This window comes from Solanum stenotomum, chromosome 3 (genome assembly GCF_019186545.1).
Source record: "Solanum stenotomum isolate F172 chromosome 3, ASM1918654v1, whole genome shotgun sequence".
Classification (NCBI taxonomy): Eukaryota; Viridiplantae; Streptophyta; class Magnoliopsida; order Solanales; family Solanaceae; genus Solanum; species Solanum stenotomum.
The window spans coordinates 39,078,672-39,150,760 of record NC_064284.1 but is presented as its reverse complement, the minus strand read 5'-3'; the positions used below and the strand labels follow the sequence as shown (position 1 = coordinate 39,150,760).

Here is a 72,089-nt window from a genome sequence, read left to right as displayed (position 1 = left end):
GAGAGCGGAATGCCATGCTGTTTACCTGAAATAATGGAGTAATTCTTAATTTTGTAGCTATAGGGTTTTATTTATTTGTAAGATTACATCATAATAATGAAGGAGTTAGACTCGATTGTATAATTCAAAAACTATAATTACACGGAGGACATGCGCCTTGATTTCTATTACAAAATTAAGGTTGATATATAGAAAACCAACTAAACAACAAAAAGCGAGGTTAATAGGTATAAAGTTAAGGGCCTCATTCTAAACGTGTGACTCTGTGATATTTGCAAAAGGATATTATAATACAAATTTGTCACTCAAGGAACACTTGTTCTGTATATGTATGGTTATATCTACGATTTCCCATGGTTACTTCAGTTTATTAATGTAGTAGGGAACTAACCGTGCTTTGTGTGGCTTTTTTATACATATTTTTGTTGAATCTGCACATTTTCACACGATTAGTATAAAAATTACTTTTTACTATAATTACTTTTCTTTTTTTAACAATTTTCTAAAATATCAAAAGTAGATATTTGTCAACTTTAGATATACTTGAATTTCCTAATTGTCATTTTTTAAGGTATAAACATAATCAAAATAATAAAGTACGAAATATATTTCAAAGATCATCTTTAGTTCCTTCTTTTAAAACTAAAACAAATAATATCACCAAACTTAAAATGTAAATGATATATAATCATGGTCAATAACTTGTAGGGAACTTAACTTACACTATTATCCATAATTTGTGCTCTGCTCTATCTAACAGAACATGCTTGGATAGCCTTTTTTGTTTGCAACATTTGTTATAGAAAAATATTTAATGAGTTAACCATCAAATGCCATGTACATCCATATGAATTTTGTATGATTATATTACATAGGTATGCGATGCAAATTGTAGCGTTGGCCCTTCAAAGTTCTCGAGCGAATTGAAGACAATGCTTCCAAATTGGATTTGCCTGGTGAGTATCAAGTAAGTGCTACTTTCAATGTTGCTAACTTGTTCTTGTTTGATGTAGGGTCTAATTCGAGGATGAATTCTTTTTAAAAAGATGGGGAGGATAGCTCCATGGACACGGATGAGGCTATAGAAGCCCTAAGAAGACCATCAAGGTCTCAAGATAAGGAGTTGCAAGCCAAGATCGTTGGGCTTCAATTGGAAATCAAGAAGATGCTTATCATCGATGAAAATCCCAAGAATGAGTCTAAGAATTGTGAAGAAGAATGGAGTAGGTGCTACACATATTTTATGGTTCAAGTCCAAGCCCAAATAGAAGAAGATTGAGCCACACAAAGCCCAACAAGGGAGCCCAAAAAGCTAAGCAGTTAAAGTCAAAGTTTCCTAGTTTTAAAACTTCTTTATTTAAAGTTTCCTAGTTTAAAAAAAGTTCCCTAGTTTAAAGTTTTCCTAGTTTAAAAATTTTCTAGTTTAAAGGTTTTCTAGTTTAAAGTTTCCATAAAAGTAGAATTTAAATCTTATTCTATTTGGGATAGGTTTTCCCTATATATAGGGGTTGATTTTATTATTTTGAACAAAAAACATTATTATTAATTGAGAGTTTCTCTTCTTTACACCTTTGAGTGTGACTATTTGGGATTTATATTACAACCTTTTAAGAACGATTCTTAAGAGGTGAGATTAATTCTTTAACTTGATATCTTTGGTTCTTATTCGTAAATTAAAAAAGGTAATTAGTCTTATACTAATTATTGTCTCTAGTTTCTTCGAAACAGGGGTCTAGATCACTTTTGATCTAAGTTCTTGAATTAACTCTATTAGTATAAAAAATTAGCTTTAACCCGCTAATTTTTGAATACTAAGATCAATTAGGGTTCTTGACAAATCTTTTGAATTTGGGGATTTTCTCCTCAAATTTTGCATATCTTTTCATTCTTATCTTTAATCCTAGTATTTTTGCTTATGCGTTATTTTTTCTTATTTATTCTGAAAATCTGATTCTTATCACAACACGTTATAACAAATAGAATATTACTGCTATTTGGGGGGTGGGGGGAGAAGTTACCAGAAGGGAGTGGGTATACCAAACAAATAGGGAAGAAGATACTATACCTAAATTTTGCAGCAGAAAGGGTTATGGTTGGTGAAGTTAGCATAACGGTGAATATTCACTTAAACGAAAGTCACTGCAACAAACTTAACTAACTTGTCTGATGGTGACATATTCATTTAATTTACCTTTGGATCTCGAGAGTTGGGATGGCAAAAATTTAAGGTGGAATGACCTAGGAGAACCCTATACTTTGCTCCGTTTGTAAGTTGGATCCTCCTACTTATCAATTTGTCAACTGAACCCCTAAACTCATCAGAACACAATATTTTAAACCCCTTTGCCCATTGACCGAACTTATGTGACATTGATAATGCTGAGTTGGACAAATACGTGATTACACAAGTTTGACAACGAGTAAATAAGGTATTTTACATTTAAAATATTTAAATAATAATAATAATAAGTTTTAAAAAAACTAATTAAAAACCCATCTTCCTCAACCATCCCTCTCCCACCCCACCCCCACCCCTCTCTCCTCCGTCCCCAGCCCCCCCTCTCTCTTTTTCTTCTTAGAATTTCATCCACCACACCCACTGTCCTCCTCTTCATTCTCTCCTTCATTCACTTCCTTCTAAATCCACACTTCTTTTCACTACAAATTAGCTGCCCACCCTAACCATTTAGATCTGCCCCTCTCTTAACCCTTTTAAATTTTAGCTTTTTAGTCTAAAAGTATTGAGATTAGGGCTGGGCGTTCGGTCAGTTCGGTTCGGTTTGTAAATTTCGGTTCGGTTTTTTCGGTTTGGCCAAATGTGAAACCAAACCAAACTGAAATAAATTTGGTTTGGTTCGGTTATTATAATTTCGATTCGGTTTATTTCGGTTTGGTTTTCGGTTTAACCACTCTCTCATCCACCTAGGAAACGTGCCATTACGACCAGTCTATTGAATCAATATATGGTATGGTGGCTCCACCAATTTCCTGCAACAAACCTTAGCAACCCAAAATGATACTTCCTAGTTCCTAGTAGAAACAAAGAGAATTAATCAATAATTACCTGAGAGACTTGATAAGTGAACCACCTGAAACAACCACAGTAAAAACATCTCTCCTTATAAATTGTCTTTTTATACTTTTCCTGTGTGCCGACCGAAATACACCCTTAATTCTTGCTTAACTCAACAAATGAGTACCATTTTGCAATGAGAAAATAACTGCTATGATTTTCTTCTCCCAGTTGAATTCCTATCTACTATGTGAAGTGGAAAAAATGTGCAGTTAAGTAGAATTGATCTCTTTCAGCTTATACTCATACTCAGGTCACTAAAGTTATAGCAAAAATGTGCGTATTAGTTTTTAAGACATCTCTAGCGATCAAAGTGTCATTCAACCTATAAATGATCATATGTTTAAAGCATGGTATGAAAATAACATCTAAAACATATTTTCAATGAAATTAAACTCAGGATTATAGCAGAAGCCTCACACAAGTGCATATTCTCATCTCTTTACAAGCAGGTCACAAGTCACAACTCACAAGCCTTTTACTTTCACAACTCACAAGTCTGTCGGTTAAAAGCAGAAATTGAAAGCAGACCAGTGTTGCTGCAACTGCAAGCATTTGTTGCCAAGGAGCAGATAAATTTCAACAAACATTTAACTTGCAACTACCATATCATTGACTAAAATATCCAAACAAAACTGATAATTCTTGTCCAAGCAGTCCAACAGGTAGCAACATTAACAAACTAGGTGAGAATAAGAATAAAAAGACTATCAAGAGTCAAGACAACAGGACTAGAAAATTCAACAAACTTGTGCCCACAGCCCAGCCCTAAAATATAGTTAGTTACAAACTAAAGTCCAGCTGCCAGTAGGCAGCATTACAATTTGCAGCAACCAAAAGATTTGCAACCTCCAGTGCAATAGCTCCCAAGGTCCAACAGATAGCAACCAAGAAAATAACAAAACATTGATGTGCCTGTGACTGCGAGAAAATAGAACTCTTTAGAAAAATGATCTCCATTTCATAATAAAATATATAAAACTATCAAGCAAGTTATGTAAATAAGTTATTTACTTACCCGTTACCACACATCACTAGTTGATAGTTGAACTTACAAGTTGCAACTATATATCAATAATACTAGATTCAGTCCCACTACAAGCAAAATCTAAAAAAATATGAAAGAATTTGTTAGTTGTTAAGAAACATAAGAAAATTATTTTCAAGATAATTAATACAAATACCAAATTCTTACCAAGTTCAAGTTGCTCAAGATACTCTAAATCTTCCTCAATATTGATTGGAAAAGGCTCACTTCTAAGCCAATCTTGAACACAAATAAGAGATTGCACAAGTTTAGGAGTTAATGAACTCCTAAAGGGATCAAGAACACGACCTCCTGTGCTGAATGCACATTCTGATGCAACACTTGAAATGGGAATGGCTAACACATCACGAACCATCTCCGCGAGAATAGGAAATCTCGGTTCATTAACTTTCCACCACATTAATATATCAAATTCATCACTATCTGGCTCAATATCTTCAGCAAGATATCTTTCCAATTCTGATTTACTACCTGAACTTCCACTAACTTCTTTATGCTTCTCAAATTGTTGTTTCGTTCTCATTCTTCCTCTATTTACAAAGTTGTTACAACCATTCACACTAGATATACTTGATGAGTTGTCAGATGAAGTGGGTGAAGATGGTACATGCGAAGAGCTTTTTGAGGATTTCTTAACATAATAATCAAACAATTTTTTCATGTATTTTTTCACTTCTGAACATAGCTTGTCCCCTACTTCTTTTCCAAACATATCCACAATTGCAAATGGAACATAATCAAGCTTGTTACGGGGATCCAACACGGATGAAATAAAGATCATGTTGTTCATTTTATGTGGTTCACCCCAATACTTTTTGAACTTTTCATTCATACTTTTCGCCATTTCTTTCAAATTACCATCTTCATTTTCCATCATCTCTTTCAAAATAAGATTAAGTTCAGCAATTTCAACAAAGTGTGTATTGCTAGTGACATAATTAGAACCAGAGACCTTCAAAGTAAGTACATAAAAGGTTTCAAGAAATTTCACCATTGACCTCACATTTTTCCAGTCAGCACTTGTAAGAATATCACTTGTAATAATATTTGCACTAGTTCCATCTACATCACTAGTTCCATTTTCATCTTCAGAAGAAACAGAACCAAAGGTACGAAAATGATTCAAGTATCCAATATCATAAAAACTATATCTCTCAAATGAAAACTCAAAATGTTGTGCTACATCAAGCATCGAATATGTAGAGTTCCACCTAGTAGGAACATCTAAACACAATGATTTCTTACAAGTTATCAATTGAGATTCACAACATTCTTTGAACTTTCTAAGTCTTGCGGGAGATTGTTTAATGTACTTCACCGCTTGTCTCACTAGCTTGACAGACTTACCAATTTCCTTCAACCCATCTTGCACAATAAGATTAAGGATATGTGCCATACACCTCACATGAAGATGGTCACCATCCATAATGTTAGTTCCCCAATTACTCAATTGTTTAGACATTTCTTTCACAGTAACATCATTAGAACTAGCATTATCAACTGTAAAAGTAAACACATCATCCAAACCCCATTCAAGCAAACAATTAGTAATGCAAGCCGCCATATCCCCGCCCTTATGACTAGAAATAGGACAAAAGTTTATTATTCTTTTATGCAAAGTCCAATTTCTATCTATAAAGTGGGCTGTCAAACACATGTAGTTGATTTTTTGTATAGAGGTCCAAGTATCTGTCGTAAGACAAACTCTTGGACGTGCTTCTTTGAAAATCTTCTTCAAAAGTTGTCTTTCTTCAAGGAATAGTTCATAACAATCTCTCGTCACGGTTCTACGAGAAGGAATATGAAATTGTGGCACTGTAACTCTCATGAAGTTTTTAAAACCTTCTTTCTCAACAAAACTAAATGGTAGCTCGTCAACAATTATCATTTTGGCTAAAGCTCTCCTACTTTGTGTTTGGTCAAATTTCCAAGTGTTAATCATCCCTTCTTTTGCTCCCGTTGAAGATGGTAGAAATTAATTAGATGTTGACCTTTATCTATGGTGTCACGAGGAAATTTAGGACATATTCTCATATGATTATTCATTGTTGACGTACCATTATTCGATGTAGAAGCTACATAAGGTTTCTCACAATACTTGCATTTGGCTTTCTTAGCTCCACTTTCATCAATGAACTTGTCAAAATGCTTCCAACAAGCAGCTCTAGGTTCCATGATTTTTCTTTTATTTGAAGTATCAACATTAACTTCAACCTCGTTGGGAGACGAGGTGTTAGATATGCTGTCATTTGAAGCTCCACTTTCACTTATCCTACTTCCAATTTGTGTCATCTGTAAAAAAAAAAAAGTGAAACAAACAAGAATAACAACAATCAGAAAGACGCAGTACATTACAGTTCACAAATCACACAAATAATCACAAAGTTGCATACTTGCATTCAATGATTAAACTCACACAGTTCAGTTGCGGTTCAGAACTCAGAAGAACAATAATCACGCAGTACATTACAGACTTACAGTTCACTAACCGACTCATTGATCAGTCCCTAACTAATAGACACTTAAACAAAATAGGCAGAACTTCCATGGACCAGTCAAATTATACTTACAATTTACATTGTTAAGTAGATAAAACTTAAATTCGTAATGAATAATACACATATCAATCCTCCCCTAGGTTTGGGCAACATGTGAAAATCAACCTAAGCTTCCTTTACGAGCATTTTCCAAGAGTTAATAATGCAAAATGCATATGCATTTCACGGAGACAATTACAGTTATATAAGAGTAAACTGTTTTGAGTGACATGTGAAAATCAACTTACCAAATGCCCCATATTTCAATCAGCTTCCTTTACGAGAGTTAATAATGCAAAACTTTCAATGACTAGGGTAAAATCTGTAGGGTTTCTGAAACAATGTGACTAAAAGCTAAATTGGGACTTCACTTTTGCTTTTAAGCTTCAAAAGAGTGCGGAACAGTGATGGAGGAAACTAAAATTTATGTTACAGTAGACACAACATTGCATGATCGGAAAGTAACAAATAAAGGAAACAATTTGAAAAAAATCTGAACATAGAAAAGAAAAGGAATAGCATAAGAAAAAGAACCAGCGATGGGGAAGGCACTGTAGTGGGACTAACCTTTAGTGTACAACCCGGTGAGGCGGCGACAGAGAAGGTGAGGTATTGGAAGTTTAGGAAATTGTCGTCTCAAGTGGTAGGCTTGAGAGTTGAGACGGCGAGTTAAGAGATGAGAGATGAGGGTTGAGAGAAGAGCTCGGAGCCACGGCGTAACTGAGAGTCTGAGACGAGAGTTGAAAATTATGGACTACGCTGGTCTGAAATTAGGGATTTTTAAATTTAGATTGGAATTTGGGCTGGGCATGGGCTATTGGGCTGAGAGTTGTATTTTTATTAAAGGAATGGGCTGAGATTTAATGAAGGGGTAAAGAATATATATAATCTATATATCTAATTTCTGTTTTTCAGTTAACCGATTTTTTAAGCTAAAAAACCGAAAACCGAACCGAAAAACTGAAATATTGAAAATCAAAACCGAAACCGACCGAAATAACCAAAAAACCAAAATCGAAATATAAAAAAAATCGGTTCGGTCGGTTTTTTCGGTTTTAACCATATTATGCCCAGCCCTAATTGAGATTATCATTTGGTTTAATAGGCTTCAAAAAAGAGGTGTAAGTATGGATTAACACGAAGGATAATGGTGGATATTGAAAAATTAAAACACCATTGATAAGTTAGAGAAAGCTTGAAACATAATAAATGAGTCTTGTGAATTTGTGAAATTAATTCGAAATTGTGATTAGGATTAGTTGAATTTGTGCTGGTGAACTTGTATTTGAATTTTCAAGTCAAAATGGTGAAAAATTTCATCTATTTGACATGAATTTAGTGTTCAATTTAGAATAAATATGAAGAACACACTTATTTGGATTTATTTTATTTTTTTAAAAATGCTTACCTAAAATTCCCAGAAATTACAAAAGTAACTTAATTAATTTTTTTAATTTTTAACATGTAATTTCTTACATGTCATTAAAAAATGACATGGAATTCCATGTGTAATCAATTGTATATCACACACATTAGTCAAATGAAAAAAGGGTTTAAAATATTGCGTTCTGATGAGTTTAGGGGTTCAGATGATAAATTGATAAGTAGGAGGGTCCAACTTACAAACGGAGTCAAGTACAGGGGTCTCCTAAGTCATTCAACAAAAAATTAAAGCTGAAAAATCTGCATATCATCTTTGTTACTCCCACCTCCCTAGTTCCTAATGATTGGTCCTACATACTGAGGAAGCTGTACAAGTTGAGAATCCAAAAAAACCATGTTTTTCCAGTAACACCAAAATAAGGAAGATAGTTTTTGCAATTAGACAATACTCAAACATCCATAAATGTAAGGGTTGAAGTGGGTGCCAACGCACATACCAATACAAAGCAAGAAGAATTGCAAAATGTACACCGACTAGTAGGTGATTACCAACAAATAGTGACCATAAGTTGAGGAAGATTTCCACAAACAAATATGAAAAAAGAAAGGACAAACTTTTAAAAAAAGAAGATCAAAATTTCCTAAACCAACAATGAATTGCAATAAACATGAAGTTTGAGTAAAAATTTCTATAAATGCATAGTTAAAAAGGGGGGAAAAGTTAATTTAGACATACTATCAAATACCCTCGGTATAGTAGAGAGAAAAGGTAAATTCTAACATGCTACTCAAATTGAGAAACCAAGAAGGAGAAAAGAAGAATTCAATCAGAGCAATGATGAGAGATACAAAACCAAACCGTACTCAGAACTTTGAACAGACGATTGAAATCAACAGAACCAGAGTACTTAGTTAAACGTTCCCGAAGATCCACATGCAAAATCTATTTTATATATATATATATTCAAAATCCGTCCTTCATATGCTCTAGAATCAAACAGTATATAGCATATATGTATTTTGTATATCTATGTTTCATCAGTGGAACCAAGGAAGAAGAAGATAGTAAGAACTAACCAAAATGCAAAAAATCGAACAAAGATAGGAACACAAAAACTATGGAAGGAAAAACAAAAAACAACATAAAAAATGAGAAAAAGAAGGGGAAGAAACCCACCAATTTCATATAGATGGAGCTGCAAAAGATTGACACAAGTTCTTGAGAGTTGAGAGGAGTTTGCAGTGACTCCCTCTGACATCTTTTTGCCTTTCCACGTACTTAATAGTCAATCAGATAGCGCCACAAAGACTCATAATTAAAAGGCCTATATTGTACGATTTTTGTTGTCATATGTACAAGCAGTTGGTGCAGTGTTCGTCTAGCCCTTGTTGGCTTATTAAATATGGTAATGTATTCAGCTTTGTGAAACTCAAGTAGAAGAAGAGACATACATGTCAAGCTGGAATGTGGTAAGTTGCATATTTGCATGAGAGTTGTTGATAGCCAAAAGCAAATAAACCTGCAAAAATCAAAGATTACTATGAAGATCATCAAATTGTACCAGGAGTTTCAACAATCAAGAGAATACATTAAGATAAAAATTGTACCAGGAGTTTCAACAATCAGGAGAATACATTAAGATAAGCGTTATAGTTCATTTCTTACGACTTCTCAATATGAGATACCAACATATCCATAGAGCAAGTCGTTCCCTTGAAGTCCTCACTCATTTATTCCAGTAAACTCCAATGAATCCTATGTGCATTTGAAGAATAGTCAAACTTCAATCTAAATGGCATATACTCGTTGAGATAATTCTATTTACAAACAGAATTGAACTGTAACAACATCCTATTAAAAGAAGATAAGCTTACAGAGAGTCACATATTTGGCCTGTTAAGATAAAAAGGGAGGACATGCATATGAAGAAGCCATTATATTAGGGAAGAAAAATAAAGTAGCAAGAATGAAGACATCTGGGACAAAATTACACCTCAAACTTGTGATTCTAACAGATTGAATAAAAATCTCGTAGTTAAAACCAACTAAAACAGAATTAGCTATCCACTCGCCTGTACAAATAAGATGACAATCAAGATTCTAATAACCTAATTGAAATCAAAGTTACATCGATAAAAGAGATACCAACTTCACCCAATCCCGGCTTTTGGAACAACTTGTGATAGCAGCCGATTAGAACAACTATATGTGACAACCCTGGCAACAATCTCCTCACCTATAAAATCAACAAATTGAAGCTATTCTTTTGCTAACTATCTTTTGCTAAAATCAACCCATTTGCTAACTATTGGGCGCGTTCGCAGAGAATCTGGGATCAGATTCTTCCAAGTTCGCAGTTGAGAGGACTCGGGCCAAGTTCATGCATAATAATAATAATAAAAAAGCTTAGCATTGTTCTTGCTAAGTTAACTTAAGCTAACCAGATCAAATAAATATTTACTATATCGAGCAAGAAATAGCAAAATATTTCATGATGAATTCAAACATGAGCCTTTCAAATTTTTTAATGAAGAGCACATGCTACTTAAGACAAGACTACTGGCAAATATATCTAGAAAAGGAAATAAACAACACTCAATACACTTAACTGTTCTAAACATCAAAACAAAATTGAGTAATCATATGGAGAATTTTAAGGAAAAGAAAGAGCATTTGAGAGAAATTTGAGTCAAGACATGCTATTAAAACAAGCAGTGACAATTTACTTCAAACTTTGAATTCCTAAAAAAAAAATCTCAAAGCTATATACTTTATATGGATCATAACAATCAACTTTAAAACTCCTACACCTATAGAAGATGGTACTAACAGTAGCAATTAAGTGAAGGAACTGATGCTGAAAACAGAACATGGCATAGACAAGAAAACACCTAAATGCAAAGACATACTAAGTACAAAAATTAAATCAAGATGAGCGTAACGAGAGATTGACACTTATAGAGATACGATAAGGGAACTTTAACAGCCCATGGGCTTAAAGAACTAGCAAACTAAAGGGAATATGCAACAACTAAGAGCTAAACAAAGGCACATCTTAGGCCAAGATAATCTCACTTTGTCAAGGTAAATTGGAATTCTAGACCAAGCAAATGACAAAAGGAAGCCAACATGTAACACCTCAGATTCGAGAAAGTAGAAAAATACAGCTTTCCAGAATCTGGTGTCAGAACCAACGAAAACCACCCATGGACCGTAGGTGGGGTCCCGTGATTCAGTCCCAGACTTAGGGAATTTCAAAATGTAAAGATGACACCTACAACCGTGAACCACAGTCCGTTGACTGACTTACGGACTGTGGGATGCTTCCGTCGTTGGGGTCCAGAGTTTTATGGTATCTGATCCCACACACAGTCGACCAGTACGGTCCGTGGTTGGACCTACGAACCGCAGATCTGACCGTAGGTGAGGGTCAACAACCAATTAGAGGAAAAGTGTTGTTGGGTCAACTTCAAACGGTCATATCTTTTAGAACAAAATGAATTAGCTGGCTCATGACCTATCAAATGAAAGATAATTGAATCCTCTTTCCAACGTCACCAAGTTTGCTAAAATCCAAGCTTGGAGTAAAAGGTTATGCTCGTTTTAGTGAAGCCATGTCGGGTAGAGCATGAATGACGACTACTAACGATGGTTGGTAGGTCAAATGATAGCCCGTCAGTCTTGTAGTAGGTGGCACTCATCAGATTCAAGTCAGGGTCATTTTGATCCTTTCCCCTATGCGTTGGGCACTTAAACTACGTCGTTTGATGCCTAAACTACATTGTTTTACTTAGTTTAAGCCTAATAACTTAGTCAGACATACCCAGAACCTTTATTCTCCAAAAACATCCAAACTTGGAGTAAAAAGAAGAGGAAAAGTCGACCAAACCTCCCAAGAACAAGCAACAGTGTTTTTCAAAGTTCAGCCCCGCAATCCAAAGGACTTCTCCATAGATTTTGTCACCGAGTATGTGGGATTCACTAGTGGGTTCCTTTCATCTACTAGGTCCCTAGAATTTAGTCAGTTCCTTGATTCTCCATATCTTGTTTAGACCTAGGTTTCCTAAACCTTGGATATTTACTGTGATTTAGCTGTTGTTGTTGTATCCTAAATCAAAATAGCATGTTTCTTGGAAAGTTTGCTTAACTCCTTTTATGAAACTTAAAACCCTAGTTTGTATATATTCTCTTAGTTCACAAATTAAACTTGATAGGTTAGTCCAACAGATATTCATGCTTCAGATTTTGAATCTTACATTATCAGTATAAAGATGTTGCATTCTCAGATTGCATGTCACTATTTTGAGTTATTCATTAATTTAGCATTTCAGTTACATTTTGTTTGATATAAATATTCAGTTGAGAGTAGACTTAGCATCGAGTTGGACTAGGGTTCAACGTATCCTCATAGTCCTAGAACAATGTGCACCGGTAGGATTATAAGTCCCCTCTGTTGGGCATCAGATGTAATGATCACGCCAGTCATGCCTTTATACGCCTGACAAGGTATATTGGGTCCTCTCGATGGGCGTATACATTGGACTCCACATTTAGCTCACGTGATTTTATGTCGGTTAATAGTATCTCCCACAGTCAGACTCCTAGTGCATTTGACCAGGTTTTCAGCATATACTTCAGTATTCAGTTTAGCATGTAATGTTCATGATTAGCACTTGGTCATTACATTCAATTTAGATTTTAAGTTATGTTTCAGTATTTGCATTTTTGCTCAGTTTATGTCATTGCTCAGTTATGCTTTATTCTACTTATATATATTTGTTCAACTTAGTATCTATATCTTGCATGCTCAGTACATTTCAAGTACTGACGCATACTCTGCACTACATCCTTTCATGATATAGGTTCAGGTACTCAGCATCCAGATTACTGTTAGATCGATTCTCGGTCCGCATTCAGCAGCTTCAGTGTGGAGTCCTCATATTTCTAGGACAATAGACATGCTTTCATTTTTGTCTTAGTTTCCATTTTCAGTTTTGTTAGAGTTAGCTGGGGGGCATGTCCCAACAACACAACTCAGTTAGAGGCTTTTCAGAATTGTTAATTTAATCTTTCCGTTGTTATTAAACTCTTAGTATGTTTTATACATTCAGACTAGTTGGGGTTTTCCCCATTTACAGTTATTCATTGTTTTAGCTTCCGTGTAGTACATGTTTTATTCAGTTATTCTCAGTATGCTTGATATATGCCAGACACAGGGTTAGCTTGGGGTCATTTATGATCCTAGGTCCCGTGTTACATCAAGGGGGTAGTCTCGGGGAGTGACAAACTTGGTATTATAGCATTAGGTTCAAGAGTCCTAGAATGTATGAAAGCTGCACTAAGTAGAGTCTCTTTTATGGGTGTGAAGTGTAACACATCTATGAGAGGGAGGCTACAAAGTGTTTTAAGAAAAACTTCACTTTCTTTGCTATTCTTATCGTGCGTGGGTATGATCCAACTTCTTCTTTCTAATTCATCGTTATGCATTTCAGATCATACCTTCTCGTAGATCTAACGCACGCAATGCTAACGCAGATCCTCCAGTCCCGAGCCATGAGATAACGAATGTAGAATTTCGTAATGCGATCCAGCTCTTGGCTCAGAGTGTGGACAATTAGAATAATCAGCAGGTCCGGTTCCTACTAACACAAATAGTGGATCAACTGCCGCTAGGGTTCGAGACTTTGTTCGGATGAATCCGCCTGAGTTTCTAGGGTTGAAGGTTGGTGAGGACCCACAAAACTTTATTGATGAGGTTAAGAAAATTCTTGGAGTAATACAAGTGACTAGAACTGAGAGTGTTGAGTTGGTATCCTACCAACTTAAGGATGTGGCTCATATCTGGTTCACTTAGTGGAAAGATAACAGGGGTGCAGATGCAACTCCTGTGACTTGGGATTGTTTTACTGGAGCTTTTCTATACAGGTTATTCCTAGAGGAATTGAGAGAAGCTAAGGCACAAGAGTTTATGAACTTGAAGCAGGGTTCAATGTCGGTCCAGGTATGCTCCACACATGGTTGCTGATTCAAGGGCACAAATGAGTAAGTTCCTATTTGGGGTATCTGATCTGGTGAAGACCGAGTGCAGGAATGATATGTAGCTAGGAGACATGGATATCTCTAGACTCATGACTTATGCTCAGCAGGTTGAGGGAAATAAGCTTAGGGAAATGACGAAGGACAACAAGAAGGCTAGAACAGGGAATTATGAATACTCTCAGCAGAAATCGAGTGGTGGTAATCGCTCATAATTTCAGCAGAAGTCTACAGCCCCAACACCTTCTTCAGCTAGTGCTCCATCCCTAGTTTTTGACAACTTGTCCAAAGTGTGGTAAGAACCATTTAAGCGAGTGTCTTATAGGTAAGGAAGGTTGCCCTTCTTCAAGGCAGAGGCAAGGAGGTAACAACAATAGGGTTCAGTCTACATCTCCAGTAGCACCAGCTTATCGCCCAACTCAGCAGGGTACTTCATCCGGGACAGGTGGTGGTCAGCGCCAGAATAGGTTGTATGCTCTCCACGACCAAGAAAATTCTCCTTATGATGTGGTCACTGGTACGTTACAAGTCTTTCTTTTAGATGTTTATGCATTGTTAGATCCAGGGGCTACACTATCTTTTGTAACTCATTATATAGCAGTAAACTTCGGTGTCAGTCCAGAAACTTTTTCAGAACCCTTCTCAGTCTCTATTCCAGTTAGTGACCCAGTTATAGCTAGACGGGTATACAGAAATTGCCAGTCACAGTCTCTCAGAAAGTCACCGTAGCAGATCTTGTAGAGTTATAAATGGTAGATTTCAATATCATTCTAGGCATGGATTAGTTAAATTCTTATTATACCTTAGTCGATTGTAAAACCAGAATCGTTCGATTTAAGTTTCCAAACAAGTTAGTCTTAGAATGGAAGGGTAGTAGCTCAGCATCTATAGGTAGATTTATCTCTTACCTTAAGGCCAGGAAGATGATCTCTAAAGGATATATCTATCATCTAGTTTGGGTTAAGGATTCAAACTCTGAAACCCCAACTCTTGAGTCAATCCAAGTAGTAAATGAGTTTCCAGAAGTGTCCCCAAAAGATCTTCACAGAGTTCCTCCCGAAAGGAAAATCGACTTCGAAATAGATTTCCTTCCAGATACCCAGCCCATTTCGATTCCTCTTTACAGAATGGCTCCAGCTGAGCTAAGGGAATTAAAAGAACAATTGAAAGACCTTCTAGATAAGAGCTTTATCAGACCTAGTATCTCTCCATGGGGTTCTCCAGTGTTGTTTGTGCAAAAGAAAGATGGTTCTCTCAGAATGTGCATTGGCTGTCGTCAGTTGAACAAAGTCACCATCAAGAATAAGTATCCATCCCTAGAATTGATGACTTGTTCAACCAACTTCAAGGTGCTAGTTGCTTTTCTAAGATAGACCTCAGATCTGACTATCATCAGCTCAGAGTCAGAGATAGTGACATTCCGAAGACAACTTTCAGGATTCGTTATGGTCATTATGAATTTGTAGTTATGTCTTTTGGACTAACAAATGCTCCTGCAATTTTCATGGACTTAATGAACAGGGTGTTCAAATAGTATTTGGACTTGTTCCTCATCGTCTTTATTGATGATATCCTCATTTATTCTCGGAGTAAGGAAGAGCATGCGACTCATCTGAGAGTTGTTTTGCAAACTCTCAAAGATCACTAGCTATTCGCTAAGTTCAACAAATGTGAATTCTGGTTACCATCGGTCACTTTCCTTGGTATCTAATGAAGGGATTCGAGTGGATTCTCAGAAAATTAAGGCCGTGAAACACTGGCCCAGACCCACATCTCTAATAGATATCAGAAGTTTCTTGGGTTTGGCCGGTTATTATAGGAGATTTGTTGAAGGATTTTTATCCATAGCTTCTCCGTTGACCAAGTTGACTAAAAAAAATGTCAAATTTCAGTGGCCAGATGAGTGTGAGAAAAGTTTCTCAGAACTAAAGACTAGGTTGACTATAGCTCTGGTCTTGACTTTACTAGATGGTTCAGACGGTTTTGTGATTTATTGTGATGCATCCAGGGTCAGCTTAGGTTTTGTGTTGATGCAACGAGGTAAGGTCATAACTTATGCTTGTAGAGAACTTAAGGTTCATGAGAAGAACTACCCGACTCATGACCTCGAGCTTGCAGCCGTAGTATTTGCCCTAAAGATTTGGAGACACTACAAGTATGGTGTTCATCTTGATGTGTTTACAGATCATAAGAGCTTCCAATATGTATTCACCCAGAAAAAAGTTGAATCTTCGTTAGAGGAGATGGCTTGAATTCCTCAAGGACTATGACATGAATGTGCTTTACTATTCTGGTAATTCCAATGTAGTGGCTGATGCTCTCAGCAGACTATCTATCGGTAGTGTAGCATATGTTGAGGAAGAAAATAAAGAGTTAGCCAAAGATGTTCGCCGGCTTGCTCGCTTAGGAGTTCGCCTTACAGACACATCAGATTGTGGTGTGATAGTTCAGAATGGATCAGAATCTTCACTGGTAGCGGAGGTTAAGGAAAAATAAGATAGTGATCATATATTACTTTAGTTGAAAGGTGCAGTTCATCAGCAGAAAGTTGGTATTTTCCCCCAAGGGGGAGATGGTGTGCTTCGTTACCAGGGTCGCTTATGTGTTCCTAATCTGGGTGGTTGAGGCAGCAGATCCTTACATAAGCTCATAACTCCACGTATTCCATTCATCCAGGTGCCACTAAGATGTACCGTGATCTACACTGAAGTCTTTTGGTGGAACGACATGAAGAGGGACATAGAAGAATTTGCGGCTAAGTGTTCTAACTGTCAATAGGTTAAGGTAGAACATCAGAAACCAGGAGGTATGACTCAAGAGATTTACATTCCTACATGGAAGTGGGAAGTGATGAACATGGACTTTATTACGGGTTTACCTCGTACTTGCAGGCAACATGACTCCATTTGAGTGATAGTGGATAGGGTCACTAAGTCCGCTCACTTCTTGGCTGTCAAGACTACAGATTCAGTGGAGGACTACGCCAAACTCTACATCAATGAGATAGTCAGGTTGCATGGGGTTCCCTTGTCTATCATCTCAGATTCAGGTCCTCAGTTTACCTCTCAATTTTGGAAATCGTTTAAGAAAGGTCTTGGTATTCAGGTAAATCTCAGTACAACATTGCATCCACAGAAGGATGGTTAGGCAGAACATACCATTCAGACCTTAGAGGACATATTGATAGCTTGCGTGATTGATTTCAAGGGTAGTTGGGATGATCGCCTACCTCTCCTAGAGTTCACCTATAATAATAGCTTTCATTCCAGTATTCAGATGGCTCCTTATGAGGCACTATATGAAGCTATGGAAAAAATTCAGCTCATCAAAGATAGACTAAAGACAGCTCCGAGTCATCAAAAGTCCTATGCAGATATGAGGAAAAGGGACTTAGAGTTTGAAATCAATAATTGGGTCTTCCTGAAGGTGTCACCTATGAAGGGGGTGATGAGATTTGGCAGGAAATAAAAGCTCAGTCCTAGATATGTAGGTCCTTACAAAATCCTGAAAAAGGTTGGTAATGTGTCTTATGAGTTAGAGTTTCCAGCAGAACTAGCTGTGGGTCATCCAGTCTTTCACATTTTCCTGTTGAAGTAGTGTGTGGGTGATCCGGCATCGATAGTACCATTAGAGAGTGTGGTTGTGAAAGATAGTCTCACCTATGAAGAAGTGCCTGTTGAAATTCTTGACTATCAAGTTCGTAGGTTGAGAAATAAGGAAGTTGCTTCAATAAAGGTTTTGTGGAGGAGTCAGTCCGTAGAGAGAGCTATTTGGGAAGCAGAAGCAGCCATGATGGCCAAGTATCCTCACCTCTTTCCTTCCGATTCTGTTTCAGCTTGACATAATAGTTCATCTCCAGTCTCTATGTTTACTCCTGTGTAAATTCAATCTCAGTATCATGTTCCTTTAGTTATCTTTGAATTATAGCATATTTGCATGTTCATGGAACTCAGTTTAGTTAGATATCAGTTTCTAGTACTTAGTGGTAGGGATTGCAGCTCCTTCCCTCCATACTTAACTTGTTTAGACTTCATTCGAGGAAGAATGTTCCCAAGGGGGAGATATTGTAACACCTGAGATTTGAGAAAGTAGAAAAATACAGCTTTCCAAAATCTGGTGTCAGAACCAACGAAAACCACCTACGGACCATAGGTAGAACCACTGACCCCAGGTGGGATCCCGTGGTTCAGTTCCAGACTTAGGGGAATTTAAAAATCTAAAGATGACACCTACGGCAGTGACCACGTTCCATTGATTGACTCTTAGACCGTAAGATGGTTCTATTGTTGGGGTTTAGAGTTTTATGGTCTTTGATCCCACCCACGGTCGACCAGTACGGTCTGTGGTTGGACCTACAGACTGTAGGTGAGGGTCAGCAACCAATTAGAGGAAAAGTGTTATTGGGTCAACTTCAAACGGTTATATCTTTTAGCACAAAATGAATTAGGTGGCTTATGACCTATCAAATGAAAGAAAATTGAATCATCTTTCCAAAGCTACCGAGTTTGCTTAAATCCAAGCTCAGAGTAAAAAGTTATGCTAGTTTTAGTGAAGCCTTGTCGGGCATCGGGCAGAGCATGCATGACAACTCTTAACGATGGTTGGTAGGTCAAACGACGGTCCGTCAGTCCTGTAGTAGGTGGCACTTGTCAGATTTAAGTCAAGGTCATTTTTGTCCTTTCCCCATCACGTGGTGCATTTAAACTACGTCGTTTTACTCAGTTTAAGCCTAATAACTTAGTCAAACATACCTCGAACGAATCCCCCAAGAACAAGCAACAATGTTCTTCAAAGTTCAGCCCCAAAATCCAAAGGATTTCTCCGTAGATTTCATCACCAGGTATGTGGGTTTTCACTAGTCAGTTCGTTCATCCACTAGGTAACTAGAATTCAACCAGTTCCTTGATTCTCTATATCTTGTTTAGACCTAGGGTTTTTAAAACCTTGGATATTTATTGTGATTAAGTTTTTGCAGTATACTCAATCGAAATAGCTTGTTTCTTGGAAAGTTTTCTTAATTCCTTTTGTTAAACTTAGAACCCTAGTTTGTATAAATTCTCTTAGTTCACGAATTATACTTGTTAGGTCAGTATTTTGAGCTATTCAGAAATGCAGCATTTTAGTTACATTTGTGTCATATACATATTCAGTTTGGAGTAGACTTAGCACCAAGTTGGACTAGGGTTCAACGTACCCTCACAGTCCAAGAACTACATACCCCCATAGGATTATAAGTCCCCTCTGTTGGGCATCAAATTTAGTGATCACGCCAGTCATGCCTTTACACACTTGGCAAGGTATATTGTGTCCTCTCGATTGGGCATATACATCCAACTCCACGATTAGCTCACGTGGTTTTATGTCGATTAATAGGAGCTCCCATAGTCAGACTCCTAGTGCATTTGACCAGGTTTTCAGTATATACTTCAGTATTCAGTTTAGCATGTCATGTTCATGATTAGCACTTGGTCATTACATTTAGTTTAGCTTTTAAGTTATGTTTTAGTATTTACATTCCTGCCTAGTTTATGTCATTGCTCAGTTATGCTTTGTTCATCTTATATATATATTTGTTCAACTTAGTACCTATATCCTACATGCTCAGTACATTCCAAGTATTGACACATACTCTGTGCTACATCCTTTCATGATGTAGGTTCATGTACTCAGCATCCAGATCACACTTAGATCGATTCTCAGTCCGCATTCAGCAACTTCAGTGGTGAGTCCTCATATTCTGAGGAAAATAGACATGCTTTCATTTTAGTCTTTACTTTCAATTTTCAATTTTGATAAAGTTAGCTGGGGGCATGTCCCAGCAACTCAACTTAGTTAGAGGCATTTCAGACATAGTAGTAGAATCAACTTGAATTGTTAAGTTTATCTTTCAGTTGTTATGTAACACCCCGGACTCGATAGAGTGAGGCCTACCAAATTTTAGTAGTTACTGTGCCATCCACGAGGACCCAACCACGGGACGTGGGTTGAGCCATGAGCCGAAGGTGGGCCCATGGAGAGGGCCACCCAAAATTTTCATGGCCATAGACCACGGTGGGAACTACGAACCGTAGGTGGGACCACACCACGTGGTCCAACTGCCGTTGGTCAAGGCAAAAGTCTCTAACCATGGACCATGAGTGAGCAGGACGAACTGTTGGTTGATCCACGGTCCGGCGGTAGTGAGTCGTTGGTTAGGGATGGCAATTATGTTTCAGGGGTAGTTGGGTCTTTTCCTAATTAATTAATTCCTATACTATGTCATTTTTCCTACATTTAGAACCCTCTATATATTAGATTTTTTCCCCCAAATTCACCCCATTTAATTCATTCTTCCAAATTCCCCAATAGAAACCTAAACCTCCTCTCAAAATATTCTCTCTCTAGAAATTGAAGAAGAAGAAGAAGATTCAACCTAGGGTTTCAAGCTAAGGTTTCAATTTCTCCATTGAAGGCTAGCATTTGGACTTGAGGTATGGTAGTTTTCATCCATGCATCTCTTTCATTCATGGAGTTCCCAAATTCCTCTATTTCAAATGGTAGAATTCTCATATTAGCTAGGGTTTTCTTCAATCACCATGGGTTCTTTTGATTATTGATCTTAATGATTTAATTATGTTTAAATATGCATGAATTGATGATTTACAATGCTTTTATGATACTTCCCCTATGAACCCATGCAAACCCTCATGTTTTCCAAATTGTGATCTCATAATGTGGGTTGTTGATTATGAAAGAGGAGTTTTATGATCTAAAACATGAAGTAATAGAATTACATGAATCTATGATAAAATCCCTATCTAAACCATGATTTCTAGATTTGTGGATTGAAAGTAAGATTTGAACCTTGAAAGGGCAAAGTATGAGTTTATGCATGATCTTATGAAACTTATGTGAATGTTAAGGGTGCTTTGAGAGTAAAGTGCCAAATGATGATCTTTTATGTTGTGTAGTGAAAGGCTGTTCTCATAAACACATACTAGCATGATGTGAAATGTTTTCTCACATAAAAAGGATTCTTAAGTTGAAAGGCTATTCTCACCTAATTGAATTAATGAACAAGAGCTATCCTAATAAACTAGCTTGGATTGACAAGATGACATGTCTTTCCATGGATGATGAGATTAAGTAAGAAAATACTATTCTGTGGGAATTATGCTTAGCACCGAGTGGATATTGACATTGATATGGAAGCTCTCCCGTTAGTAGAATCCTGGTTTTTAGAAGAAATCTCATGAGATGAAAGCTCTCCCGTTAGTAGAGGCCAGGTTTTTAGTAGTAATCTCCTTATCTCTTAAATATGAAGTGGATCCACTTGAACTAGAAGTTTATGGTTCTACCTTAGGCATGTAGAACACCCATTTTCGGTGTGGGAGACACTGGGTGATCATGTTTTAGCTCACATGGTTTTTATGCCCCTTAAGGCTAATTTTCCCACAAGACTAAAAGTTAACTAAGGTTACTCAAGGAGTATCTCATACGTGTATAAGGTTTTAAATGATGATTTAGCTTGCATTGACCATGATGTTATGAATTATGCCTTCTAACCTTCTTATACCATGTTTTACTTGGTCAATTGCGTGTCATGAAATTAAAAATGTCCTTCTTAGCATGTTTTAAATATTTTTATGCATAGCTATTATACTTTGTGCATTTTCTTACTAACGCATACTCTGCCTACATTTTTCCTAATGTAGGGTTCGACAGGCAGGGTCCCATTTTAGTGGCTAGAGCTTGGACTTGATTCTTCTCTAAGCTTAGTGAGTCCTCATGGTTCGAGGATGGATTAGTTTCATTCTTGTTTCTCTCTTGTATTTCCTTTTGGACATGATGTATGGGCAAGGCCCAATTTTCATTCGATTGTAATAGATGGCTATGATGAGACATGAGTTTAGACTTTCACTTTTCTATAAAACTGTTTTGGACTTAAAATGATTGTTTTACTCTTTATTGTTCTATTTATTATGTAATGAAAGCTAAGTGGCTTGTATGGAGTCCTTCAGGGTTGGTTCTATACGCCATGTTACATCTAGGGGGTACTCATGTGTCATGACAAACTTGGTTATCAGAGCACAAGGTTTAGAATGGTCATAGGATGTCTCATAAGCCACGTCTAGTAGAGTCTTGTTCATGAGTGTGAAGCGCGCCACATTTATGAATGAGTGGCTACAAGATGATTAAGAAATTCCACTTCTTTCATTACTCTAAAGTCGAGACATAGAGTTTAACTCTATTAAGTCTCTTTCCTAATCCTTACCTTATGCTCTTCAGGACATGTCTACCCGAAGGGCTTACGCTAGAAGAAATGTGAGGGAGCATGTGGAATAAGAAACTCCTCCCAAAGCTCCTTCTTATGCTCCGGTCGATCCCTTAGCCGAACAAGTTACAGATGCGGAGTATAGATCGGCTTTTCAAGTGTTGGCTCGAGCCTTGACGGCCCAAGACAATAGGGAGGTGGTAGTCCCCATGAACCCAAATGTGGGTACAATGGCTTCAAGAGTGAGAGATTTTATGAGGATGAACCCTCTGGAATTTTATGGTTCTAATGTTGAGGAAGATCCTCAAGAGTTTATCGATGAGGTCTATAAGGTACTTGCTATCATGGGAGTGACTCTAGGAGAGAAGGCGGAATTGGCTGCTTACCAATTAAAAGGTGTTTCTCAAGTATGGTACAACCAATGGAAAGAGGCAACACCGGTAGGAGCGGATCCCATAGAGTGGAAAATTTTTAAATTGGCTTTTTTGGATAGGTTCTTTCCCCTAGATAAGGGAAGCGAAGGTGCTTGAATTCATCAACCTTCATCAAGGAAGTATGAGTGTGAGGGAATATGCTCTAAAGTTCACTCAATTTTTGAAATTAGCTCTAACAATTTTTGCAGATTCAAGGGCTAGAATGAGTAAGTTTGTGTCGGGCGTGTCCAAAATGGTGGTTAAAGAGTGTCATACCGCCATGCTCATTGGTGACATAGACATCTCTCATCTCATGGTACATGCACAAAAAATGGAAGAGGAGACACTCAAAGAGAAGTCTAGAGAGGTAAAAAAGGCTAAGACCGGTGATGGTAATTTCTCACATGCTAGATCTGATGGACATGGTCGTCCTAAGTTTTATCAAGAGTTTTATGGTCAAGGTTACTCCAATGCTCCACCCAAGTTTAACAAGGATAGGGTGTCTAACCCTAAACCTCAAGGAGGTAATGGAGGTGGTTATTCTTTGGCTAGGACTACTTGTGCCAAGTGTGCGAAGAAACACGATGGTAAGTGCCTAGCAGACACTGATGGTTGCTTTAGTTGCGGGAAGAATGGTCACAAAATGAGAGAATGCCCCATGCTTATGGCAAAAGGGAGAGAAGGCAAGCAAGTTCCTCCTAGCGGTTCGAATTCCAATGCTCCCAAGCAAAACCACTTCTATGCTCTCCAAACCCGAGGCGACCAAGAGAGCTCTCTTGATATAGTCACTGGTATGTTAAAAGTTTTTCAACTTGATGTATATGCTTTGCTTGATCCCGGTGCTACTTTGTCCTTTGTGACACCATATGTGGCCATGAAGTTTGATGTGCTCCCCAATATATTGTTAGAGCCTTTTTTTGTCTCTAGTCTCGTTGGTGATTCTGTGGTGGCTAAGAGGGTCTATAGAATGTGTCCCGTTTCCTTATCCCATAGAGTAATCTTGTTGACTTAGTAGAGATTTACATATTAGACTTTGATATTATTCTAGGGATAGATTGGTTGTATGCTTGCTATGCTACTATAGATTGTAGGACTCGAGTGGCTAGATTTCAGTTTCCAAACAAGCCTATCCTAGAGTGGAAGGCGGGAAATTCTATGCCCAAGGGGCAGTTTGTCTCTTGTCTAAAAGCTAGGAAGATGATTTCGAAGGGTTGCATTTATCATCTAGTTTGGGTGAGGGATGTAGATTTTTAAACCCCTACTCTTGAGTCGATCCCGGTAGTTAGGAAGTTTCTGGAAGTCTTCCCCGATGATTTACTCGATATTCCTCCTGAGCGGGAAATAGACTTCGGTATTGACCTTCTCCCAAATATGCAACCTATCTCTATTCCTTCTTATAGAATGGCCCAGGCTGAGTTAAATGAATTGAAAGAACAATTAAAGGATTTGTTGGATAAGGGATTTATCCGACCGAGTATCTCTCCATGGGGTGCTCCAGTGTTGTTCGTTAGGAAGAAGGATGGTTCTCTTCGTATGTGCATCGACTATAGATAGTTGAACAAGGTGACTATCAAGAACAAATATCCTTTTCCAAGGATTGACAACTTGTTTAACAAACTTCAAGGGGCTAGTTATTTCTCTAAGATTGATCTCCGATCGGGTTATCACCAATTGAAGGTGAAGGATAGTGATATTTCGAAGACGACTTTTCAAACCCGGTATGGTCATTATGAGTTCTTGGTAATGTTGTTTGGGTTGACTAATACACCGGTGACATTTATGGACTTAATGAATACGGTGTTTAGACAGTACCTTGATATGTTGGTAATTGTGTTTATTGATGATATTTTGATCTATTCGAGGAGTAACGATGACCATATTGGCCATTTGAGGATTGTGTTATCTTAAGATATTGTCAAAGAGTATTTCAACTATTAGATTGTGTGTAAGATAATAGTCAAGTATTGTAGGTAATGTGTAATAGTCAAATATTATAGGTATGGTAGGTAACCTATCAGGGATATGCTCTTGACCTTTCGTCTCTAGCTTTGTGTATATATTCTATGTGTAATCTATCATTTTGAGTATGAAGTGAAATACACTTGCATCATTATCATGGTATCAAATCCTTTGCTGTTTTTGTAGAGTCTCAAGTTGCCTTTTCGGTAACTATCCCGATAGATCTTTCGGTGACTATTTCGACATCTTCTTTTACTAGAAGCAACTTCGGTAGATTTTTCCTGCCATTTCAAACTTCCATTCCATGTTGTGAGGGTCAATCATTCATTCTAGTCTTACCCATCATGTCTCCTATAATCTTCGGCAACCGAAATAGTTTTCCAGCAAAAACAGTCATTTCATAGGTTGTTTCTTTCTTCTTCTTTTTAGGCAAATTTCTGGTTCAGTTTCAATTTGAAATAGGTCTCAACCAGATCTCCAGTCATTCTTCTGTTTCATCCTTCTTCTTTTTCTCGTAAATTTCTGGTTCAATTTCGATCAGAAAAGGTCTCGACCATATCTCCAGTCATAAAGAGGAACTTTGTTCTTCTCTTTTTCTGCTTCGCGTTCTTTTCACCAATCACCTTTTTTTTTGTATTTCATCTAGTTGTTGAAGCCATAATGTCAGAGAAAGGTGAATCTCTAATTGAAGTCTCTGAAAAAATTGAATCTTTAGGTGATATCAGATCAATGTTGTCCTCTATTTCAAGTTCTCATGTTATTACTAATGTGAAGTTGGAAGGTAGTAATAATTACACACCGTGGTCTTCATCTGTTGAGATGTTGAGATGTAGTTTATGGGACAAGGATATGAGGATCATTTAGTTAAAAATACTAGTGATATTGTTGCTAGTGAAAGGACTAAGTGGACTCAAATTGATGCTCAATTATGCAATATTTTATGGAACTCTTTGGATCCTAAATTACTCAACCTATTTCAATCTTGTAAAACTTGCTATAAAGTTTGGACTAAAGCTAAGACTTTGTATACGAATGATATACAACGTATATACAAGGTTGTCTTAGACTTAGTCCAACTTCAGCAAAATAATCAAGATATGACATTTTATTTAGGACAGATAGATACCTCGAAAGATCAATTCGATTCTCTCATGCCACTCTCTGAAAGTGTCACCACACAGGAGCAACAAAGATATAAGTTTTTTATGGTTTTAGCACTGACAAGACTTAGATCTGACACCGGTAAAAGATCAAATCGTGGCAAGTTCCTCAGTTCCTTTCTTAATCGATGTTTCAGCTTGATTATTGCATATTGGTTCAGAAATAATTGAAACCAATAACGTTGAGACATCTGTATTAGTTGTGAAAAATGAAAATCCACAGGAACTAAATGTCCATCAAAGGGGGATCAGCAGGAACTCTAGACCCTATTGCAACTATTGCAACAAGCCAGGTCATACTCGACAATCTTGTTGGAAATTGCATGGTCAACCACCGCGTACTAACAATTAGAGTACATCTCACATGGTTCAAACCCATAAAGACACAGATGGTCAACTGGCCAATTCCATTACTTTTTTGGAGCATATTACAATGACTACTTGCAGTATCAAGCAGATATACGACAATCACCTTTATTTGGAACCTCACAAACAAAATGGTAATTCCTTTGCTTGTCTAACCAGGTCTTCACCCACTTGCCCTTGGATATTAGATTCTGGTGCATCTGACCATATCTCTGGTAATCAAAATCTTTTTTCAAATATCATTCATTCCACAACCCTGTCTGCAGTTACCCTTGCTAATGGATCAAGAACTGCAGTAAACGGAATATGGGGCGTGCAACTTCTTCCCTCTATTTCCTTACACTCAGTTTTATTTGCTCCTGAATGTCCATTTAATTTGATTTCTATTAGAAAATTAACGAATTACCTCAATTGCGATGTCACTTTTTTGGCTGACTCTGTTGTTGTACAGGACCGAAAAACGGGGAAGACGATTGGAATATGATATGAGTCATAGGGAATGTATCACCACCACCCGTTGCCTTCACTTCCACTACCTCAACAGACCTTCTCCACAACCCTCATGGTCACCCGAGTTTTGCAAAGCTTCAAAAATTAATTCATAGCCTTTCCAGTTTGTCTTCTTTTGAATGTGAGTCTTGTCATCTTGGGAAACATAGTCGCACTTCGTTTCCCAAAAGAGTCAATAATAGGGTTGCATATATGTTTGATATTATTTACTCAGATATATGGGGCCCTAGTCATGTTGTTTCAAGTTTAGGATTTTAGTATTTTGTTACCTTTATTGATGAATTTTCCTGTTACACATGGGTGTTTTTAATGAAAAATTGTTCTGAAGAATTCTCTATTTTTCAAAATTTTTGTGTTGAGATAATAAATCAATTTGGTGTTTCAATAAAGGTATTACGCAGTGATATTGCCAAGTAGTACTTATCATCTCCTTTTGCTAGTTTCAGGTCGTCTCAGGGAATCACTCACCAGACTTCTTGTGCATATACTCCTCAATAAAATGGGGCCGCCAAACGTAAAAATAGGCATCTTATTGAAAAGCTCATACTTTACTTATACACCATCATGTTCCTCTTCGTTTTTGGAGGGGGGATGCCGTTCTCAATGCTTGCTATTTGATAAATAGAATGCCCTCCACTGTGTTGCAACATCAAAGTCCTCACTCAATTCTCTATCCAGGTCAAAATCCCTATCACTCAAAACCTTTGAGAGTGTTGGATGTACTTGCTTTGTCCATGATCTAAGTACTAGAAATGACAAACTCCAACCAAAATCAATTAAATGTGTATTTCTAGGATACTGTTGTCACCAAAAAGGTTACAAGTGCTATGATCCAAAAACAAATAAATATTTTATCACTGTAGATGTAACATTTTTTGAAACATATCTCTATTTTACACCAAGCACTACAAGCAAAAGTTTAATTCCTCAAATTCTGCCAGTACTTATACTTCCTCTACCACAAGTCAGTCTTCCAAACAACCCTCAAACCACTCATCCTTCTCTTCAAGTATACACCCGACATGCTCATCCTCTTAGTGATAACAATGATAATACTACTCCTAGTACATATACGTTAGTAGGTCTTGATGACTCATTTGTTGCTCCTTCGTCACCTGCTCCAGTCATACCTTCATCATCAGATGCAACAACCCCACCAATTGCCATACGCAAAGGTATACATACTACTCAAAATCAACAACCGAGATATAACTCCTTAAGTTACCATCAGTTGTCCCCATTATATTATACCTTTGTATCTACCATATCTATTGTACCTATACCAAAGACCGTTAGTGAAGCATTGGAACATCCAGGATAGAGAGATGCAATGATCGAAGAGATGAATGCTTTACAGACAAATAACACTTGGGAATTGGTCTAGTTACCAAAGGGGAAATCTACGGTTGGAAGTCGATGGATTTATACTGTAAATGTGAGTTCGAATGGAACAATTGATTGGCTAAAAGCTTGCCTTGTTTCCAAAGGGTTCACACAGATTTATGGTCTTGACTATGGTGACACATTCTCTCTAGTTGCCAAAATTTCATCTGTCCGACTGCTTATTTCCTTGTCATGCATCATTGGCCGCTTCATCAACCTCTTGGATTTGTTGCTCAGGGGGAGTTGAACTTAGTATGCCGTCTTAAATGTTCTCTATATGGCCTCAAGCAATCTCTGAGAGCATGGTTTGGCAGATTCAACTTTGTTGTCCAATAATTTGGGATGTCTCAAAGTAAAGCAGATCACTCTGTTATCTATCGACATAATGGCCCAGAAAAGAACATGTATTTGGTCATTTATGTTGATGACATTGTCATAACTGGAAATGATCTAGAAGGAATATCTCAACTAAAGAGGCATTTGTTCAGTCACTTTCAAACCAAAGATTTGGGGAAGTTAAAGTATTTTTTAGGAATTGAGGTAGCACAATCCAAGACAAGTAGTTCTATCTCACAAAGAAAATACACTTTGGACATATTAGAGGAGACATGCATGTTAAATTGCAAACCTGTTGACACTCCTATGGATCTAAACATCAAACTCGTTCCTAGACAGGGGGAGCCATTGGAAGATCCTGTTAGATATCGAAGACTGGTTGGTAAATTGAATTATCTAACTATTACACGGCCGAATATTTCATTTGTAGTAAGTGTGATTAGTTAGTTTCTCTAAGCTCCATGTAAAGATCATTGGGATGCAGTAATTCGCATCCTTAGATACATTAAAAGAGCTCCGGGACAAGGATTGTTATATGAAGACAAAGGTCAAGCTGACATCATTGGATATTTTGATGCGGATTGGGCAGGTTCTCCAATAGATAGACGCTCTACTTCCGGGGATTGTGTCATGATTGGAGGCAATTTAATCTCTTGGAAAAGTAAAAAGCAACATGTCGTTGCAAGATCTAGTGCAGAAACAGAATATCAAGCTATGGCTCTTGCTACATGCGAGCTTATTTGGTTGAAACAACTTCTTCAAGAGTTGAAATGTGTTGAATTCAAACCAATGAAGCTTATATGTGACAATCACGTTGCCTTTCATATTGCCTCAAATCCAGTTTTCCATGAAAGAGATTGTCATTTATATGGTAAAAGATTGAGTCTGGATGCATTGCCACCAACTTTGTTTGTTCAAATGACCAATTGGAAGATATTCTTACCAAGTCCCTTAGAAGAACTCGAGTTGAATACATTTGCAGCAAGCTTGGAGCATATGACATGTACGCTCCAGCTTGAGGGGGAGTGTTAAGATATTGTCAAAGAGTATTTCAACTATTAGATCGTGTGTAAGATAATAGTCAAGTATTGTAGGTAATGTGTAATAGTCAAATATTGTAGGTATGGTAGGTAACCTATCAGGGATATGCTCTTGACTTTTTGTGTCTGGCTTTGTGTATATATTCTAGGTGTAATCTATCATTTTGAGTATGAAGTGAAATACACTTGCATTATTATCATGTTGCAAATTCTTAAGGACCAACAACTTTTTGCAAAGTTTAGCAAGTATGAATTTTGGTTAAGGTCTGTAGCTTTCCTTGGTCATATTGTGTCAAGTAAGGGAATTGAGGTAGATCCTATTAAGATGGATGCGGTTAAGAGTTGGCCTAGAACTCTATCTCCTTCCGATATTAGAAGCTTCTTGGGCTTGGCCAGTTACTATATGAGGTTTGTTGAGGGATTTTCTTCCATTGCTTCTCCTTTGACGACTTTAACTCAAAAGAAGGCTAAGTTTGTGTGGTCGGAAGCTTGTGAGAAGAGTTTCCAAGAGTTGAAAGATAGACTTACTTCTGCTCCGGTGTTGACCTTACTGGAAGGTACGAATGGTTTTGTGGTGTATTGTGATGCTCTAGAGTTGGATTGGGATGTGTGCTTACGCAAAATGGTAAAGTGATTGCCTATGCTTCAAGGCGACTTAAAGTCCATGAGAAGAATTATCCTACCCATGACCTTGAGTTAGCGGCGGTTGTTTTTGCCTTACAGATTTTGAGGCATTATTTGTATGGAGTACATGTGATGTGTTTACCAATCACAAGAGCTTGCAATACGTATTTAGTCAAAAGGACTTGAATCTTCGCCAAAGAAGGTGGCTAGAACTATTGAAGTATTATGACATGAGTGTTCTCTATCACCCCGGTAAAGCGAATGTGGTGGCGGATGCTCTTAGTCGATTGTCGATGGTTAGTGTTTCTGATATAGAAGATCAGAAGTTAGTTCAGGACATTCATAGGTTGGCCTAACTAGGTGTTCAATTAGTGGACTCCACCAAGGGTGGTGTCATGGTCCATAATGGGTCCGAATCGTTCTTTGTGATGAATGTGAAGGCTAAGCAAAGTCTTGATCCAATTTTGGTAGAATTGGAAGAGGTGGTACTTAAGAATTCCGTTGAGGCTTTATCCCAAGGGGGAGATGGGGTACTTAGATATCAAGGTCATTTATGTATTCCGAATGTTAATGACTTGAGGGAAAGAATTTGACAGAAGCTCATAGTTCACGGTATTCTATTCACCAGGGAGCCACCAAGATGTACTATGACTTACGGGAAGTCTATTGGTGGAATGGGATGTAGAAAAATATTGCAGAATTAGTGGCCAAGTGTCCTAATTGTCAGCAAGTGAAAGTTGAGCATTAAAGATCGGGAGGGTTGTCCTAAGACATTGCTATTCCTACTTAGAAGTGGGAAGACTTGAATATGGGCTTTATAGTTGGGTTGCCTCGTACCCAATGACAATACGACTCTATTTGGGTTATAGTGGATCAGATGATGAAATCGACTCATTTCCTTCCTGTCAAGGTTTCTTATTCGGTGGAGGAATATGTCAATTGTACTTGAAAGAAATGGTAAAGTTGCATGGAGCTTTGACCTTTATTTCCGATCGTGGTACCCAATTCACTTCTCAATTTTGGAAGTCATTCCAAAAGGGTCTCGATACAAAAGTTAAGCTTAGCACGACTTTTCATTCCCAAACCGATGGGCAACCAGAGCGTACTATCCAAACATTGGAAGGCATGTTAAGAGCTTGTGTGATTGATTTTAAAGGTAATTGGGATGACCATTTGCCATTGATAGAGTTTTCTTACAGTAATAGTTATCACTCGAGTATTGGTATGTCTCCATTTGAGGCCTTGTATGGTAGGATGTGTAGATCTCCTATAGGTTGGTTTGACGTGGTTGAATTTGCTTTGATAGGTCCCGAGTTAGTTCATGAAGTTATTGAGAAAGGTCAACTTATTAGAGAAAGGTTGAAAATGGCTCAAAGTCAACAAAAGTCGTATGCCAATGTTAGAAAGAGGGATCTTGAGTTTGATGTTCATGATTGGGTTTACTTGAAAATCTCACCTATGAAGGGTGTGATGAGGTTTGGTAAAAAAGTGAAGTTTAGCCCCCGTTTTGTAGGCCCATATGAGATTTTGAGATGGGTTGGTAATGTTGCTTATGAATTGGATATGCCAAGTGAGTTGGCATCGGTGCATCCGGTTTTCCATAGCTCCATGTTGAAGAAATGGGTCGGGGATCAAACATACATAGTTTCCTTTCATGGTTTGGAAGTTAAAGAAAATATTTCTTATGAGGAGGTTTCGATTGAGATTTTAGACTGGCAAGTCAAGAAGTTGAGAAACAAGGAAGTAGCTTCCGTGAAGGTTTTGTAGAGGAATCATTTAGTTGAGGGTGCTACTTGGAAGGCCGAGGCCGATATGATGTCCCGATATCCTCATTTGTTTCCTTCTACTCCTACTCTAGCTTAAGGTAATAAGTTCCTCTTGGTTTGTTCTATGTTTTGGGAGTCATGTGTGTTTACGTGTTTCCATGATTTCCTTATGTTATGCATGTTCATGAGAAAGCTTAAATTTTGAAAGAAATGTCTTATATGATTTATTTTCCTCTTGTTGTTTGTGCATTGAGTATGAGTTACCTATATGCTTCATGAGATGATTATTGAACATGCATTTAGATATGCTTTTGTGAATGAATTGCATAAGGGCTCCATGAGATTGTGTTGAGCATGCTATTAGCTTGTAGAAGGTAGTTCCTCCTTGAACATGAGAAATGTTGAGAAGTTTTGAGAATTCATGCATTTTGGGTTGCTAGATGTAGTTCCTACTTCCTTATGTTGCATTTGAGTATGTTGAGTTTGGAGTTGATGTTTCCTCCTTATTTATGTGCATTGCATGCATAATGGGCTGATAGAGTAAGTTCACCCCTCTTATGATGTTTTGAGAATGTCCTAGCTTGGAGTCAATAGATCCTCTTTGGTTGTATGCATTGCATCGTAGGTTGGGTTGTTAGTTCCTCAGTTACTCTTTTTTAACCAGTTTGAATCTCATTCGAGGACGATTGATCCCAAAGGGGAGATTGTAACACCTCGGACTCGATAGAGGGAAGCCTACCAAATTTCAGCAGTTACAGGTGCCATCCACGAGGACCCAACCACGGGTCGTGGGTCGAGCCACGAGCCGTAGGTGGGCCCGTGGAGAGGGTCACTCAAAATTTTCCAGGCCATGGACCACGGTGGGACCACGCCCCATGGTCCAGCAGCCATTGGTTAAGGTAAAAGTCTCTGACCATGGACCACGAGTGTGCAGGACGGACCGTTGGTCTATCCACGGTCCGTCGGTGGTGAGTCGTGGGTCAGGGCTGCCAGTTAAGTTTCAGGGGTAGTTGGGTCTTTTCGTAATTAATTAATTCCTATACTATGTCATTTTGCCTACATTTAGAACCCCCTATATAAAACTTTTTACCCCCAAATTCACCCCCATTTAATTCATTCTTCCAAATTCCCCAAAAGGAACCAAAACCTCCTCTCAAAATATTCTCTCTCTAGAAATTGAAGAAGAAGAAGAAGATTCAACCTAGGGTTTGAAGCTAAGGGTTAAATTTCTCCATTGAAGGCTAGCATTTGGACTTGAGGTATGATAGTTTTCATCTATGAATCTCTTTCATTCACGGAGTCCTCAAATTCCTCTATTTCAAAAGGTAGAATTCCCCAATTAGCTAGGGTTTTCTTCAATCACAATGGGTTATTTTGATTATTGATCTTAATGATTTAATTATGTTTAAATATGCATGAATTGATGATTTACAATGCTTTTATGATGCTTCCCCTATGAACCCATACAAATCCCCATGTTTTCCAAATTGTGATCTCATAATGTGGATTGTTGATTAAAGAGGAGTTTTATGATATAAAACACGAAATAAAAAAATTACATGAATCTATGATAAAATCCCTATCTAAACCATGATTTCTAGATTTGTGGATTGAAAGTAAGCTTTGAACCTTGAAAGGGAAAAATATGAGTATGCATGATCTTATGAAACCTATGTGAATGTTAAGGGTGCTTTGAGAGTAAAGTGCTAAATGAGGATGTTTTATGTTGTGTTGTTAAAGGCTATTCTCATGAACACATACTAGCATGAAGTGAAAGGTTTTCTCATATAGAAAAGATTCTTAGGTTGGAAGGCTATTCTCACCTAATTGAATCAATGAACAAGAGCTATCCTAATAAACTAGCTTGGATTGACAAGATGACATGTCTTTCCATGGATGATGAGATTAAGTAAGAAAATATTATTCCGTGGGAATTATGCTTAGCACTGAGTGGATATTGACGTTGAGATGGAAGCTTTCCCATTATTAGAGGCCTGGCTTCTATAAGAGGTCTCATGAGATGGAAGCTCTCCCGTTAGTAGAGGTCGGGTTTCTAGAAGCAATCACCTTATCCCTTAACTATGTGCCCCCATAGGTTGATTAGATAGTGGATCTATTTGAGCTAGAAGTTCATGGTTCTACCTTAGGCAAGTAGAACACCCTTTTTCGGTGTGGGAGACACCGGGTGATCATGTTTTAGCCCATATGGTCTCTATGTCGATTAAGGCTAATTTTTCCACAACAAGACTAAAAGTGAACTAAGGTTACTCAAGGAGTATCTCATACGTGTATAAGGTTTTAAATGATGATTTAGCTTGCATTGACCATGATGTTATGAATTATGCTTTCTAACCTTCTTATATCATGTTTTACTTGGTCAATTGCATGTCATGAAATAAAATGTCCTTAGCATGTTTTAAATATTTTTATGCATAGCTATCATACTTAGTGTATTTTCTTACTAACGCATACTCTGCCTACATTTTTCCTAATGTAGGGTCCGACAGGAAGGGTTCCTATTTTAGTGGCTAGAGCTTGGACTTGATTCTTCCTTGAGCTTGGTGAGTCCTCATGGTCCGAGGACGGATTACTTCCATTCTAGTTTCTCTCTTGCACTTCCTTTTGGACATGATGTATGGGCTAGGCCCAATTTTTATTCGATTGTAATAGATGGCTATGATGAGACATGAGTTTAGACTTTCGCTTTTCTATAAAACTATTTTGGACTTAAAATGATTGTTTTACTCTTTATTGTTCTATTTCGTATGTTATGTGTTGCGTCCAAAAGCACACGCAAGTGCACACGGTCACTCAAGTAGTTCATCGACTCTTTCGAGCCGGATTATCGAACCCAAAGGACTTCAAATCAACAAATAACAACTCTATTATGTCTAAAATAAATTTACTTATGCGACATACAATTTTAGAAATTTGTTTATATCTACTAAGTTGAATAATCTCAAAAATTAATTACTACAATCAAACAGTTTCAAATAAGAGAATTTCACAATTTGGGAAAGTATTCCAGGGTTGCAGCATAAACCGATTTTCGGCATAATATTAATTTATCCTAGCATTTGACAGGTTAAACTCATTATGGATTTGCAAGGTTCATTTTACGATCATGATCTCCCGACCTCTAATCGCCTACCACCATCGACAGACTAACTACATCGTTCAGCGGGGATAAACATGAATCAATAGCGGAGCATTAAGCTATCATCTTGCATATTAATCAAGCACGGTATATAGGTATAAGACTATCCTATATACAAAACATTCTAAACTTTACCCTAGAATGAACATGCTTCTCAAATTCATTCTTTGGTCTATCCCTTTATTCATTTTCCGAATTCAAGAATGGACAATGAGTTTATCTTAATGTTGATCAGTCATTAAAATAGTTAAACAAGAATGTCAGCATAAATCACAAGAAAACCCATCTCATACTAGAAATAAATACTATTACACCATAAATCGTAGCTACAACCCTAGAATAAGGGAATTTAGCTACTCATGGAACAAAATATGATCAAATAATGTTTATGGATCATAAAAGGGTTTACCAAAATGACGGAGTAGAAGAAAAGCCCTAGAAAGTGTTAGCAAAATCTCCCAAATCGATGCTCCCTCATCTTTTTTTAAAACTGGATAATGATAAAATAACACACCTAGACTAATTATAGTCTGAAATAAAACACATGACTCAATTCTGGTGTTCAGGTTCGTGACGCGGACCTGTTCCCTCGCCTCAATTTGTGCACAAAAGGGTCTCTTCCGCAACGCACTCCTGACACGCACTCCATTGTTATGTGGAATTCATTTTCTGCTTGCGAATTTCAACTCCGCGTCGCGGAGCTGCTCCATCCTAGTGTATTTTCCAGCTTTTTGGCCATTCTCCTCCGCAACTTCGTCTTCTATTTTTCGACCTTTGTCCAGGTGCCCTTGTTTAGCTCTTTCTTCTTTGATTTTCACCCTGAAACATCTAATCATATTGGTTAGAGGAAACGACATCAAAAGACTCCAAAATTTCAGTTCCAACGAGGAAAGTGTTCTCAAACATAGCTATATATATGGGATAAATTGGTTATTAGGCGCATAAATACGTCTAAGATCATTATGAAAGCTAAGTGGTTTGTGTGGAGTCCTTTGGGGTTCTATATGCCATGTTACATCTAGGAGGTATCCCTGGGTCGTGACATGCTATTAAACACTTAGTATGATTTATACATTCAGACTAGTTGGGGTTTTCCCCATTTTCAGTTATCTATTGTTTTAGCTTCCGTATAGTACATGTTTTATTCAGTTATTCTGAGTATGCTTGATATATGACAGACACAAGGTTAACTTGGGGTCATTCGTGATCCTAGGTCCCGTGTTACGTCAAGGGGGTAGCCTCGGGGCGTGACACAACATATCATTTATGAGGTGTTAAACCAAAACAAACCCAAGCATTGCTGCCCAACACCAAAGATAGGCAATGACTAATTTAGATGAAACCAAGTATGAACAAGAAGAAGACCAAAATCTCTAGAGGTCAACCAACTAGCTATAGCCAATAACAACAAAGAGAAACTACACAATCAGACAACAAATGAAATTTATCAAAATAAATAATAGCTAAATCAGTTTGTAAATCAACTAAATCGACTAAACAAAACAAAGAGAAACAAGTCAAGCTTAGGAGAGGGATCAAACCTTTTGTTGACCACATCGAAGTTGGGACGACGAGTTGAATCTAGCTATTCCTCCACCACAAATGGAATTCTGACAAGAGCTCAAATCCAGCAACAAAAGACTAAAACCTCCAAGTCATAGGAATACTATTTTCTTTAATTTTCTTCTATATTGCCTGTATATTTTTTTGTAAATATTTGTTCATGTTTCTTGTCTCTCCAACCTCTTTCTTTGGATGGGAATCCCCTCCGTTTTGGGTAGTAAATTAGTGTGCCAAAAACCTCTTCAAAAAGCTGAAGGAAGGGAATTCGAAATTCAAACTCTTGTGTTGGCTCAATTTCGTACCAATTCTCAACAGAATTGAAAGGAGGCTCATTAGATTTTGACACTTGGATGATTCTTGTAACGATCTTCTACGAGGACGACACAGTTGGCATTAGAGGTCACTGGGTTCGCCGGATGTTTAAGTGGGTAATTTAGGACTTAAAAGCTTTAGCATTTTTCAATTTTATTTTTTTACATAAACCAGGGTTTACATTATTATTTTTGTATGAAGCAGGGAAGAAAGATTGCAAAAGAACATAATATATTTTTATTTTATTGATCTTATATTTAAGCTTTGTGAAACTTGAGTAGAAGATGAGACATACATGTCAAGTTGGAATTAGTGGTTAGTTGCATATTTGCACGAGAATTTTTGATAGCCAAAAGCAAATAAACCTGCAGAAATCAAAGATTACTATGAAGATACATCAAATTGTGCCAGGAGTTCAACAATCAAGAGAATACATTATGATAAACGTTAGAGTTCACTTCTTACCACTTCTCAATATAAGATACCAACATATCCAATGAGCAAGTCGTTCCTTAGAAGTCCTAGCTCATTTATCCTGGTAAACTCCAATGAATCCTATGTGCATTTGAAGAATAATTAAAAACTTCCATGTTAATGGTATATCATCGATAAGATAATTCTATAATTTCTATTCAAGTACAAACAAAGTTGAACAGTAGCAACATCCTATTAAACAAAAAGGTAAACTTACAGTGAGTCACATATTTGGCATGTTAAAATAAAAAGGAAGGACATGCGTATGAAGAAGCCATTATATAATGGAAGAAAAATAAAATAGCAAGAATGAAGACATATGGGACAAAATTAAACCTCAAACTCGTGATTTTAACAAATTGAATAAAAATCTCGTACTTAAAACAAACTAAAACAATAATAGCTATCCACTCGCCTGTACAAATAAGATGACAATCAAGATTCTAGTAACCTAATTGAAAACAAAGTTACATCGATAAAAGGCATACCAACTTAACCCAATCCCGGCTTTTGGAACAACTTGTGACAACAGCCGGTCAGAACCGCCATATATGACATCCCCGACAACTATCTCCTCACCAATAAAATCAACAAATTGAATCTATTCTTTTGCTAACTATTCTTTGCTAAAATCTAGGATCAGCTTCCTCCGAGTTCACGGCCAAGAGGGAGAGTTCGCGGAGTCATCTTCTCCTGAATTCAAAATCCGATTGGGGCATTTCATCAAATATGTTGGCGACAACAGTTTTAGGCACAATTTTCACACAAGTTGTGCCCCCAATCTCCACAAAAACTCAAGAACTATATATCCCTCAACTTAATTAATCCGCACACAAACAAAAAGAGTCTAACAATTTTAGCACCGATTAACACATATCAACGAGACCATTTCAAAAATACTTACCCAAGATTTAGTTGAAAGGAGGGGAAAAAACTTACCTTAGATGCAATTCTTAACATGACGCCTAAGTGACTCCGCAAGATTGGGCTTACAGCCAGGAATAAGGCAAGGATACTCCACCACAAGAGCAATTCAGACAAGAGCTCGAATCCAGCAACAAAAGATTCAAACCTCCTACCTATATGAGTACTATTTTCTTTAATTTTCTTCTCTATTGCCTGTATATTTTTTTTTGTAAATTTCTGTTCCTGTTTCTTTTCTCTCCAACCTCTTTCTTTCAATGGAAATTCCTTCTGTTTTGGGTAGTAAATTAGTGTCCAAAAAACCTCTCCAAAACGATCAAGGAAGGGAAGTATATGTAGGAAAAGAATGGAATTGAAAAGGGGGGGGGGGAACGGAGAAGGTTTTGAGGTATTTTAAATTCGAAATTCAAACTCTTGTGTTGGCTCGATTTCGTACTAATTCTCAACATAATTGAAATGAGGGCCATATGATTTGGACACTTGGATGATTCTCGAAACGATCTTCTACGAGGATGACGCAGCTGGACTTAGAGGTCGTTGGGTGTTTAAGTGGGTAATTTAGGACTTCAAAAAATTTAGCATTGTTCAATATTTTATTTTTTTTTGAAACTGTTAATGTTGTTTTCCTCAGCATTAAGGATATGATGGAGACCTTTAAAAGGGAAACAAAAAAATTTAAAAAAAAAGAGAGAAAGAGAGAAACTACTTATAGAGAGCCTAATAGATCTACAAGCTCTAATTCCCCCATATTTCTTTGTTTACACCAAAAGAATAAAGATACAATACAATTCCAATTTTACATAAAACTAGGGATTGCATTAATTTTTTTGTATGAAGCAGGGAAGAAAGATAGCAAAAGAACACGATATATTTCTATGTTATTGTTCATATATATTCAGCTTTGTTGAAACTCGAGTAGAAGAAGAGACATACATGTCAAGCTGGAATTAGTGGTTAGTTGCATATTTGCATGAGAATTGTTGATAGCCAAAAGCTTTATCTGCAGATATAAAAAATTACTATGAAGATACATCAAATTGTGCAAGGAGTTTCAACAATCAGGAGAATACTTAAATTAAGATAAACATTAGAGTTCATTTCTCACTACTTCTCAGTATGAGATACCAACATATCCATAGAGCAAGTCGTTCCCTAGAAGTTCTCGCTCATTTATCCCGATAAATTCCAATGAATCCTATGTGCATTTGAAGAATAATAAAAAAATTCCGTGTTAACAGCTACTACCTCCTCTACATTGTTTTTAAATTCTTTGGCTAAATAAAAGCATAAATGACCCGTATAAATTAAAGAAACAAGCATGAAGCTCTAGTTCCCTCTGCCATATTTTTTTTCAAAATGAGAACCTTGTAAATAAAATATGAAAGAGTGATAAAAGAATGAACATGCAATAGACTTAGAGAAAACAACCTTAAGTAATTTCAGATTCATCGATTTCCTCTTCTTCTTTTTCCAGTCACCGTGATGCTCTCCAAGTTCTCCACTTTTTGTTGATGGCTTTGAGATTTTTCTGGTAGAAAGTTCTTGTTCCTTCCTCTCAATGTCGAATTTATTCAACTTTTCTTCAAACTCCTCAATGCATGATTTGAGTTCATGTTTAGCAAACTTCTTCCCCTAAATGAAGACATTCAAACAGGCAGATACAGTTCACTTAGTTTATTCAAGCCTGTTCGATAAAGGGTACTTTTCTTGCTAGAAATTGCATTTTCATCTCTTGACCTCTTTTTGCCTAAAGTTCTATTGCTTTCTTCAAATATCCTAAATCAACTATCCATTTCATTTTCATGCAAATCTGAAAAAAACCACACTAAAAGCACCAATTCTAAACTAAAGCAAGCCAAAATAACTACAAAAAGAGCCTCAAATGAGTGGAAATCCACCCCTCATCAACCCCTCCAACTTAGAAACTTTGTTTGTCCTCGAGTAAAGAAAATCAAAAACACAACAAGCTCTTATTTCAAGGCACACCACAAATCAATTTCCCTTTCTCAATTAAGCACAAAGGTAATGGCTTCGGTTGGTACTAATAAATAGTCCACATGCAAACATTTCACAAAAGAAATCCTCTCATTCTCATGAAACATTTTCAAAAACGAAGAATCATTTAAGTGACAACAACTCAAACTCAAGAAATGACTCAACTCATTACCTCTTTCACATGCTCACTTGATTCAATTAGGAATTTTCAAAATCACCCCTTCCCATCCATCCTTCAATTTCTCTCTTTTTTTTTTCTTATTTTTTATATCAAGCCCACATGTGGTAAGCATCCCTTCAATGAATTTCCCATAACACCCCCAACTTAGGCTTTTAGCCTCCACTTTCACCACCTCAAGTTCAAGGAGGGAAGGGTTCAAACGAGGGTTACTTTTTCAAAAAGGATAAGGCTTGAAATGTGGTTGTCAATAAAAAGAATTAGGCTCAAAAGGGACAACTAAGGATATATTTAATGCAAAGGTGGGATTTTGAGGACAGGTGGACTTCAAGAACATCAAAAAAAGCCTATGATCATTTTTCCAACAAAACTCAATCAAGACCAACCGGGCAAGTTCTAGATGACAAAAGCAAACACAAGGCATTATTCAACAACTCGCCACACATGTCCTGCAAATCAATCAAGATGGTTCAAAATCTTACTTCCTTTTCAAAATACAAGTAGCATTGAACATTTTAACCGCTAACAAATCAAAAGTCATAAAAAGAGTTGTAAAAGTTGTCACAAAATCATTCACAACATGCTCAACCTTTTAAAAATGGAGAGGTACGCTCAACACTATTCACATGCATGACTATGCTCTTAGTACCAACCTAGTAAAAACCTTCCCAAAAAGACGACGATTTTGCCCTTAAGAGTTGTCAACCAATTCATCATCAGGCAACCTCATGCATCTATTCGGGGACGACTACTTAGACTTCGCCACAATCAACGCCAATCAAACACTCACAAGCAATTGATGATTTACCCTTAAGAAAGTTGTCCCTCTCTATCCATCATCAGGCATCGTCAATCCAAATCTTATTAACAAACAAAAAACAAGGAAGCTACAAACTACCAATCAAAAACTAAAATAGACCAATCTAACACAATATCAACAGAAGCATCCACGATATGAAAGTTCGACAAGGGCATACCAATCCATAACAAAGAAAGAAAAGTATGCCCAACAAGGGCACAATCACAGTATGCAGAAACAATCAACAAAATGACAATAAGGGAGGCATTCCCAATTGAAAATAAAATTGTGTCCTCACTTCGGGCCAAGTACTTATCATATTTTTAGCACATTTTACCGGTAGGAACCTGCTCTCATAAAAAATAATCTTCCTCAATTTCAGGTGCCATTTCTTGAGCCATTTATAGTTCAAAACACCTACAAATGAAGCCAACATGTCAAAAGTTCTTGAGGACACTTAAAGCAATGGATTAGGAAGTATTAAGCCAAAAAAATCGTCAAAAGAAGGTTCGAGCTAAGTTGTGCAAAGCTACTATTTTGGGTCTGCCATCACTATCTCCTCCGCATTCGCGGAGAAATATTGCGTTACTTGTCGTTCTGGGTACGGGTTGGATCACCTACTGATGGGTTATATTATGTGTCATCTTGACTATAGAAGTCTGAAGTCGGGTCGTGACACAAAAATACTTTAGTTGAGTTGGATATGAAACAGTCCAACATACTATCTCCTCGTCATTATGTTAGATTTAAAGTAAGAGGCTCCATGTCTAGGTTATTTTTTCTATGCTTCTTATTGGTAGTTCAATTTTCCCCTATCCTTGATTCCACTAGTGTTCAAGGCAGATTGTTTATGCTTCCACCTCTTTATGCATAGCTCTTTCTTAAGGTTTGTTACTAGATGTGGTATTCAAAAAGCAACATTGTTTTGATACTTGTATGGTTTTCATCCTCTATAGAATACTAGAAGGGAAGCCTGTGCACAACATAACATTGTCGAAAATATTATGTTTCAAATTTCATTACATTTTGCTAAAAACACTATGAACTATAGTTGAGACATCCATTGCATATCATAAAAGAACAGATATGACAATAACGCTTCACCACAAAAATTTCAATCCACAGAAATTACAGAACTGATTTCCAAAGTCTGAAGATACTACAAAAATTCTCATTCAATAAGTATTGACTTATTTGTTCCCAAGATTAAAAAAAAAAGGCACTATAGAATAAGAAAACGAAGAAAATGAAGGAAAATACCCCAACAAATAATAAACACCAACAACACCACAGTCACTCTCCTCAACTAAAAAAAACCTAAAGAGTTCGAGTTCAAGTTCAAGAAGGGACATTTCTAGATAAAAGAAGCTTGAACTAGAAACATGAAATAGTATTAGCGGTACAATGTTTTTAATCGCCCTTCGTTCATAGCCCCATTTCAAATACTTGCCTATAACAACAAATTTGAGTTCATTGTGGACGACATAATAGCTTTAGCGGGAAGAACAAAAAAAAAAGAACAAACAGATGTAAAATTAGTAGCAGCACCTTAGAAACACTTCATGTGGACAATGGATGGACCAGAGTTGTCGTACTCGCCCTTTGAAATCCACATCTGATTAAGCACATAACATGTTTAAGTTAGAAACAACATAGTTCAAAATGCAGTTTAAAATTGCAAAAGTTATGCAAGAGAATTATAAGAAATAAAGGCTTGCCAGCTGGAAGGTGCGAAGTGATGCGAGGATGGATCCTCCAATCTAGACACTGTTCTTACTCTCTGGTGGAGAAACAACCTTAATCTTCATGCTGCTAGGAGTGTAGACAATGATTTCCTTGCTCATACGATAAACACCCTATAAATGTATATCTGAAGCCCTTATATCAAGCATTGCCCTGTGTGGTTGTCTGGGAGCTATGCAAAAGAAAAAAAAACATTCAGCTTTTTTGTCTGCCTCTTTTACCTATTAAAGATACTGTTAACATTGCAGATGGAACTCTCTTACCTCTCACACTATGGGTCTATGTCTTCATCCCGAATTCTTCATGATAGATTCCATTTTCATCCTCAGTCACGTTGCAGCTAACTATCTTCGTGTAATCTTTTCTTCTTCTGATTGTCTTATCCATGATCACCGCACGGGAAGGATCGTTCACCAGTTGGGAAAGCTTTATTAGATGGATATTCTTCTCTACGTTCCTTTTTTTTTAGCTACTTCACAAGGCTAATGAATGGAGTTGTAGGTAGTCTCATTGATACCTGCAGCTTCCATACCAATCATAGATGGCTGGAAGAGAGCCTCTGGGCAACAGAACCTCTCAGAACCAATGGTAATAACTTGTCCTTCAGGCAATTCATATTTCTTTTCAGTGGAGGAGCTGCTCCTGGCAGTTTCAATCTCCTGTTCATAGTCAAGAGCCACATAGGAAAGCTTTTTCTTGATGTAATTTCACAGGAGGCAGGAAGAAGATGATTCGCCTTCCCTCCTCTCTAGTTCACTCGTCATATCAGTTTCTGGCGTCTACTAAAAAAATAAATAATTAGTATAGAATATAATAATCAGTTCCACATAGAACAACCTTTAAAAGCTAGGAAGCAGCAAAATATATTGTTTTGCCTAGCTTTTGTATAACATCTTGATCACTCTAATAGCTTTAAAAGGAAAAAGAAACTCAGACCTCACACTAAGCAAATTTAGAAGCACAAATAAACGATTGCAATTACTTATATGCTTATGTAAGATCGTGAAATGAAAAATACAACAATTTAAGGAGACATATAACATATGATTATTCAGTAAATAGAGACTATCAGCTAGGAGAGAAAATGAAAAATACAAGTGACATAGGATACACTATTTGGCCTCTTAAGATAAAAAGGACAGACATGCATATGAAGAAGCCATTATATTAGGGTAGAAAAATAAAGTAGCAAGAATGGAGACATCTGAGACAAAATTACACCTTAAACTCATGATTTTAACAAATTGAATAAAAATCTCGTACTTAAAACTAACGAAAACAGTATCAGCTATCCACTCGCCTGTACAAATAAGATGACAATCAAGATTCTAATAACCTAATTGAAAACAAAGTTACATCTATAAAAGAGATACCAACTTCACCCAATCCCGGCTTTTGGAACAACTTGTGACAGTAGCCGATCAGAACCACCATATATGACATCCCCGACAACAATCTCCTCACCTATAAACAACAAATTGAAGCTATTCTTTTGCTAACTATCTTTTGCTAAAATCAACTCATTTTCTAACTCCACCTTGGGCCAAGTTCATGCATAATAAAATTTTTAAAAAATTTTAAAAAAAAACTTAGCATTATTCTTGCTAAGTTAACTTAAGCTAACCAAATCAAATGAATATTTACTAAATCGAGCAACAAATAACAAAACATACCATGATGAATTCAAACATGAGACTTTCAATTTTTTAATGAAGAACACATGCTATTTAAGACTAGACTACTGGAAAATAGATTTGGAATAGGAAATAAACAACACTCAATACTCTTAACTGTTCTAAACATCCAAAGAAAATCGAGTAATCATATGGAGTATTTTAAGGAAAAGAAAGAGCATTTGAGAAGAAATCTGAGTCAAGACATGCAATTAAAACAAGCAGTGACAATTTACTTCTAATTTTGAATTTGTAAAAAAAAAACTCTCAAAGCCATATACTTTATATAGCTCATAACATTCAATTTTATAACTCCTACACCTATTGAGGGTGGTACTAACAGTAGCAAACAAGTGAATGAACTGATGTTGAAAATAGAACAGGGCATAGACAAGAAAACACCTAAATGCAAAGACATACCAAGTACGAAAATTAAATCAAGATAAGCATAATGAGAGATCGACACATAAAGAGATATGATAAGGGAACTTAAACAACCCATGAGCTTAAGAAACTAGCAAACTAAAGGGCATACGCAGCAACCAAGAGCTAAACAAAGGCACATCTTAAGCCAAGATAATTTCACTTTGTCAAAATAAAAAGGAAGGACATGCATATGAAGAAGCCATTATATAAGGGAAAAAAAATAAAATAGCAAGAATGAATACATATGGGATAAATTTACACCTCGAACTCATGATTTTAACAAATTGAATAAAAATCTCGTACTTAAAACCAACTAAAACAATATTAGCTATCCTCTCACCTGTACAAATAAGATGACAACCAAGAGTCTAATAACCTAATTGAAAACAAAGTAACATTGATAAAAGATATACCAACTTAACCCAATTACGGCTTTTGGAGCAACTTGTGACAGCAGCCGGTCAGAACTGCCATTTATGACATCCCCGGCAACAATCTCCTCGCCTATAAAATCAAAAAATTGAAGCTATTCTTTTGCTAACTATCTTTTGCTAAAATCAACTTGTTTGCTAACTATTGGGCGCGTTCGCGGCTGAGAGGGCGCGTTCGCGGAGTCATCTTCTCCTTAATTCAAAATCCGGTTGGGTCATTTCATCAAACATGTTGGGGGTAGCTTTTTTAGGCACAATTTTCACACAAGTTGTGCCCCCAATCTCAACCAAAACTCATGAACTATCTATTTCTTAATTAATCCCCACATAAACAAAAATAGCCCAACAATTTAAAGATTGATTAACACATATCAACGAGACCATTTCAAAAATACTTACCCAAGATTGAGTAGAAAGGAGGGGAGAAAACTTACCTTAGATGCTAACTCTTAACACGACGCCTAAGTGACTCCACAAGATTGAGCTTACAGCCAGGAATTAGGCAAGGAAACTCTACCACAAGAGGAATTCTGAATAGAGCTCGAATCCAGCAACAAAAGACTCAAACCTCCTAGCTATAGGAATACTATTTTCTTTAATTTTCTTCTCTGTTGCCTGTATATTTTTTTGTAAATTTTCGTTCCTGTTTCTTGTCTCTCCAACCTCTTTCTTTCGATGGAAATCCCCTCTGTTTTGGGTAGTAAATTAGTGTCCAAAAAACCTCTCCAAAACACTGAAGGAAAGGAAGTATATATAGGAAGAGAATGGAATTGAAAAGGGGGGGAACAGATAAGGATATGAGGTATTTCGAATTTGAAATTCAAACTCTTGTGTTGGCTCAATTTAGTACCAATTCTCAACAGAATTGAAGGATGGCCATTCGATTTTGATACTTGGATGACTTTCGAAACGATCTTCTATGAGGATGACGCAGTTGGGCTTAAAGGTGGCTGGGTTAGCATTATTCTTGCTAAGTTAACTTAAGCTAACCAAATCAAATGAATATTTACTAATTCAAGCAACAAATAGCAAAACATTCCATGATGAATTCAAACATGAGCCTTTCAATTTTTTTAATGAAGAACACATGCTACTTAAGACAAGACTACTGGAAAATAGATCGAGAAAAGGAAACAAACAACACTCAATACACTTAACTGTTCTGAACATCCAAAGAAAATCGAGTATTCATATGGAGTATTTTAAGGAAAACAAAGAGCATTTGAGGAGAAATCTGAGTCAAGACATACTATTAAAACAAGCAGTGACAATTTACTTCTAATTTTGAATTCATAAAAAAAAACTCTCAAAGCCATGTACTTTATATGGATCATAACAATCAAATTTAAAACTCCTACACCTATAGAGGGTGGTACTAACAGTAGCAAACAAGTGAAGGAACTGATGCTGAAAACAGAACAGGGCATAGACAAGAAAACACCTAAATGCAAAGGCATACTAAGTACGAAAATTAAATCAAGATGAGCATAACGAGAGATCCACACTTAAAGAGATACGATAAGGGAACTTCAACATCCCATGAGCTTAAGAAACTAGCAAACTTAAGGGCATACACAGCAACCAAGAGCTAAACAAAGGCACATATTAGGCCTAGATTATCTCACTTTTTCAAGCTAAATTGGAATTCTAGACCAAGCAAATGACAAAAGGAAGCCAACATATCATTTATGAGGTGCTAAACCAAAACAAACCCAAGCATTGCTGCCCAACACCACAGATAGGCAATGACCTATTTAGATGAAAGCAAATATAAAACAAGAAGAAGACCAAATTCTCTAGAGGTCAACCAACTAGTAATAGCCAATATCAACACAGAGAAGCTACACAATCAGACAACAAATGAAATTTATCAAAAATAAAAATAGATAAATCAGTCTGTAAATCGACTAAACAAAACAAAGAGCAACAAGTCAAGATTAGGAGAGGGATTTTACCTTTTGTGGATGAGATGAAGCAAGCTATTCCTCCACCACAAGAGGAATTCCGACGAGAGCTCGAATCCAACAACAAAAGACTCAAACCACCTAGCTAATGGAATACTATTCTGTTGCATGTATAATTTTCTTGTAAAAATCCGTTCCTGTTTCTTGTCTCTCCAACCTCTTTCTTTTGATGGAAACTCCCTTTGTAAGGTAGTGTCCAAAAAACCTCTCCAAAACGCTGAAGGAAGAAAAGTACATATAGGAAGAGAATGGAATTGAAAAGGGGGGGAAGAGGTTAAGGATTTGAAATTCAAACTCTTGTGCTGGCTCCATTTCGTACCAATTCTCAACAGAATAGAAAGGAAGAAGAAAAACGTCGATGTACACGTATTGCTGTTGGAATTGAGCTGGGCTGAAAAGGGTAGAATTAAGGGGTGCGGCCTTGGGCTGGTCTTGGTCTCAATTTGTCAATTTTTGAGCTGAAAATTTGGGTCTAAAATTGGCTAGATATTTGTAATAGGAAAATGGTGACATGTGTTTCAATTATATCCAAACTGAATTTAATTATTAACAAATTTGGCTAAAACTTAAATAAGACTAATAATTAATATGATTAACTAACCAAATAAAATAATTAACTTAATTATATACTAATTAACTCAAAATTATTAACTATTCATTAACTAAACTAGAATTGGTACACACAACTAAATGTGCAAGGCTGAATTGAATAATATTTTAGCTAATAAAATTAAAGAGAACAATTTTTCTAGCCAATAATTGAGGGGAGTTCATGCAATCTTAATTGTTGACACCCATTTTTGATCCTCCACATTATAGGTTAGTCATCGAGCTTCTTTAATTTCAAACAACTTGAGATAATTAGTTTTTTATCAAAAACTCAATATTTTTCATGTTGTTTTAAATAGTTTTGACACTTTTTATAATTTTTAAATAATTTATATGTTTTATATAATTATGTATATAATTAGTACACTTTATGAATATTCAAAAATCATCTCAAAAAGATTTTGTTTCTTTATTAAATATTTTTATTAATTAGTTTAAGTTAATCAATAGTTATGTTTTTGAGTTTATTAGTTTATATTTAAGATAAATTATTTTATTTCATCAAGTTAAGAAGCTTGTTAATTAATTAATATTAATTCATCTTAAATTCTAGCTAAATTTGCTAAACTTACTTAATTTGGCTACGTTTCAAATTTCAATTGGCTATAATTACAATCCATTTGGCCTTTTCTCAATCACAAAATTAGTCACTTCCTTACCCCACCTTCAACCCATTTTAAGACCAAGTTTGGGCCAAACCCAGCAGCCTCAATCAAGTCCTACAACCCAATTCTATTAGCAGCCCAACACCTCAATTCCCCTAAAAGATTTCCCAGCCCACCATCCTCCAAACGTTCACAATTCCAAACGGCGTCAATGACGTCATCAACTACAATTCCAATGTTCAACAAGGAGAGACATACACTCAGCATATACAATATCAATATATACGAAAAAGACCGCTTCGTCATCTTTCTCGAACGATCCCCCACAAATAGTAAATCTATTTATTTCCCTCATCATTTTCTTGTTCTCCATCAACAACCAGTACACCTACTAGCAACTTTAGCCGTCCACTTTGCTTGTCCTCGCCTCCAAATCCTTTGAAATCCATTGAAAGTTGTTCAAAATTGATGGAGAATCAGTTTTTGCTGATTCAAAAGAGGAAGTGTTTGAATGCAAATTAAAAAACCCTAATTTTTTACCCATCCCCCCCCCCATTTCGTAGCCCTAAGCCCCTCTATATACCCTACTCATTAATTTAGTTGAGGGGAGGAATTTTTGGCTAATGAATCAAAGGAATTCAAAAAAATTTGGACCTTGAAACTTTTGGAACCAAATGCCTGTTGAAAATCTTACGGAAAATGCCTTCTCTACGAACACTTGTATTGAATTCTTCAAAGCTTGAGGCATGTCAAAGACACCGTCCTTATGGATATTTCACCACATATTGGTGTATCCCCCAAGATTCAACATGGTCTTCTAGTATAAAACTAGGAGCCAAAATCTAACAACGATTCAATAAAATAAACCCAGCAAAAGAATATAAAAGAAAGAGATAAGATCGGTTGATTTGCTCTTTGTATTTTCACCTACCCTCAACAAGAACACATGAGGAATATATATACATCCACTCATTATAATTCACCAACTGTCAAAGAAGTTAAAAAGCCATAAGTGTTGTTTAATGAAAATTAAAGACAAATCCATGAATCAGAGGCAATTCATTTCGAAAAATAGATCTTGGCAACATTTATAAATTGACCAACTTTAATACTGATTTATGAGATAACTAACATGATTTTAACACTTATTTAATAGACTGAATATAGATAATAATAATAATAATAATATGAATTCTTCCTTTTGAGATAGTAGAATCATTTTTCCAACAATCCCCTACATATCTCTGAAAGAATCTGTAGAAATATAATGATATAAGAAGTTTTACTGGGTTTTCATATATGATTACAATGCTTTGAATCTGGTGTCGCGTAAACTATGAACCAGACCTAGATAAAATAAGTTTTAACTAACAAAACAATTGGTAAAGCTTAGAACTTCAATGAATCAATAATTCTTTTGTAGGTTCAACTTCTGATTATATCACATTATATTTGCACATTTTTTGTCGTTATCATGGTTTTGCGCTAAGAGGCCATGTGTGTCCTGGTATTCATAAAGTGCTCTAGAAATTTGTCACAATTTCATAGAAGTAGCACCATTTCACACTCATATAGGTCTAATCATCAAGTGTATTCTGCAAAGTAATACACCACCTATAAAGGATATGAATTTGATTGAGAGTAATGACTCAACCTCACTTTCCTTGCAGATTGTTGCATTATATTCACACATCATAGGAGGGACATAAATTTATAATGCTTACTTGATCAACTAATGACTTGTTATTACCCATATGAACCTAATTCATGAGATCTACAATCACATATATTGGGTTACCATCATTGTTGATATTCTCAAATTACAAAAAATCTCATTCCCCTGGATGTTTATTTTAGTTTGTGAATTGATCAAATTCGTCCTGACTCCATAATAATTTTGTTCCACAACAATTGTTTTATCACATTATGTCTCAAATACTTGTATCTAATTTTACCACGGAAAATGATTTTATTTCAATTGGAATCACTATAAGAATTGTCTTACCACTTAGTCTCATCACTAATTAACTCCACAACAACTAATTAAATTTCTGTATCTCTAGAGTCTAGAAGATAGCGATCCTAATTAATCAAATCTTTCATCCAACTAATTCAGAAATTTTCCACATTTTTTTACATTTCGTTAGATTTTCTTCCTTAAACAATTTCAGATACACATTAAATGGGTCATGAACATTCTAGATCTGATTCATCCTTTGAAGATTCCACCGACAACTCAAAATAATCGCGAATGAGAAGACCAATTTGTAACACCAATTTGAGAAACCTCTCTCTTTTCCTCATTCTTTATTATTTCTCCCTCTAAAATTTCATGATTAATTTATAATTTGAGTTTTTGATTTTGATTCTTCATGGATTTTAGGAGAACATGCAGGATCCTTCTTTCAAAATGTAGAAGAAACTGTTTTGTTTTAGTTTCTTTTATTAAGTTTGAAAATATTTTTTAAATATACAATTACTTCACTTTGATTTTGTTACTCTTGAATCCATCACTTTAAAAAAAATTAGTTAATGGGTATGTTTCTTTTTTTAAAATAAATTTAATTGGTTAGATATGTTCTAAATAAGTTTATTGAAAAATTATTTATTCATTAAATGGATTGTTGATGATAATTTTTATTTTGAACATCCATTGAAAAATCTTCAACAATGATAATGGTGAAAAATGTTGTATAGATAAATAAGAAGAAAGAGAAAGAGAAAAAAAATGAAAAATAAAATAAAATAGGCAACTCACTCTCTCAAAGAGAGTGAAATACACTCTCCATATCAACTCAACACTTAACTGGTTATTTATTCCATTTTAAAGTAGTTCAGGGGGTAATAGGACTCCTGCTGAGAATAGGTGTGTAGTTGAAAATTCGGTAATAGGTTGGGGGTCATTTGGCCACTCACTCTCTCTCTCTCTCTCTCTCTATATATATATATATATATATGCAACATTATATTAGCGTGCAATTAAAACTTAGATCTTATTTTTCTTTTCTCAAGATCATGTAGTACAATCTTAACAAGACACCCCTACTCTTTCAAATATTTCATAATGGGAAAATAATTTTCTCATAATTCATAAGATATTTAATTTTGTATGCAGCATACAAATTTATACATTAAAATATATATATCAAACTCTTCATCTTTACTTTCCACCAAAAAAGAGAAATCATCTATAATTTTGACACAAAGATATTTGCTCCACACATTACTTATTCAAGTATGTAATTTCTTGGTATGCTCAGTCTAGCACAAATATCACACTTGAAAAATACTTGAGAATTTATAAAAATAATACCTTGTGTACCCTTAAATTAAGATAATTTATTAATAATTTAAGTCTAATGTATCACAAATCAAATGAATCAACCAAGTTAATTAAACACTAGCATTTTCATATTTTTGAAAAATATTAGCCCAAATCATGCTTAAAATACTCATACCTATAACAACATTTGTTAATTCATTATCAAATTCAAATAGAACCTTCATTCAACCTTTTCTCATAATTCAACAAGAATTAAATTGTACAAATAATAATATCATGTACCACCTCAAATAATGTCAATATATGTGAAATTTTTAGAAGAAATTTTTATTCTAAGAACTTAAGTAGTTCTAGAATCACCAACATATATAAAGAAATCTTTTTTATTCTTCAAAACTTGGGTGTAGAATACAAACTTAATTTTTTTGGCACAAAAGGCTTACCACTCAAATTTATCATCGAGATTCACACATTAGCCACAAGATTCATTTGAGAAAAGACCACAACAATTTATATCATCCGCCTAATGACAAATTTATTTTTACTTAGCGGAATTCTCTTTTATATGAATCTTCATCAACATTAAGGGGTACATTGACAGTTTTCCACACAAATATATTAAAACCATAGACATAGAGTATTGTCACATACAAGCCAAGGGCCAAGGCTGCCCCAAGCTTGCCAAGCACTGCCACATCTTCACGATCACCACCACGGCTCGTGGAGTGGTGAGGACCACGGCTGTGGTGGCTAAGTGTCACGACCCGAGTCTACACCCCGGAAGAAACACGGCGTACTCGAACCTGAAGGGGTCTTATACAAGCCTCATAGCATTCATTCATCGCATAGGTAATAGAAGTAGTACGGAATTAAAACTTTTTATTCAAAAACCATACAATCTATCTATTCAAAAACATTTAAACGCAAGCGGAAGTTTATATCTCACATGGCCAACTTAGACAAAATCTTTAACAAAATAGGGTCACAACCCTTTACAGTCGAAGTCTTAAGAATAGTCTTAAAACATGAAAGAACTAGAAACATTAAAAGTCCTTTCCCTCGATGTATGAGGACATACCCAAAATGTCTTGGAGAAACTCTATTCCAAGCTTGACTAGGAAGAATCAAATTGAGTGTCAATCCCTACACTTCATAAAGGTAAATAAAATATGGGTTAGGACATAAAGTACTAAGTATGATAGCCATGCAAAAACATGCTCAAAAAGGACATCTTCGTTTGAAAGTCATGATATATGCCATTTTAGTAAAACTCCATGAACATTGATAAAAGAGGCATAATATAAGTCACAACCAACATACAAGTCACATTTTCACACTTTTATTATCAGCACTTATTTTTCAACACTTGGTGAATTTTTTCCTTCCAAGGATGCAAGCAATACATAAACCTCCCTTTTGAAAAGTTAGATATGATTGGATTTGAGGTTGGGGGAGGGGGAAGGTGGGGGGGGGGGGGGACNGGGGGGGGGGGGGGGGGGGGAGACGAAAGGCCATAGTCCCTCTAAGAAGCTGGCCGCGAAGGGATAGCTCTGCATAGCTAGTTAGCAGGCTGAGGTCTCGTTCGTTAACAGAATTAACCAGACAAGTCGCTCCACCAACTTAGAACGGCCATGCACCACCACCCATAGAATCAAGAAAGAGCTCTCAGTTTGTCAATCCTTACTATGTCTGGACCTGGTAAGTTTCCCCGTGTTGAGTCAAATTAAGCCGTAGGCTCCACTCCTGGTGGTGCCCTTCCGTCAATTCCTTTAAGTTTCGGCCTTGCGACCATACTCCCCCCCGAAAGGACTTCCTAACATTGCGGTCAACCGCCACGTCCCGGTTCAGGAATTTTAACCCGATTCCCTTTTGGAGTACGTGCGAAATGCGCTATCTGTCGGGGTTCCCCCGACCCTTAGGATCGACTAACCCATGTGCAAGTGCCGTTCACATGGACCCTTTCTTTTCTTCGGCCTTCAAAGTTCTCATTTGAATATTTGCTACTACCACCTGCGGCTTAATTTGACTCAACACGGAGAAACTTACCAGGTCCAGATATAGTAAGGATTGACAGACTGAGAGCTCTTTCTTGATTCTATGAGTGGTGGTGCATGGCCGTTCTTAGTTGGTGCAGCAATTTGTCTGGTTAATTCCGTTAACGAACGAGACCTCAGCCTGCTAACTAGCTATGGGGAGCTATCCCTTCGCGGTCAGCTTCTTAGAGGGACTACAGCCTTTTAGGTCGCGGATTCCCCCGACAGATAGCGCGTTTTGCGCGTACTCTGAAAGGGAATCGGGTTAAAATTCCTGAATCGGGACGTGGCAGTTGACGACAACGTTAGGAAGTCTGGAGACGTCGGCGGGAGCCTCAGGAAGAGTTATATTTTCTATTTAACAGCCTGCCCACCCTGGAATCGGCTCAGCCGGAGGTAGGGTCCAGCGGCTGGAAGAGCACGGCATGTCACGTGGTGTCCGATGCGAACAATAACACATGTAAACCTTTACCTTAAGCCTTTACCTCAAGCAACCCTCATGCTATACCTTGTGCAATGTATGGATAACATCCCATACCACCATCCACACCAATGTACCACATTAAGATCACCAAAAGTGAACTTACCATTCATCCTTTCCACCTTTACACAATAAAGCATATGAGAAACATAAACATCACATGAATCACATTATCTCATTAAGACCAACATCTAAGACAACTCTAAGTCGTAGTTGTGCAATGTGCACGTAGCATCCCATACTACTACTCACACTAAGTACTCCTTTGAAGTCACCATAAACAAGGCACATTCATATACAACAAGTCATAACAAGAAACTAACCCATGATACAAACCAAGTATAGCATGCATCCTTACATTTAAACATATAAGAGTTAACAATCTTCATTAGCTTCATTACATTAAGAGCACCTTCATTCATTAAACATTAGATCACCATTCTCATAAATGTCATAATAAGAGCCCATTCATTTCATTAACATTATAAGGAACACACCATGACCTCCCTCAAATGCCTACTTTAGGAATGCATAGATGGCGTCCCATACCACCACCCACACTAAGTAGTACATCCTTAAGAAGCCATAGTTCATTAACATTATTTGTGGGGGTAAGCCTTAACCACCATAGACCATGAGAACTTGACATGGAATCCTGGTGTCACCCTCACCGGATAAGGGATTCTTACTTGCCTAAGGTAGGACCATTGTTCTTTAGCTTAGGTGGATCCACTAGCTAGACCTATGTGGGCACATAGTTAGGTGATAGGGAGATTGCTACTAGATACCCCGCCTCAACTCACAGATGAGCATCCATCTCAAGAGATTGTTACTAAGTACCCCGCCTCAACTCACAGATAAACACCCATCTCAAACCATATCCTCTCGGTGCTTAGCATTATTCCCCATGTAGTACAATATATTTATTACATTAGTACATTATGGTATAAGGGATTGCTATTAGATACCTCACCTCAACTCCCGAATGAGCATCCATCCCAACCCAACATTCATTCATTAATTGGAAAGCTCATAGATTCAAAGATGAGAATATGTTTTCACTTAAGAACCCCATTATTGTGAGAAAGTCCTTTCACAACAAGTCATTAACATTCATTAGAGTACAATTGAGAATAGCCTTTCAATAAGTACTTCATCATTAACATTATCATTGAACTTCATTCATTCTTCGTTCAAGTGTGTGTGTCTATTAGAATAGCCTTTCACATAATCACCAGCATTAACAAGTGTTCATAGACAGATGACATTCAATCCTAACACAATTAGCTTCTAAATGATCATCATTCATTTATTTAGATCACACACATGCTTCACTTCATAGTTATACATTAACCTCCACATGTAGGGTACAAGGAATATGTATCCATCAATTCAATACCACAATATACTTAGTAAATAAACACCTCCACCTTTCAAGTGGATCAACATCTCTAGCACAATTCTAATTCAACATGAGTTTAGGTCATACCTTGCCCTTCCAAGGCCATGATCAAGAGTCATCAACACACCAATAATCTACTAAAATTAAGGCATGTATAATGATACAATTCAACAATCTAAATCAATCTAGATATAATCCATCAATATTCAATCATGATCAACAAACTCACTTCATAAGGCCCAATTTTGAAATTGAGAGAATTCATGGGTTCATGGAGTATTTTCAACATAAATCATCAATTAAACACCAATACAATCATAATTTTTCATTAGAAACCATTTGAAAATGTTTGATGAAAGAACCTATGAGATTGAGTGAAACCCTAGATTTTTCATACTTTGAAATCACCTTTGAATTGGCTCCTTGAATGGAAAATTAGACAAGGATCAAGAATACCATACCTTGCTATTGATTCCCACGAAATTACCTTGAACACCCTTTGAAAACCTTGAGGATTTTGACCTTTGAAGCTTGGAGTCTTCACCTCTAAAGGAGATTCTAGAGAGAGATCTTTTGGAGGGGAAAGGTAGTTCGTATTTGGGGTTTTGAAAGAATGGAATGTAAAATAGAGTTTAACACTTTTAATACTCTTAAAATACCTTAATAAACTTAAAATAACCATCTATACACTTAACTAGTCAAGGGAGGAATTTACCAAACCTCCCTTGGCTTGGCTGACTTAAGACAGAAAACTGAAGCCATTCACAAAACCCCCATCCATGGACCGTGGATGGGGTCACAGACAGTACTATCCCTCCTTCATCTGGTTTAATGAGGTGCATTTGGGAGCCATGACCTACGGAGGCCATCCACGGGGCGTGGACCCCTTCCGTAGGTCATCCCACTTTTGACAAGTTTCTAGTTTCAAGGGGTCTTGGGGGTTAGACTTAGGGTCCTCCCCAAGGACCTCTAGGGTGGTCCATGGGGAGTTGTACCTTGACGTTTAACCCTAAAACCCCTCAACCAAGACTAGGGACTACATAAAACACCATTAAACCTCACTCAAACCTCACAACAACTCAAACATACACACGCTAGGCTCTAGTTTCACTTATTTGTTTTAGGGTCGTTAAACCAAGGTAGTAGATAACTTGAGAATGCCCAAAGATGGCTCATCTTCATGAGCCACTTCACGGTCAGTGGTAAAGACTGCTGCTCGTGGGAAGGGCCATGAAGATGCTTTCAAATTATGGAGGCCAAGACTTGGTGACCTAGCCACTGGACCATGGACCACGGGAAGGACCACGACCAGAGGTGAGGACCACGAATCTTGGATCCTGCTGTGGTGCATGGAGCTAGGCTGCCCAATTAAGGGCATTTTGGGAAATTCCTCTTTAAGTGGGTATTAGGTGAGGTCATTTTGCCTAGGCTTAGTACACCTATCTAAGATATTTTAATCCTTTAAACTCACCAATTAAGTAATTATTTCCAAAACCCCCAAAAGAATCTCAAGTTCATCCTCTCAAATATTTCTCTCTCAAGAACTTGAAGAAGACGAAAGAGTTGGAGCTAGGGTCAAGATCAAGTCTCCATTCCTCAAGAAATTATGGGATTTTTAATCAAGGTATGATGTATTATTCATCCATGTAATCCTTTCATCCATGGATCCCCCATGTTTTCCCCAATTGTGAAGATGAATCTCCAATTCTAGTTAGGGTTTCTTCCAATATTGTGGGTATTGTTGTATATGGATTCAATTGAGTAGATAATGATAGTTTATGATTAAATAAGTAGTATATCATGTTTTTAAGATGAAATTACATGTTTACATACCTTACCCATGTCTAGAAAGATGAAATCGAAGTAAATGGGCTTATGCCATAAAAGGAGAAATTGAGGATTTAGAGGTTATATTCTAGAATTGATGAAACACATAGAAGATATTTGGATAGTTAAGCATATAGACATGAATTGAATGTGATTAATGCATGTATGATGAATCATGGTTAGTAGTTCTTGAGATTGGAGGTAACATGATGAAGTATGATTATATTGCTTAAGATGAAAGCATATAGATGTGAATTGATTGAGATCAAGTATATGTAATGAGGTAGGACTTGTAGGCTTTAAGATTAGAATTGCCTTGAGATTAAGGCATGTATGGTGAATGATGATTTTTAAGGTTTGTAGAGTAAAAATAATATGATGAGTTATGTTTAGTATAACTTTTAGAGTAAAGCTTGCTAGTAAGCTATGATGACTAGGGCTTTGAGAGTAAGACTTGTAGTTTTAAATGTTGATGACTAGGGCTTTGAGAGTAAAGCTAACATGATGAACTATGAATGTTAAGGCTTGAGAGTTAATCTATATGATGAAGATTGAATGGTAGATAGGATTTTTGTGGAAGGAGTTACCCACATTGACCTATATTTTGAATGTATGAGATTATGTATGTTCTTATAGAATCTATGCAAATTATTTCGTAACACTTTGAGAGTGAAGTGTCAATGATTATAATGTTGTTGTTGTGTTGATTTAAATGACATTATCATGAACACTAAATGAACATGATGTGAAACGTTCTATCACATAGAATGATTCTAGGTTGAAAGGTTTGCTCACCTAAAATGAATCAAAGCATGTTGAACTATGTTACCTTGAAGTAGTGATAAGATATCCCTTCATGAATATCTTGACTTGGTAAGATAAGACCAAGCTTGGTAGATTGAGTTAAGAGTCCTCATGGATAGCCTTGGATTGAGCAATAGTACCCTTCCAATGGTTAGCTTGAACTAATCACAATATAGTGCTTTGCATGGTAGCCTGACTTGGTGAGGCCACATTATATCATTNCTATGTTACCTTGAAGTAGTGATAAGATATCCCTTCATGAATATCTTGACTTGGTAAGATAAGACCAAGCTTGGTAGATTGAGTTAAGAGTCCTCATGGATAGCCTTGGATTGAGCAATAGTACCCTTCCAATGGTTAGCTTGAACTAATCACAATATAGTGCTTTGCATGGTAGCCTGACTTGGTGAGGCCACATTATATCATTGGTAGCTTGGATTGAGCAATAGTACCCTTTCTTGAGTAGCTTGGACTTGCATAAGTAAGGTGCTTTCCATGGTGGTCTATCATAAGGTAGTGTTTTCCTTGGTAGCCTTGAATTGGTAAATCATAACCATTTATGAGTAATGACTTGTCTCAGACTAGTAAAGAGGTACTCTTCCATGAATAACAAGAATAGCTAAAAAAGGAACTAGTTCCTAATTGAAATAACATGTTTATGATGAAACAATATTACTTCAAAGAAGTATTGTAGGTATGTTCTAATATGAGATTTACTTGACATGATGTATGCTTAGCTTGAATTGTTGCTTTAGTTACCTTCCTTGATATGTTTGACTAAAGGTGAATGTTCCATTGTCTTTGAGAAATAAGTTAAGGATGAGATCAAAAGAAGATGTCTATGAAAGAGTGCCTAAAGTTGTTTTCTTAGCATGGGTGAGATTTATGGGGTCTTATCCATGCATTGCATAAGCATGCCTTGAGGTTACTTAAGAAGCGTTTCCTATGTATTATGTTGATCTAGATGCATTTATTATGCCTATGACTATGTTGTTATCTCTTATGCTTATAGATTATGTCTTACATTGACTAATGCCTTTGATATACTTATGTTGGTGATTTATGCTAGCCATCATATTTAGTACATGTTTATACTAACGCATATTTTTCCTACATTCTTATCAAATATAGGGTCTGGTGATATCGACTTCTATCCTCGTATCTAGGTTCATCGTAGAGCAAGAAGAGAAGTTTTGGTGCGTCCTCATAGCACTCAAGGGCTTGACCACCATGTCCTTTTATATTTCATTTTATGTTTAGAACTATTGTATGGGCTGTGTCCCAAAGATTATTCATATTTTAGATGGTTTTAGACAAGTGTAAAAGACGTCCGCTTCGTTTTATGAAACTTTGATGTTATGAAAAATGTTTTAAATTTCCGCTTATTTCTATTATCTTATGTTATGATATGCTAAGGGGATTGTATGAGGCCTCTCGAGGTCTTGTACACCTTGTTACATCTAGGGGGTACTCCTGGGTCATGACAAACTTGGTAATCAGAGCATAAGGTTTAGAATGATTTTAGGATGTCTCAAAATCACGTCTAGTAGAGTCTTGTTCATAAGTGTTAAGCATGGCACATTTATGAATAAGAGGCTACTAGATGCTTAGGAAAATTAACTTCTTCATTACTCTAAGTAGTGACATAGAGTTTGGCTCTATAAGGTCTTTCTCTTAATCCTTACTCGGTGGTCTACAAGATATGACTACTACAAGGTCTAATGCTAGAAGGAACAAAGAAGACAATGTTGATCAAAAGGTTCCTTCCCAAGGTCTTCCTCAAGCTCCAATTGTTCCTTTGGAAGAGAATATAACAAATGCGTAGATTAGGTCGGTTTTTCAAATGTTGGCTCAAGCCATGACGGCACAAGCCAATAGAGAGGTGGTTGCCTCCGTGAACCCAATTGTGGGTATGGCCGCTTCAAGAGTGAAGGATTTTATTAAGATAAATCCTCCGAAGTTTTATGGCTTCAAAGTTGAGGAAGACCCTCAAGAGTTTATAAATGAGGTCTATAAGGTACTTGCTATTATGGGAGTGACTCCGGTAGAGAAATTTCACGACCCAGGGGTACCCCCTAGATGTAACGTGGCGTACTTGACCCCGAAGGGGTCGCATACAACCCTTAGCATCATCATAACATAAGATCATAGAAAAGTAGGGAGAATTTAAAACCTTCTTTAAACATACAATTGAAAAGCATTTCATAAAAGCGGAAGTCTTTCTAACATCTTTGTCTCAAACCATCTCTGAATAACATGAATAAAAGTCATTGGGACGCAACACATATAAAGTCTAAAACATAAGAAAAGACATAAAAGAACATAAATGGGTTTGTCCTCGAAGCTATGAGGACTCACCAAATCTTCAAGTCTTCTTGCACTTAGGAACCTAGCCTCCAAGCAACTCAATCTCCCAACATCCTACATTTGATTAGAATGTAGGCAATATGCGTTAGTACAAAATGTACCAAGTATGAAATCTAGCACAACATCATAAAGCATCTCAAATGGTTAGTCGACATTAGACATAAGCATAAGAGACAATAACATAATTCCAACATAAGCATCATATCATAGTAAATCAACAAAAGACATTCATAATTGCATACTTCAAGCATTGGCCTTTCATATTTAAGAGAACTACTTCACAAGCCACCTCCAAGTATACTAGTGCAAGGCAAAGATAGCATCCCCTAATACTATCCAAGCTAAGTACCTCTCTTTGGTCATTCTTGGTCATAGCCCACCTTCATAGTCAAGACCTAGGTTTCCATGTCATAAGAGCACTATACCCCTAAGTAACCTCAAGGCACACTTGTGCAATACACGTGGGGCATCCCACAATACCACACACATTAAGAATATCTTGAAGTCACCCTATTCACATTTACCAATTCTAGGTGTCACTATTGACCTACTTTATATTGACAAGGAACCATCAACTTAAGTCACTCATATCATGGTGAGGCATCTATAGCAACAAACCAAGCTAGGCATACATCACATAAGAGGACACTTCATAAGTAGCCTCAAGTCATACTTGTGCCATGTATGAATGGCATCTCATACTACCACTCACATTAAGTACTCCTTTAGACTAACTTACTCAATGCTAACTATCTTTCATTCTAATCCATCAAAGAATAGCATGCTACCATGCTATACCTAACTACCATGGAAAACATCATATCATACAATCCAAGCTATCAAATGAAGGATACAAGTGTACCAACCTAGCCACCATGCAACCATTCAATAAGATGCAAGCTATCCTTAGGGGAGTATAAATCCTCAACCCTAAGCTATCCCTAGGAGAGTGTGGAGTCTCAATCCTAAGCTACCATGAATTGGTCTTGGCCTAACCAAGTCAAGCTATCATGAAGGCATTCTAACCATTCTACTTCAAGCAACCCATAGGAGAGTATATATCCTCAATCCTAGGCTACCATGCCTATACTAATGCAAGCTACCATGAAAAGCATCCTACCAATGCAAGTTCAAGCTAACCTTAGGAGATCTTATTTCCTCAATCCCAAGCTACCATGAGATCTACCATCCCAAGCTACATAATTCAACTATCCATTAATGAATCATAAGACTCAACCTCAAGCTATTCTATTCATTTTAGGTGATTAACCTTTCAAATTCTACATACATGCAAGACATCTCATCATAATAGACTTACTCTTTAAGCACTAGTGACCAACATCCAACATTATGGCTTCAAGCCCTACATTCAAGGTTTAATCCACAATCATCATACTTAGTCTAGATCACAAGACACATTAGCCCTAAGCCTTAGTTACAAGCCAATTCTATGCATAATTCATCAAAAGTCCCAATTCTTAATCATTTCTATTCATATTCTATCATACATGCATAAGTCTAGTTAAATTCATGATTTCATATTCTCATTCTTAGATAGGTTCTATTCAAGGTGAGAATCCTAGAAAATCTATCAAGAACCATCAATTCCTCATCAAAAGATATAAGCCCACATACTTGAAAACTAGGGTTAATCAAGGAATTCACATAAATTCTTCATAATATTATGAATCAACACTAAAATAATCATATATGAGTAGTATCCAACCATTTGGAATCATACCCACCTAAAACCCATACATTGGAAGTAACCCTAGCTTGTTTGGGGTTCTTCTTCACAAATTAGGGGAAATTTAAGGGAATCTATGGGTTGAAGAACCCATAGATGAAGAGCTAAAAATACCTTAAACAATGCCCTAGCACAAGCCTTTATCAATGGAGCCTTTGTTCTTGACCTTAGCTTCAACCCTAGCTTCTTCTTCAATGGAGGTTCTTCTTAGAGAGAAATATTTAAGAGAGGAGTGATTTGGGGTTTTGAATTTAGTCTAATGTAAAGTGACTTAAACTTGGAGGCTAAGGACTTAAAATAGTCTAAATATGTGAATAAAAGTCATACAAAAAGCTCCCACTTAAACATAGTCGAATAAGGTTTTACCCAAATGTCCCTCAACTTGGTTGCCCCGTCCCAGGCACCACGGCCACTTGGACGGTCCTTGAAGGGCACCACGGTCTGTGGTGGTCCCCTTGGTCCCTTGACCAGTAGCTCCCCCAACTTGCCAAGACCCTAAAATACCTTAAAATACTAGGGCACCTTCACGGGCACTTTGACAGGCCGTGGTCAAGCAAACGACTCGTAAAGTACCTTGTGAACTTGGGGAAGTGTCTTGGCCTCTTGGCCTGGCCTCCCAAGTGTCTAAGGCATCTCCAAGGACCCCTTCATGGACCGTGGTGCACACCACTGGTCGTGAACGTGGCCGTGAACCCTTGGGCAGTAGTTGCCAAGGTTGGGCAGCCTTGGCCCTTTGGCTTAGGCTTTCCCTTTTTCCTTGGTAGTTGTCCTTCCCATGCACAACCAAACTTTTAAAGGTCATCTAAGCTACTAGGTATAATACATATCTTGATGTTCAGCCATTAAACTCCTCATTCTAAACACCTAAAGTCTCATCTACAACTCTATTTCGCATACATCAAGTCTTAGAACCCTAGCTTGTGGCCCTAGTTTGGTCTACTAGTTTCCGGGGTGTTACAAGAAAGCGAAATTAGGCACTTACCAATTTAAAGATGTTGCTCAAGTGTGGTACAATCAATGGAAAGAGACTAAGCCGATAGGAGAGGGTCCCATAGAGTGGGAAGTGTTTAGATCGGTGTTTCTAGATAGGTTTTTTCCCCTTGAGATAAGGGAAGCCAAGGTGCATGAGTTCCTTAACCTTCGTCAAGGAAGTATGAGTGTGAAAGAGTATGCCCTTAAGTTCACCCAATTTTCTAAGTATGCTCAATCTCTAGTGTCTGACCCTAGGACAAGAATGAGTAAGTTTATGTCAGGTGTATCTGATCTAGTGGTGAAAGAATGTCTTATGGATATGCTCATTATTGAAATGGATATTTCTCATAATATGACTTATTCACATCAGATTGAAGAGGGGAAACTAAAAGATAGATCTATAGAGAAAAAGAGGTCGAGAATGGAGGATGATAACTCCTCCCATGTAAGGTTTGATGGACATGGTCATCTTAGGAATCGACAAAGATTTTTCGAGCAAGGTTCCTCCAAGGCTCCTAAGTATAATGAAGATAGGGTGTCTAACCCTAAACCACAAGGAATTATTAGTGAATCCCTATGGCCTATTTGTGCTAAATGTGGAAAGAGGCATGAGGATAGATGTTTAGCCGACAAAGAGGGTTGCTTTAGTTGTGGTGAAAATTTCCACAAAATGAAGGATTGTCCAAAGGAAAAGGCTATGAGAAGAGAGGGTAAGAAAGTTCCTCCTAGTGATTCTGGTATGTGTTTTATGCTTTATTAGATTCCGGTGTAGCTTTGTCTTATGTGGCTTGATAGACTTGATATTCTAAACTTTGATGTTGTCATTAGTATGAATGGATTGCATTATTGTTATGTTTTATTGATGGTGGAACCCAATATGGTCATTATGAGTCTTGGGTATGTTCCATGGTTTAGAATCATCTGGGTAATGAATGTCAAAGCTTAGTGATAACTTAGTCCGACCTTAATTGAATTGAAATAAATGGTGCTTAAAAAGTTCATGTATGCTTACTCCCAAAGGGGAGATGATGTGCTTAGTTAGCAAGGTCGTTGAGTGTTCCTAATGTTTATGAGTTGGCTTTACTCGAATTTCTCACCTTTGAAGGGTGTAATGAATTTGGGAAGTTTAGTCCCCATCTTGTATACCCCATATGAGGTCTTGAGATGAAGAGTTCCTCATAGTAGTTCTTGTGTGGAGTCATGTGTGTTTTAGAAGTTCCCATGATTTGATTATGTTATGCATGTTCATGAAAACTTGTGTTTTGAAAGAAAGGAGTTCGCATGATAGTTTTCCTCATGTTGTAGTACATTGAGTATGAGTTGCATATAGACTTCATGAGATAAATTGATGAACATGTCTTAGCTCAGAGTTGAGAGATTCATCCTTGAATGTATGCCATGAGTATAGATTGCATATAGGTTCCATGAAAGTGTGTTAAGCATGTTTTAAATCGAATATGATAGTTCCTCCTTGGACATGATTAGTTATGAGATTTCATGCATAATGGGTTGTTAGATGTAGTTCCTACCTTCCATATGATGCATTGAATATGTTTAGCTTGGAGTTGATGTTTTCCTCCTTGGTTGTGTGCATATGATATATTGCATGCATGATAGACTGCTAATCTAGAGTCGTTTCCATTAAGAGGTGTCTAGATCGTCATTCCAGGACGAATGTCCACAAGGGGGAGATATTGTAACACCTTGTAGCCTAGTAGACCATCTAGGGCTAAGTATGAGTGCAACAAGTCAAGACTAGAGGACAAGAGCCAAAGCAAAGGGGCAAGGCCTAAGCCAAGGGACAAGCAAGCCAAGCACTGCCCCATCTTCACGACCACCACCACGGCCAGTGGTAAGGACCACGGCTCGTGGAGTGGTTCGTGGTGGCTATGGCAGTAGCTACCTTGAGGCTTCCCAAAGATGGCTCATCTTCACGGGCCACTCCATTGCCAGTGGTAAAGACCACGACTCATGGGAAGGCCCATGAAGATGCTTTCAAATTATGGAGGCCAAGGCTTGGTGGCCTAGCCACTGGAACATGGACCATGGGGAGGACCACGGCCAGTGGTGAGGACCACGGCTCGTGGAGCCTGCCGTGGTGCCTGGCACTAGGCTGCCCAATTAAGGGCATTTTGGGAAATTCCTCTTTAAGTGGGTATTAGGTTAGGTCATTTTTCCTAGACTTAGTACACCTATATAAGCTATTTTAACCCTTTAAACTCACCAATTAAGTCATTATTTCCAAAACCCCCAAAAGAATCTCATGTTCATCCTCTCAAATATTTCTCTCTCTAGAACTTGAAGAAGAAGAAAAATTTGGAGCTAGGGTCAAGATCAAGCCTCCATTCCTCAATAAATTATGGGCTTTGTAATCAAGGTATGATGACTTATTAATCTATGGAATCCTTTCATCCATGGAGCCCCCATGTTTTCCCTAATTGTGAAGATGAATCTCCAATTCTAGTTAGGATTTCTTCCAATATTGTGGGTATTGTTGTATGTGGATCCAATTGAGTGGATAATAATCGTTTATGATTGAATTAGTAGTATATCGTGTTTTTAAGATGAAACTACATGTTTACATGCCCTACCCATGTCTAGAAAGATGAAATTGAGGTAAATGGGTTTTATCCCATGAAAGGAAAAATTGACGATTTAAGGTAATCTTCTAAAATTGATCAAAAATACATTGAAGATCTTTGGATAGTTAAGTATATATACATGAATTAAATGTGATTAATGCATGTATGATGAATCATGGTTAGTAGTGCTAGATATTGGGGATAACATGATGAAGTATGATTATATTTCTTAAGATGAAAGCATATAGATGTGAATTGATTGAGATCAAGTATATGTATTGAGGTAGGACTTGTAGGCTTTAAGATTAGAATTGCATTGAAATTAAGGCATGTATGGTGAATGATGATTTTTAGGGTTTGTAGAGTAAAACTAATAGGATGAGTTATGTTTAGTATGACTTTTAGAGTAAAGCTTGCTTTTAGGCTATGATGACTAGGACTTTGAGAGTAAGACTTACAGTTATAAATGTTGATGACTAGGGCATTGAGAGTAAATCTAACATGATGAACTATGAATGTTAAGGCTTGAGAGTAAAACTATATGATGAAGGTTGAATGGTATATAGGATTGTTGAGGAATGAGTTACCCACATTGACCTATATTATGAATGTATGAGATTATACATGTTCTTATAGAATCTATGTAAATTTAGGAACACTTTGAGAGTGAAGTGTCAACGATTATAATGTTGTTGTTTTGTTGATTGAATGGACATTCTCATGAACACTAAATGAACATAATGTGAAAGGTTCTGTCACATAGAATGATTCTACGTTGAAAGGCATGGTCACCTAAAATGAATCAAAGCATGTTGAACTATATTAGCTTGAAGTAGTGATATGATATCTCTTCAATAATAGCTTGACTTGGTAAGACAAGACCAAGCTTGGTAGCTTGAGTTAGCAGTCATCATGGATAGCCTTGGATTGAGCAATAGTACCCTTCGAATGGTTAGCTTGAACTAAGCACAATAAAGTGCTTTCCATGGTAGCTTGACTTAGTGAGGCCACACCATATCATTGGTAGTTCGGATTGAGCAATAGGACCCTTCCTTGAGTAGCTTGGACTTGCATAAGTAAGGTGCTTTCCATGGTAACTTGGTCTAGCATAAGGTAGTGTTTTCCTTCGTAGCCTTGAATTGGTAAATCGTAACCATTCATAAGTAATGACTTGTCTCGGACTAGTAAAGAGGTACTCTTGCATGAATTACAAGAATAGCTAAAAGAGGAACTAGTCCCTAATTGAAATAACCTGTTTATGATGAAACAAGATTTTTTCAAGAAAGTATTGTAGGTATGTTCTAATATGATTTACTTGACATGATAGATGCTTAGCTTGAATTGTTGCTTTAGTTACCTTCCTTGATATGTTTGACTAAAGGTTAATTTTCCCATGTCTTTGAGAAATAAGCTAAGGATGAGATCAAAAGAAGATGTATATGAAAGAGGGCCTAAAGTGGTTTGCTTAGCATGAGTGAGATTTATGGGGTCTTATCCATGCATTGCACAAGCATGTCTTGAAGTTACTTATGAAGCATTTCTCTTATATTATGTTGATCTAGATGCACTGATTATGCCTATGGCTATGTTGTTATCATTTATGCTTATAGATTATGTCTTATGTTGACTAATGCCTTTGATATGCTTATGTTGATGATTTATGCTAGCCATCATAATTAGTACATGTTTACTAACGCATACTTTTGCCTACATTCTTATCAAATGTAGGGTCCGGCGATATCGACTTCCATCCTTGTGGCTAGGTTCATAGTAGAGCAAGAAGATAAGTTTTGGTGAGTCCTCATAGCACTTGAGGGCTTGACCACCATGTCCTTTTATATTTCATTTTATGTTTAGAACTATTGTATGGGCTGTGTCCTAAAGACTATTCATGTTTTAGATTATTTGAGACAAGTGTAAAAGACTTCTGCTTCGTTTTATCAAACTTTGATGTTATGATAAATGTTTTAAATTTCCTCTCATTTCTATTATCTTATGTTATGATATGATAAGGGGCTTGTATGAGATCTCTCGGGGTATTGTACGCCTTGTTACATCTAGGGGGTACCCCTGGGTCGTGACATAGTCATTTTATGCTTTTCTGCTCACATGTTCTTAATTATATTTTAGCTCTTTCATGTTAGAATTAGCTAATTTCTCTGGTAATGTTGAAATATCTTTTACTGTTTCATTGAAATATGGCTGTTTCTTTTCTGATTAGCTGTTGATAGACTTATCTCCATGATTATCCGATTGTATTCGTAAGGTTGCTGCCTGTTTTCATGGAAATATGGAACGTTTTCCTCAAGCATGCTACTATCTTGGATTCTCTGTTAAGGACCACTATTTTGATCTATAGGTTTTATTAGCATTTTCTTTGGTTCCATTGCTCATGTTTGTTCAGTTAAATAATCCCTTGAATCCCAATCTATTGTTCTCTTTCTTCGTTTTAATACAGATCTGAGCCTACTTCATTAATTTTTACATTACAAAAGATTTCTAAAACATGTGTTTCACCAATATATATAGCTATATCTCTTGTGATCTTGACTCCAAAATGTTCTTGGTTTAAGATATTTAAGTTCCTTTGCCATATCTATATAAGTTTCTCCTCCTTTTATGATTATCTTGGTTTAGTTTTTATGTCTTTGGGGTTAGCTGTTTAGGATTTTGAATTGTAACACTCCATATTTGAAAAGGAGAAAAATGCAGAATTTTGGAAGTTGTAGTTGCCACCAACGGGGACCACCTACGGACCGTAGGTTGACCCACGGACAGTAGGTGGGGTCCGTGGCTGGCCACCTCAACTCCCTCCCTAAACCCCCCAGAAAATCCAGCTAAGTCCAGAACCACGCCAGGACCTACGGACCATAGGTGGGACCACAGTCAGTGGTTCAGATCCCACTCTCTGAAGCCAAATGACGATGTGAGAGGACGGGCCGTAGGTCCATCCACGATCCGTCGGTCAGGCCCCGACAACTTTTAAGTTAGGGTCGTTTTGGTCTTTTCCCCTATGAGTTGGACACCTAAATTACGTCGTTTAATCCCTAAACTATGTTGTTTTGGTAAGTTTTAGCCTAGTAACTTAATTAGAACTTTCCCTAAGCGATTCATTCACTAGAATTCACCAAAACTAGAGCAAAAAGAGAAGAAGCAGTCATCCAAACCCTCTCCTAGAACACATCAAATTTTCTTCAGTTCCACCCCAAAAATCGAAAGATTTCTCTGTGGAATTCATCACTAGGTATGTGAGATTTCACTAGTGGGTTCATTTCACCCATTAGATCCTTAGAATTCAGTCAGATCCTTGATTCCCTTCATATTATCTAGACCTAGGGTTTCTTGAACTTTAGAGAATTGTTGTGATTTAGTTGTTAGAATATTCCTAATCAGATTTTCATGTTGTTGTAACACTGTTGATTAGTTATTTGTATGAACTTCAGAACCATAGTTGTGTAGATTTGTTTAGTTCATGAATTACACTAGCTAGGACAGATAAACATATATACATGCCTCAGTTTTCAAATGTTTTATATCAGTACTTAATGTTGCATTTTCAGTTAGCTTGTCAGAATATTGAGCTATCCAATATATTTCAGTTATGTTGTATTGTACAAATTTCCAGTTGGGAGTACGCTTAACACCGAGTTAGACTAGGGTCAATCACCCTTCATAGTCCCAGAACTACGTGCTCCCGTAAGTTTATAAGTCCCCTCGTGGGCATCAGTTTTAGTTATCACGCCAGTTATGCCTTTATACACCTGGCAAGGTATATTGGGTCCTCTCGATGGGGAGTATACATCAGACTCCACATTTAGCTCACATGGTTTATGTCGGTTAATAGTAGCTCCCACAGTCAAACTCTAGTGCATTTGACCAAGTTTCAGATATATTTCAGTATTCAGTTTCGACATGTTATGTACTTTGTCATTGCATTGAGTTTAGTTCATTTTTAGTGCATCTCAGTATCTTTATCATTTTCAGATTATATCATTGCTTAGTATGCTTTGTTTAGTTATATATTTGTTCAGCTTTATCCTATCCTGCATGCTAATACCTTCCAAGTACTGACGCATACTCTGCGCTACATCTTCTTGTGATATAGGTTCAGGTCCTCAACATTAAGATCACGTGTAGATCGATTCCCGATACGTATTCAGCAGTATAAATGGTGAGTCCTCATACTTTGAGGACAATAGATATGTTTCTATTTAAGTCTTTCATTTTAGTTTCAGTTTTACTAGAGTTAGTTGGGGGCATGTCTTAGCATCTCTAGTCAGTTAAAGGCTTATTTCAGACATACACAGATTCAACTTTAGTATATTGAGTTATAGCCCAACGTTATTAACTCTTATCCAATATTTATATTCAGACTAGTATTGGGTATTCCCCACCTTTATAGTTTATATCATGTTTTAGCTTCCGCACATTATCTCTTATTTTTTAGAAAATGTTTGTATGCTTATGATATGCCAACTCAGGGTTAGCTTGGGGTCCCATGTTTGCATCAAGGGGGTTGCCTGGAGGCATGACAAACTTGGTATCAGAGCATTAGGCTTAAGAGTCCTAGGATGTCTGAAAAGCCGCACTAAGTAGAGTCCCTATCATGAGTGTGAAGCATGCCACACCTATGAGAGGGAGGCTACAAAGTGTTTTAGGAATAACTTCACTTTCTTGTTATTCTTATGGTGCGTGGGTATGATCTCCTTTCTAATTCGATGTTATGCATTTCAAATCATGCCTCCTCGTAGAGCTTACATAAGTAATCCTAATGCCCGCAATGCTAACGCAGTTACTCCAGTCCCGTTTCGAATGTACAGTTTCGAAATGCTATCCAACTTTTGGCCTAGAGCGTCGCCAATCAGAACAACTAACAGGTTCTAGTTTCTGCAAATACCTAGGGTCCGGGATTTTGTTCAGATGAATTTGCTTGAATTTTTAGGGTCGCAAGTTGGTGAAGATCCCCAAAACTTCATTGATGAAGTCAAGAAAATCTTTGCAGTGATGCAAGTGAATGTAAATGATAGGGTAGAGTTGGCATCCTACCAGCTTAAGGATGTGGCTCACATTTGGTTCACATAGTGGAAGGAAAATAGGGGTGAGAATGTTGCTCCTGTGACTTGGGAGTGTTTTACCGAAGCTTTTCTGGACAGGTTCTTTCCAAGAGAGTTGAGAAAGGTGAAAGCGCATGAATTTATGAATTTGAGACAAGGTTCAATGTCAGTCCAAGAGTACGGACTTAAGTTCACCCAGCTCTGCAGGTATGCTCCACATATGGTTGCCTATCCCAGGGTACAAGTGAGTAAGTTCCTATTTGGAGTATCTGACTTAGTGAAGATGAAGTGTAGAAATGTTATGTTGTTAGAGGATATGAATATCTCTAGGCTCATGACTCATGCTCAGCAGGTTGAGGGAGATAAGCTTAAGGAACAGGTTAAGGACAACAAGAAGGCTAGAACATGCAACTATAAGTATTCTCAGCAGAAATCGGGTGGTGGAAATTGCTCACAATTTCAACAAAAATCTTTAGCCCCTACACCTTCATCAGCTAGTGCTCCATCCCCAGGCTTTGACATGATCAGAAAGGTAGGGCATCAGGCTCTAAGTCCCGGGGAAGTATTTCAAGTAACATGACCTACCCAAATTTTCCAAAGTGTGGTAAGAACCATCCGGGCGAGTGTCTTGCAGGCATGGAAGGATGTTTTGGTTGTAGTCAGACTGTCACAGGCTGAGAGACAAAGAGGTAACAATAGTAGGGCTCAGTCTAGAGCTCCAACAGCACCAGCAGGTCACCCAACTCAGTAGCGTGCTTCATTTGGTACAGGTGGCGGTCAGTGCCAGAACAGGTT

The 72,089-nt window shown here is 37.0% G+C and overlaps 2 protein-coding genes and 1 long non-coding RNA gene across 3 annotated transcripts; all 3 read right to left on the bottom strand.

Annotated features, from left to right (window-relative positions):
• Positions 1-4,052: 4,052 nt before the first annotated feature.
• LOC125858941 (zinc finger BED domain-containing protein RICESLEEPER 2-like) lies at positions 4,053-5,685 on the bottom strand. The gene is made up of 2 exons (XM_049538702.1): positions 4,269-5,685; positions 4,053-4,181 (listed from the first exon to the last, which is right to left on the bottom strand). The coding sequence occupies exons 1-2, from the start codon at positions 5,683-5,685 to the stop codon at positions 4,138-4,140; spliced, it is 1,461 nt and encodes a 486-aa protein (XP_049394659.1). The 3' UTR covers positions 4,053-4,137.
• Positions 5,686-36,770: 31,085 nt separating this feature from the next.
• LOC125858940 (condensin-1 complex subunit CAP-D2-like) lies at positions 36,771-40,042 on the bottom strand. The gene is made up of 4 exons (XM_049538701.1): positions 40,022-40,042; positions 39,748-39,951; positions 39,253-39,319; positions 36,771-36,859 (listed from the first exon to the last, which is right to left on the bottom strand). The coding sequence occupies exons 1-4, from the start codon at positions 40,040-40,042 to the stop codon at positions 36,852-36,854; spliced, it is 300 nt and encodes a 99-aa protein (XP_049394658.1). The 3' UTR covers positions 36,771-36,851.
• Positions 40,043-40,606: 564 nt separating this feature from the next.
• On the bottom strand, positions 40,607-47,628 carry LOC125859831 (uncharacterized). Its single transcript, XR_007445790.1, has 4 exons — positions 47,520-47,628; positions 43,298-43,816; positions 42,840-43,206; positions 40,607-41,708 (listed from the first exon to the last, which is right to left on the bottom strand). It is a non-coding gene; the product is annotated as an uncharacterized LOC125859831 (long non-coding RNA).
• Positions 47,629-72,089: the final 24,461 nt, after the last annotated feature.

Bases quoted from the DNA above. Each gene is read 5' to 3' on its own strand.
- LOC125858941 (XM_049538702.1), bottom strand. From the start codon at position 5,685: ATGGCGGCTTGCATTACTAATTGTTTGCTTGAATGGGGTTTGGATGAT. The intron at 4,182-4,268 runs GTAAGAATTTGG...ATATTTTTTTAG, and splicing joins TCTTGAGCAACTTGAACTTG to ATTTTGCTTGTAGTGGGACT.
- LOC125858940 (XM_049538701.1), bottom strand. From the start codon at position 40,042: ATGCAATTTCTAGCAAGAAAA. The intron at 39,952-40,021 runs GTACCCTTTATC...GTCTTCATTTAG, and splicing joins TGCAATTTCTAGCAAGAAAA to GGGAAGAAGTTTGCTAAACA. The intron at 39,320-39,747 runs GTTGTTTTCTCT...TTATATCTGCAG, and splicing joins TGAATCTGAAATTACTTAAG to ATAAAGCTTTTGGCTATCAA.